Raw genomic sequence first — 71,025 nt, 5'->3', positions numbered from 1 at the left:
TTGAGAGTGCAGAAGGGTGCTGCAGTTGAAATGAAGGGGTTGAGAGTGCGGAAGGGTGCTGCAGTTGAAATGAAGTAAAGGGTTTGAGAGTGCGGAAGGGTGCTGCAGTTGAAATGAAGTAAAGGGTTTGAGAGTGCAGAAGGGTGCTGCAGTTGAAATGAAGTAAAGGGTTTGAGAGTGCGGAAGGGTGCTGCAGTTGAAATGAAGTAAAGGGTTTGAGAGTGCGGAAGGGTGCTGCAGTTGAAATGAAGTAAAGGGTTTGAGAGTGCGGAAGGGTGCTGCAGTTGAAATGAAGTAAAGGGTTTGAGAGTGCAGAAGGGTGCTGCAGTTGAAATGAAGTAAAGGGTTTGAGAGTGCGGAAGGGTGCTGCAGTTGAAATGAAGTAAAGGGTTTGAGAGTGCGGAAGGGTGCTGCAGTTGAAATGAAGTAAAGGGTTTGAGAGTGCAGAAGGGTGCTGCAGTTGAAATGAAGTAAAGGGTTTGAGAGTGCAGAAGGGTGCTGCAGTTGAAATGAAGTAAAGGGTTTGAGAGTGCGGAAGGGTGCTGCAGTTGAAATGAAGTAAAGGGTTTGAGAGTGCGGAAGGGTGCTGCAGTTGAAATGAAGTAAAGGGTTTGAGAGTGCAGAAGGGTGCTGCAGTTGAAATGAAGTAAAGGGTTTGAGAGTGCGGAAGGGTGCTGCAGTTGAAATGGAGTAAAGGGTTTGAGAGTGCGGAAGGGTGCTGCAGTTGAAATGAAGTAAAGGGTTTGAGAGTGCGGAAGGGTGCTGCAGTTGAAATGAAGTAAAGGGTTTGAGAGTGCAGAAGGGTGCTGCAGTTGAAATGAAGTAAAGGGTTTGAGAGTGCGGAAGGGTGCTGCAGTTGAAATGAAGGGTTTGAGAGTGCGGAAGGGTGCTGCAGTTGAAATGAAGTAAAGGGTTTGAGAGTGCGGAAGGGTGCTGCAGTTGAAATGAAGGGTTTGAGAGTGCGGAAGGGTGCTGCAGTTGAAATGAAGGGTTTGAGAGTGCAGAAGGGTGCTGCAGTTGAAATGAAGGGTTTGAGAGTGCGGAAGGGTGCTGCAGTTGAAATGAAGGGGTTGAGAGTGCGGAAGGGTGCTGCAGTTGAAATGAAGTAAAGGGTTTGAGAGTGCAGAAGGGTGCTGCAGTTGAAATGAAGTAAAGGGTTTGAGAGTGCGGAAGGGTGCTGCAGTTGAAATGAAGTAAAGGGTTTGAGAGTGCAGAAGGGTGCTGCAGTTGAAATTAAGTAAAGGGTTTGAGAGTGCGGAAGGGTGCTGCAGTTGAAATGAAGGGTTTGAGAGTGCGGAAGGGTGCTGCAGTTGAAATGAAGTAAAGGGTTTGAGAGTGCGGAAGGGTGCTGCAGTTGAAATGAAGGGTTTGAGAGTGCGGAAGGGTGCTGCAGTTGAAATGAAGGGTTTGAGAGTGCAGAAGGGTGCTGCAGTTGAAATGAAGGGTTTGAGAGTGCGGAAGGGTGCTGCAGTTGAAATGAAGGGGTTGAGAGTGCGGAAGGGTGCTGCAGTTGAAATGAAGTAAAGGGTTTGAGAGTGCGGAAGGGTGCTGCAGTTGAAATGAAGTAAAGGGTTTGAGAGTGCAGAAGGGTGCTGCAGTTGAAATGAAGTAAAGGGTTTGAGAGTGCAGAAGGGTGCTGCAGTTGCAGGTTTGTTCAGAGCTTGCAGAGACAGAAAGCTCCTGATTCTCCTGCCTCTTGATGTTGATTGGCTGGGGCTGCCGTGGGACGCTGCAGAGGGCCGTTAGGCGCTGGATTATCGCAGAGTCACGTATTCTATCACATATGTTTTTTTTTTTTTTTTTGTAACAGCAGGTACGGGAAATCCACATTGCTGAAGCCCTGCTTGTGCCTGTGTGAGTGCTGAGTCAGGATGCTCGCCCACCCTGCCTTGTTTCAGTATCAGTAAGCCCAGGCAACAGACCTCACTGAAGCTTTGCACCTTTTTGCATAGAAGTGGGTTCCTGTATGTCAGTGAGACCACACAGGCAGAGCAGGGCAGGGTGCTTGAAGCCAGCGTGATGCTGGAAACAAACCGCATGCCCTTTTATGGCGAGGCTCGCTGGAGCTTCTCACGTCTTGATAATCCACTCAGGGTTTCATGAAACCGAAATCATTCGAAGGAGCCCTGCCTTGTTAGAAGGACGACCTCCAGCACAGGTTTTGAAGATGAGTCGTTTATTTGTGGTCGTGGTCGGGACGGGAATCAAAGCTTTGTCAGCAGCATGACCCATATTTCTACGATCAGACACTTCAAGCACGTACCGAATATATCGCTTGGGTGTTCAATACAAGCCTGTGCTGTTCTGAAAGTTGCATCTGTATTGAATTACATTTGTAACATGAAGCCCAGCACAATAAATACATTACAGGTAAGCCAGGCTAACCAGACGCATCACCAGTCTGGACTTATAAGTCCTGACTAAACCTCAATAGATTTAGTCAGAGAGCTAAGGGTTTAAAAGGAGTCAAACAGCAAAAGCTCTGGAACAGATACATACTGAACACAGGCTGGGATACATACTGAACACAGGCTGGGATACATTCATCACAGCATACTGAACTTAGGCTGGGATACATACTGAACACAGGCTGGGATACATACTGAACACAGGCTGGGATACATTCATCACAGCATACTGAACACAGGCTGGGATACATACTGAACACAGGGTGGGATACATACTGAACACAGGGTGGGATACATACTGAACACAGGGTGGGATACATACTGAACTTAGGCTGGGATACATTCATCACAGCATACTGAACTTAGGCTGGGATACATTCATCACAGCATACTAAACACAGGCTGGGATACATACTGAACACAGGCTGGGATACATTCATCACAGCATACTGAACTTAGGCTGGGATACATTCATCACAGCATACTAAACACAGGCTGGGATACATACTGAACACAGGCTGGGATACATTCATCACAGCATACTGAACACAGGATGGGATACATACTGAACACAGGCTGGGATACATTCATCACAGCATACTGAACACAGGATGGGATACATACTGAACACAGGCTGGGATACATTCATCACAGCATACTGAACACAGGATGGGATACATACTGAACACAGGCTGGGATACATTCATCACAGCATACTGAACACAGGATGGGATACATACTGAACACAGGCTGGGATACATTCATCACAGCATACTGAACACAGGATGGGATACATACTGAACACAGGCTGGGATACATTCATCACAGCATACTGAACACAGGATGGGATACATACTGAACACAGGCTGGGATACATTCATCACAGAATACTGAACACAGGATGGGATACATACTGAACACAGGCTGGGATACATTCATCACAGCATACTGAACACAGGATGGGATACATACTGAACACAGGCTGGGATACATTCATCACAGCATACTGAACACAGGCTGGGATACATTCATCACAGCATACTGAACACAGGCTGGGATACATTCATCACAGCATACTGAACACAGGCTGGGATACATACTGAACACAGGCTGGGATACATTCATCACAGCATACTGAACACAGGCTGGGATACATTCATCACAGCATACTGAACACAGGATGGGATACATACTGAACACAGGCTGGGATACATTCATCACAGCATACTGAACACAGGATGGGATACATACTGAACACAGGCTGGGATACATTCATCACAGCATACTGAACACAGGATGGGATACATACTGAACACAGGCTGGGATACATTCATCACAGCATACTGAACACAGGATGGGATACATACTGAACACAGGCTGGGATACATTCATCACAGAATACTGAACACAGGATGGGATACATACTGAACACAGGCTGGGATACATTCATCACAGCATACTGAACACAGGATGGGATACATACTGAACACAGGCTGGGATACATTCATCACAGCATACTGAACACAGGATGGGATACATACTGAACACAGGCTGGGATACATTCATCACAGCATACTGAACACAGGATGGGATACATACTGAACACAGGGTGGGATACATTCATCACAGCATACTGAACACAGGATGGGATACATTCTCATCAGGACACACAGGGTTCAGGTGTATCTGGCTATTTTAACAGCTTTTGCAATCACAATTGTCTACCACAGTTTGTATTTAAAGCCTCTATTAGGAATAATAGGGATTCAATTCAGTGAATGCCAGGAGACTGAGCAAACCTAGAAGTGTTTTTAGTGGACCTTATCCCCCTTCCCCTATTCTATTCAAACTGAAACTCCCATCCCAACCACCAGAGAATGAAGTGAGAAACACGTGCTCAGGAGGAGAGAGCTTTACTGTGAGACAATGCCAGCGCTGTGACACTGTCCCTGTCATCCCTGATACCCCACAATAACACTGTGTTCAAATCAGAGATCGACCCGCAGACAGACCCCACACTAACACTGTATTCAAATCAGAGATCTATCCGCAGACAGACCCCACACTAACACCGTGTTCAAATCAGAGATCGACCCGCAGACAGACCCCACACTAACACTGTGTTCAAATCAGAGATCGACCCGCAGACAGACCCCACACTAACACCGTGTTCAAATCAGAGATCGACCCGCAGACAGACCCCACACTAACACCGTGTTCAAATCAGAGATCGACCCGCAGACAGACCCCACACTAACACTGTGTTCAAATCAGAGATCGACCCGCAGACAGACCCCACACTAACACCGTGTTCAAATCAGAGATCGACCCGCAGACAGACCCCACACTAAACCATGACCTGTTCAAATCAGAGATCTATCCGCAGACAGACCCCACACTAACACTGTGTTCAAATCAGAGATCTATCCGCAGACAGACCCCACACTAACACCGTGTTCAAATCAGAGATCTATCCGCAGACAGACCCCACACTAAACCATGACCTGTTCAAATCAGAGATCTGTCCGCAGACAGACCCCACACTAACACTGTGTTCAGATCAGAGATCTATCCGCAGACAGACCCCACACTAACACTGTGTTCAAATCAGAGATCGACCCGCAGACAGACCCCACACTAAACCATGACCTGTTCAAATCAGAGATCTATCCGCAGACAGACCCCACACTAACACCGTGTTCAAATCAGAGATCGACCCGCAGACAGACCCCACACTAACACTGTTCAAATCAGAGATCGACCCGCAGACAGACCCCACACTAACACTGTATTCAAATCAGAGATCGACCCGCAGACAGACCCCACACTAAACCATGACCTGTTCAAATCAGAGATCTATCCGCAGACAGACCCCACACTAACACCGTGTTCAAATCAGAGATCGACCCGCAGACAGACCCCACACTAAACCATGACCTGTTCAAATCAGAGATCTATCCGCAGACAGACCCCACACTAACACTGTGTTCAAATCAGAGATCGACCCGCAGACAGACCCCACACTAACACTGTTCAAATCAGAGATCGACCCGCAGACAGACCCCACACTAACACCGTGTTCAAATCAGAGATCGACCCGCAGACAGACCCCACACTAAACCATGACCTGTTCAAATCAGAGATCTATCCGCAGACAGACCCCACACTAACACCGTGTTCAAATCAGAGATCGACCCGCAAACAGACCCCACACTAACACTGTTCAAATCAGAGATCGACCCGCAGACAGACCCCACACTAACACTGTATTCAAATCAGAGATCGACCCGCAGACAGACCCCACACTAACACTGTATTCAAATCAGAGATCGACCCGCAGACAGACCCCACACTAAACCATGACCTGTTCAAATCAGAGATCTATCCGCAGACAGACCCCACACTAACACCGTGTTCAAATCAGAGATCTATCCGCAGACAGACCCCACACTAACACCGTGTTCAAATCAGAGATCGACCCGCAGACAGACCCCACACTAAACCATGACCTGTTCAAATCAGAGATCTATCCGCAGACAGACCCCACACTAACACCGTGTTCAAATCAGAGATCGACCCGCAGACAGACCCCACACTAACACTGTTCAAATCAGAGATCGACCCGCAGACAGACCCCACACTAACACTGTATTCAAATCAGAGATCTATCCGCAGACAGACCCCACACTAAACCATGACCTGTTCAAATCAGAGATCTGTCCGCAGACAGACCCCACACTAACACTGTGTTCAGATCAGAGATCTATCCGCAGACAGACCCCACACTAACACCGTGTTCAAATCAGAGATCTATCCGCAGACAGACCCCACACTAACACCGTGTTCAAATCAGAGATCTATCCGCAGACAGACCCCACACTAACACTGTGTTCAAATCAGAGATCGACCCGCAGACAGACCCCACACTAACACTGTGTTCAAATCAGAGATCTATCCGCAGACAGACCCCACACTAACACCGTGTTCAAATCAGAGATCTATCCGCAGACAGACCCCACACTAAACCATGACCTGTTCAAATCAGAGATCTGTCCGCAGACAGACCCCACACTAACACTGTGTTCAGATCAGAGATCTATCCGCAGACAGACCCCACACTAAACCATGACCTGTTCAAATCACTGAGCTCTGCCTCTGGCTATTTGCAAGCCAACCCTTATAAAAGATTTACTGCATTATTTCTGCATTTTTACCAGGATTTTCACATGGTTATACAGTACTATGCATTTATTATAGATTTACCTGGTTTGTCATGTTTATTAATATGCTTTACCGTACCTCATTTTTCTTAACAAAGCTTACCTTTATTACACTTTTCTTAGCTTTTAGTTTTAGAAGGGCAAGAATCAGATAATACTGAGCAATGCATCCAGGTCTATATTTCAGGTCTGTCTGCATTTATAATAAAGGTTTGTGCCTCCACTCGTCACTGTTTTCCTCCTCAGCTCCCCGGCAGTTTCCAGGGTGAGGTTTTCTTTGTTTCCACAGTGCTGTGTCTCACACATGAGAACTTTTAAACAGGGAGGGTGAGTGAGCCTATCTATCTGTGTGTGGGTGTGTGAGGGAGTGTGTGTGTGACCATACTTGTGTCTATCACATAGAGAGCGTGTGTCAGACTCATTTTATAATCTCAAGCCTGTGGTCCACTGCTTGCAGCCCCCACACACCCTCTCCAGCCCCCACAGAGCGCTCTTGGCCTTTTCTAAATAATCCTCTAAATCTCCCCTCTTCAGTTCGGACGCCTCTGTCAGTCCTCTGTGTTTCCAGGGGTTGTGCTGTGACAAGGGGAGAAGGAGAGCAGTGCAATACAGACCCAATTTTAGCATCTTGTGGTGGGGATGGGTGTGCAGAGCTGTCCCCCCACAGCAGCACAGGAAGGAAGTGTCGGTCTGTGAAGGTACATTGCATCGCCTGTGCAGGAGCCCGAGATCTACAGTGAAGACTGGTTAGAATCTGTAACAACATGCGCCCTGGGCATTTATATACTTCAAAATCAAGAGAGAGTGCACTGTGTACACTAAGAACATGCACCCTGGGCATTTATACACCCCTTCACTGCTTGTTTTCATAGATTCTCAAAGCCCCAAATTGCAGGCAGGCAGGTAGGTAAGTACGTCTCTGTGTGGTGGGTAGATTGCATGCAGCGTTTCTTTAAAAAAAAAGCTATGTTCCAGTGTGGTCTGCAGAACAGAAACTGAAGCAGAAAGGCAAGACCTCAGCCGCTGTGCTGCGAGAGGAGGGAGGGAGCCTGACCTTTGACAGTGCTGGAGCCTACATGCTGCTCTCTCTCAGCCTTCCGGAGCTCACAGCTCACACTGCCCTCCCTGTCTGACCACAGCAGCTCAGCACGCAAGGGCTCACAGCGATAATGAAGTAAACCCAAAACCACTGCTCACATTTGGAAAAAGTTCACAATACATTCTTTAGATTAATTGCGTTACGGTCGGATTAACAGATGGCAAGAAGGAAAAGGGATTGCTAGCGTCTCCAGTGAAAACCACGGGGCCACACACTGCAGCTGCCGTCACAGAGCGGTGAAACTCTCAGCTGTGGAAGAGGCTGTAACAACAAGTACTTCAAACAAACCTTCCTTCACTGGGTTCTTCTGAAGAGCCTCCTGTACACCCCAAGCAGCAAAACAAACAAACAAACAAACAAACAAACAAACAAACAAACAAACATGATGATGATGATGAGCTGGGTACTAAAAATAAGAACTTTATTTAAATTATGCATTCTAAAAATAAATACATATTGCATCATTTACATTATTCACCTTATTGCACAATTATTGTTCTTTTTTTTATTTTTTTCCCCCCACAAGAGCCGCACACACACACGCGCGCACACACAGTCCATGTCTAATTGAGACACCCCCAGGGGACCGCGTCTTTGTTTCCAGTTCCCCGTCAGTCAGAGGGGTGTCATTTTGGAGTTACTCAGAGCTGCCTGTTAGGGCTCTGTTACGGGAGAAGGCTTTTAGTCCACTCTGTGGTAACACAGTTTAAGCATTCCAGGGTGCAGGCTCAATGGAAATCAGTGGGCTGGTGTCCAGTACACTGGGGCTGGTGTCTGCTGTTGCGGGATCAGTCGTGGAATAAAAGCTGCATCCTGCAACAGTCCAGGAAGTGACCTTGACTGTCTCCTGTGCAGGTAAGAGAAAACAGCGGCTGGATTGTGAGTTCTGGATTCAGCACCGACACAAACACTACGTCCCTGTTGCTGCTACCTAACAGTGTGAGGGGAGTCCTCTTCCACACCGTCTCGCAAAGGACATGCCAGGGGTGCAATGACACAATGAACTAACGGCTGAAGAGAGACACCCAGGGTCTCCCAGGCTCCTCAGCTTCGTCTGCTGATACGCACGGCCTCCCTCCAGGCTTCCCTGGCTGCAAAGACCCCCCTCCTCCTGTTAAATCTTATAAATCCCAAAGTACGTGTTGGCGGGATCCAGGCTGACCAGCTGGGGCTCAGACACGTTGACAGAGACGCGGTCGAATTTCTGCAGCTGCACGACAGCCGCCAGGTAGCTGCTGGAAGTCCACATGTGCTCCCCGGAGCAGTAGCTGAGCTTGCGGTCCTCCAGCAGGGAGATGGCAGCAGGGTAGCGTCCCGAGCGCTTGAACACCCGGTGCACGATGGCCCGGTCCCGGGGGCAGGTCGTGCCGCGGAGCAGGAGCCGCGAGTACAGGAAGTACTGACCCGTCTCGTTGATGAGCAGCGCCCCGTCCCGGTACTCCATGCCCTCGGTGAAGGCCTTGCCCACGACGGGCTCCCAAAGCAGGGTCTCCGAGCCCCTGCTGGCACTCTTCACTGGGGAAGAGAAAACGCAGTTTTAAGAAGCTGCCCTTTTGAGTGCGTTTGTATTGTGGTTAGGCAGATGAGATGCGAAAACTGCTGGCAGTCTGCTGGCAATTCATGTTGGTGTTAGAGTTAGGGTTGGGGTTAGTGGGGTTAGAGTTAGGGTTGGGGTTAGTGGGGTTGGGGTTGGGGTTGTTTGTTCGTGGGGTTGGGGTTGTTTGTTCGTGAGGTTGGGGTTGTTTGTTCGTGGGGTTGGGGTTGTTTGTTCGTGGGGTTGGGGTTGTTTGTTCGTGGGGTTGGGGTTGTTTGTTCGTGGGGTTGGGGTTGTTTGTTCGTGGGGTTGGGGTTGTTTGTTCGTGAGGTTGGGGTTGTTTGTTCGTGGGGTTGGGGTTAGAGTTGTTTGTTAGTGGGGTTGTTTGTTCGTGGGGTTGGGGTTAGAGTTGTTTGTTAGTGGGGTTGGGGTTAGGAGTTGTTTGTTCGTGGGGTTGGGGTTAGAGTTGTTTGTTAGTGGGGTTGTTTGTTCGTGGGGTTGGGGTTAGAGTTGTTTGTTAGTGGGGTTGGGGTTAGGAGTTGTTTGTTCGAGGGGTTGGGGTTAGAGTTGATAAAATTCAGGTTCAATGTGTGAAACTCATTTCATAGTAACCCTCTGAAGTATTGCTATTCTTCTTGTGGCTTCATACCCCTGAGTGCACAGGTTTGTTTTGATCCTGTAACTGACCAAAAGCGCCCAGGGACAGCGCTAGGGCTGCGGGGGTCAGTCTTCATGGGGCTCCCTTCACCCCCACACCCCAAAGAGCAAGGAAGGAAGTGTGCATTGGGTTTACCTGTCAGATGCGCCATTCTCTTAGTTTCCTTTTTCTCCACCGCCAGTCCTGTGAAAACAGCAACACCAGTGAGCCAAGTGCAGGGGGGAATCAGGCATATCCTACCCTCCCCCAATCCAGTCCCAACCCCGGCCATAACCCCAACCCCAACCCCAACCCCCCTCCAAACCCTAACCCTAATCTGGATCACCAGATTACAGCATACTATCAGGCTACTTCAAGTCAGAAAGTATAAATTCTTCCCTGCCCTCTTCAATCTGTCTGTTTTTTGTTTTTTTTAATAGATTACCAATATTACACACTCTACTTCAAGTCAACTTGTAATCTGGGTCTTTCGAAGCCTCTTTCATTTCAAACTATATTCCAATCAACCCTCTGTAAAATACAAACACAATTCCCCTGAAATAAATCCCTTTTCCTTCCTTTCCCCCCCTCCCGTTCTTAAAAAAAATGTTTTTACATCATATCAATTAATGTAGAAAAAGTGACTCAACGATATGATAATTCTTTTGAAAAAACAGTTAATAAGAGTGTGTAACCCGTGTATGTGGAGGGACAGCAGACTTTCTCTTGCCCCCCCTAATTTAAATCTTAAACCTATCCCTGCCCCCCCACCCCCACCCCTGTCCCTACACGGTCCCATCACTACCCAGTCCTCTCTCTCTCTCCCTCCTTCCTGTGGTCATACACGATTCTTCAGGAGGTGGAAACTATTATTGCATCATTTCCCACGCCTTGTGAACACCCCAACTATGAGCAAACTGCTGCTGTGTTAAACACAAACACAGCTCTGATCACTTCTAATCTAAACATCAGATCTAAAAACAGACTCAAGAGAAACTCTGCTTTTTCAGCAGACCACAAGATTAACATTTTGCATTGAAGCTGCTCTGGTGCTGCAGCTGCTGCCTTTGGGTGGGTTGAGGGCTGTTGAATTATCTTGAGAAATGAATATGAAGACAGAGAGGGACTCACCAATTTGTTTCTCCAGGACTGGGGTCAGGTTCCTGGAGCTGGTACTTGTGGAACTCTGGAAAAGGCAAGAAGAAAGCATGTTGTTTTCTTTAATATTTTAATAAACTTTCTGAAGAACACCCTGTTCCAACTGAAATTCTGTCACAGAATTTCAAGAGAGAGGGTCTTGAGATCCTGTGATGGAGACACATTAAGATGCTGAATGTGATTCTGCACCAACTGAAAACACAACCACCCCATTCGTGCAACGCTAACAGCGGGTCACGTCTGTGTATTCCCATTAGCCGGCTGTGTGACCAAAATGTTGAGCCACAGTGAACTCTCTTTGGTGTGGTGTGTTTCACGGATTGTTTGGTCTGTATTCCTTTGGGGGGTGGGAGGGTAACAACACATGACCCCTAACCACCCAGCCGCTGTCCCGGGACGATCTGTTTTAATGACAATAATAAATGAGGCCGTGTACTGGGCTGGCTGGACTGAGTTTCAGAAGCTGAAACTTCTCTTCAGCTCAATGAAACAATGAACAGAAGTAACATCGTTCAAGGAGTTCTTTCTTCAGCACTCCTTTTCTCAAGCTGCTTTTCTCAGTTTTGTAACAGTAAGTGGATTTCTGTCATATAAATACATTTAAAAAAAAGACTAATAAATGAATTAACAAAACAAACAAGATCTAAAATGACGTTACTTTACCTTGGCTTTTGCATGGAAAATAAATTAACTATTGGTTCATTTGATTTTTTTTTTAAATTGCTGATATGCCACTCAAACAATAAGTCATTAATAAACCATGAATCCTATTTCTCGCTCTTTCTCTACATCTAGTATTAACCCTATACTAATAAATGATATTTTCAGTCAACATTTTCATAAATATTTTAAATATTGTTTTTACAGTAACATGCCCCTAACTGACTCCTGCACTTTACCAGAAACCTAAAAGGTATGAGGCATGCTACAATAAAGCTAAATCAATAGACAGCTTCCTGGAAGCAACTATTGGCAATGCAGGTTGACAGGAGTCTGTTTGGACAGACAGACACAGACAGACACTCACTCACCTGTCGGAGCTCAGTCAGCTCCTGCTGCAGTCTCAGGATGTAGTACGCTCCCAGCCCCAGCCCAGCCATGGTGAGGAGCAGCAGGGCAAGGAGGAGCGCAGTGCAGCCCCCTCTCCCTCCCCTCCCCTGCTTCAGTTGTGGGGGCAGCACTGGCCAGGCCGGCAGGGCCGTTGTCTCTGGGCCAGGAGCCCCCGACCCCCCCGACCCCCCGCGGTCCACCAGGAAGATCTGGGGATACACGTAGCTTAGGTTCTGCTGCATTTCAACAAGGCTCCCTGACACAATCCCTCACTGAGTGTCTGCGAGTGCGTCCAGTCGCTCTGTAACCCTCCTCAGCTCTGCTCTGCTGTAGAGGAACGTGCCTCGTACTCATTTCAATACCCACAGCTTCCTCCCACGCCTGCCTCACACTCTCTGATAGGCTCTGTGCTCGCAGGTTGGTGGCTAGACCTGCTCTTTGACTCTAGAGGTTTACTGGATTTACCACAACCTGGAGACTCAAGCCTTCCATGAAGCCCCCACTGGCCAAGACTCATATCCCCAGAAAGAGCACGACAGACACTCAGCCAGCCCTAGAAGGCGGTTTTATTGGTGTTTGAGACTGTATCAAGTAATAGGTATGGATGGCAATCCCAGGTTTACACCAATGTAACCATCCCTAAATTCCACACCCAGCTCGCTGCATTGTTCTTTGTGTTAAATGGACATGCTTACAGGACTGTAGAGAGCTATAAAACACCCATCGTGCTCCTAGGGATGATTTTTGCTGAGCGTGCTGGTTTAGGAGCTGGTTAAGTTGTCCATTAAAAATCCCTTTAACCTCAAGTTCTAAATCTGTGTGTGTCCTTCACTCCTAAATGAATCTACTTGCTGTACGCCTTGCCTGGGTTCTTCTATACCTGCTGGGGCCCCGCACGAGACCAGTACATATGTAGTTAACTATTTTAGTAAAAATCTGATTTACTCCACAAAAACTGTTAGCTGTTTATCAGAATCAAAGCTAAGGTTCAGGTTGGGCCCTTGAGTCTGTAATAACACAACCTGCCCTTACACGTCCTCTGAGGTACACGGCACCATTGTGTAGGAGCACGCGGTATCACTGCGTAGGAGCATGCGGTATCACCGGAGCTGGCGTGTGTTCTTCATGTTGCAGACTGACCCGCACTGTGTTTCTTGGCAGAGCTGGCGTGTGTTCTTCATGTTGCAGACTCTGCCATGCTCCTGGCTGTGCACGGTGACCCGCAGTGTTTCTTGGCAGACTCTGCCATGCTCCTGGCTGTGCATGGTGACCCGCACTGTGTTTCTTGGCAGAGCTGGCATGTGTTCTTCATGTTGCAGACTCTGCCATGCTCCTGGCTGTGCACGGTGACCCGCACTGTGTTTCTTGGCAGAGCTGGCATGTGTTCTTCATGTTGCAGACTCTGCCATGCTCCTGGCTGTGCACGGTGACCCGCACTGTGTTTCTTGGCAGAGCTGGCGCGTGTTCTTCATGTTGCAGACTCTGCCATGCTCCTGGCTGTGCACGGTGACCCGCACTGTGTTTACTGGCAGAGCTGGCACGTGTTCTTCATGTTTTTCCAGCTCTTGCAGAGTTCACCCTTTGTATTTCTCTATATAAGTACAGGGGGCTCTGCAAAAGGTAACGCTGCAAAGGTTCTCTCCAGAGAGAGACACAACCTCGCCTGGGTGTGTGCCAGCGACACAGCGGCTCCTTCTGAATGGCACAGCCGCAGGGTTGTTAGTAAACAGGGATTGATTCATTGAGGCTATAGGATCCACAGCAGGAGGAAACGGAGTTGCCACATGAAAACACAGGTCTCGCCGATCGGATGCGAGTTTCAAAACAGGCTCGTCAAAACGGGGAGAGGGGAAGGAAACTGTGGTTCTGTGCTGCCTGAAGAGCACTCCCCCTCTCTGTATCTCTGCGAGCGAATCTACCGTCTCTCAGCGTCACCGTTTATTACCGGAACCAATCTAACAGCATTAACACTTTGGGGTTTTCTTTGGTTTATTTTTTAACACTCAGCAGGCGATAAGTAAGTTGATGTTTGGCTAATGCCTTCATCAGTGCAATGACACTTTTTTTAAGTTTACTGAAAATATTGGTAGCATACGTGATCACATTGAGCATATGGCTGAACACCATTCACGTTACATCCTCTGTAGCCAAGGTCTTCCCATATAAAGACACTTTCAATCACCAATGAACAGTTAATGGCTCTAGGACCAGGGGGCAGTTGGAAATCAGGTGGAGATAGAGTTGGGACAAAGGGAAGGAGACTCTTTTTCACAAAGTATTTATGGAAGGAATAGGCTGCCTAGTCATGTTGTTAATGCTGAATCACTTGGCCCCTTTAAGACCCGACTTCAGAGATCAAAGCAGCTACTAGTAACCGGACGGGTGCTGCTGGGCTGAACGGCCTCTTTTGTACATTTTCTTATGTTCAGCACAGTCATGACATGACCGGTTCAGCTACAACAGTGTCAAATGATCTCATTTCTTATTAAACTGTAGCTCAGTGATTTCAGAAAATTGGGACTTTGTCTTTTTTTTTTTCAATGCAGTGTCTAGTGTTTGGTCCCAAAATGTTTTACTACCCCTAGAGAACATGGAAATGAAGTTGCCAGCTCCCACCAAATTTGTGTTGCTATGGCAACAAGATAAACATTGTGGTCCCTCAAGAAATATAAACTTGGTTATGCAAAAACATTTAAAAAAATGTAAATACAAATTATTATTCAAACCATTTTTATAGTGTTTGTGAAGACTTTACCATTTGATCTTGTTAATGATGAAAAAAAATATTATATTTTTTTCTATTTTCTGCCTAGAAATGTACACAATTAAATGGACAAGTACAATACATTTTTTGTTTGATTTTACAAAAAAGTAATATATTTAAGATATTTTTTTTAAAAACTACGCTACTGATGATCTTTAGTATAGTGGATAAACAGAACATTGAACAATTTTAAAAAACAAGAAGAATTGACTAGTGATTAGTATTCTTTGAAATGGTTTAATGATTTTTAAATAAACAATATAGAATTTAAAAAAAAATGAAAATATGTATTTATCAAATAGAATATTTTTAAAATGTAACAGTACGAACAAGTGCAATATGTCAACAAGAAAAATATAAAACCCGGCATACACAGGGTGCAAGGAGAGACTACACCCTGGACGGGACGCCAGTCCATCGCAGGGCACCACACACGCACGCACGCACGCAGAGGGCAATCAGAGTGACCAATCAACCTTGGACTGTGGAAGAAAACACACACAAACACAGGGAGAACATGCAAACTCCACACAGACCCCCAGGCCAGATTCTAACCTAGGACCCTGGAGCTGTGAGGCAGCAGCACTAACCACGACGCCACCCTAAATAAATAATAATAATAATAATAATAATAATAATAATAATAATAATAATAATTCCACTACTAATAACAACACCACCACCACTAAAGAGTCGTTTGCAGCCCTAGTCCCAAGCCATGTCAGCTTGATCACACAGATTTGTATGATAAACTGTGACCGAGTTGACAGTTGACAAGTTTCCCACCAAAAAATGACAGTTACAGAAAAGGCCCCGTCTCACTGTAACGTTAGAGCAAAATATACAAATCACCTTTGCCTTTTCTGTACAGTTTGAATATTATAAACAACTTTTGTCAAATTGAGACTAAGGACCAAGTTGACATGTTATGGTTATCAATGCTACATACGTTACATAGATATGAAAATAAATAATGAAGATAAAAACTTACCAAGCCTCTCTTATCTTCTTCCTATCAGCAGTGAGGTAGGCAGGACCCCAACATTGTAGCTGTCTTTTTAAATTCCTTACTTAAATTGGCGAAATCCATAAACTGACCAAGTTGACATTTTTGCGTGACATGATATTTTCAGAATTAAAATGCATTTATTTCTAATTTGACATTTATTTTTATGTTTTGATTATTTGTTATTTAAAAAGATACAATTGTTTATTATCAGGGAGGCTCAATTGCTTTACAACTTGCAGAAATATTTTTGTTGGTGAGATTTTGAAATTTTGGGACTTTAGCTTGGGACACTATTTTAACCATCTTACTGACTTAAGTGTAAATTTCTATAAATTACAATTGTATATTCTTTCACAAAATATTATGGATAATTTGTAGTAAATTGATCCTACTTTAAAATATAAACATTTAATTAAATGTCAATTTAGGATGTAATTGAAAAAAAAAAAAAAAAAACTTAAATGCTGAGGACAGCAGAAGCCCCGATTTTCTGAAATCACTGAGCTCTAGAAAAAGTGTCAACAGGGAAAATTTAAAAGTAATAATGAAAAAGATTTTTCTAGCAGGAACGAATTGGAAGCACTGGGGTCATCATCATTATCGCATGATTTCATCAGTTGAGTAATTGTGGCAAGCTGTTTCACACAAAGACTGACACAGCCGTCAGTTACAGGAACTGTTCCAGGTGGTGAGGAATACAAAGAGCGACAGGGTATTCTGTGGAAATGATCAGTTACTCAAGACCTGATTTGTGTTCCCTCGTTTACACTGCTCACTTCAGAGAGCATTAGAGATGCAGCTGAACAGTGTAGATTAGTCCGCCTCTCTCAATGTTATTTCATCTGCACAGTGTAATCCTAGACAGGGAACTGCTGGAAGGACACTTTACTGTTACTATACAGAAAAATAAAGAACGTTACAAAATTCACAAGTTACATTTACTGAGCTTTTGCTCCGATTGTAAAATAGTTAAAAGTATGCACTTTAATGTACAGTATGTATTCTTTAAGGGCTTGTGTAAAATTAATATGAATCCAATGTACAGATATACTTGCACATTCACCTCTGACTAAAGATACAAATAGTTTCCAACTTCACTGGTCTACATAGCAGTTCTCATAAATGACTTGCTAGAAAATGAACCACAGTAATTTCTACAATATTGCTACGCTGTGGTTTGCTATAATGCACAAGTCTATTGTGATTCATAACCACTGCACAATAACTGAGGCTTTCCGCAGTTCTTACCAGGGCAGAGCACTGCCGTGAGTGGAGAGCTCATGATGACACACTGCAGCGGGAAATGGAAACACAGAAACCCTTTCACACAGCTGGAAAGAGGAGCACGGTTATGAAGAACAGACCAAGCTAAACCTTACCGGCAACAGAAAAGTAACCCGCTAACTTTAAAGAGTTCATACAGTGTGGCAATTCTCCTGCTCCTTCTTCTAAAAGCTGAGAAACAAGCTGTAAAATTGAATACAAAATAAAACCAACAACTTTAAAAGTTTCTTTGCCTGCAGCGTTCTTTTGCAGGAACAGACGCAGCTGCAGTAACAAGCTGCAACACATTGAAAATAAACCCAGAAATCGAGTTTCAATTGAGCAAAGAACACAAATGGGAGCCGAGTGAGTGCGGTCAGGACATGCTTTCTTCATGCACAGTAATAAATGCATGGAAGAGTTTACTGAGTGAAGGGAAGCCACTACTCTGAAAGCAATCCGACTCTGCCCTTGAGCAAATAGTGCTAGAAAAATAGGAACAAGGCAGAAAGGTACAGCACGCAGGGATGGGTTTGGTATTTGCGAGGGCAGGTACGCCCCTCCTCAGTGTAAAGGGTACAGGTACAGCACGCAGGGATGGGTTTGGTATTTGCGAGGGCAGGTACGACCCTCCTCAGTGTAAAGGGTACAGGTACAGCACGCAGGGATGGGTTTGGTATTTGCGAGGGCAGGTACGCCCCTCCTCAGTGTAAAGGGTACAGGTACAGCACGCAGGGATGGGTTTGGTATTTGCGAGGGCAGGTACGCCCCTCCTCAGTGTAAAGGGTACAGGTACAGCACGCAGGGATGGGTTTGGTATTTGCGAGGGCAGGTACGACCCTCCTCAGTGTAAAGGGTACAGGTACAGCATACAGGGATGGGTTTGGTATTTGCGAGGGCAGGTACGCCCCTCCTCAGTGTAAAGGGTACAGGTACAGCACGCAGGGATGGGTTTGGTATTTGCGAGGGCAGGTACGACCCTCCTCAGTGTAAAGGGTAAACAGGCAGGAATAGACTCCACTTTGTAAGTCTTGTATCTCACCGTATCACAGTAAATGAATGCATCAGTTTGCCTTCCTTCTGCCTGTATTGCTTGAAGCCGCTCTGAAATGAAGAGCATTTGAGTATTTCAGTGTTTCCACTCCATGCAGTGCAGAGGAGTTATTCTAGCATCGCATTGTGGGCAGTTACTAACCACACAGAGGAACAATATTGCAGAAAAAGATGCAAATTGTTTCATCTGTCCACAACAGAGCTATGAATCATAACACAACACTTACTTTCAAATCCTATTTCTATTTCAATCCTTGTTATGACAAGCTGCTGTCATAGAATATCTTGCCAATCCAGAAAGGCTGACCCAATCTGCGTCAAGTACTACAGCAGTAGAGAAACTCTGAACTACCCACGGTGAACTCGCATGGAGAAGAAGAAAAAAAGAAATAAAAGAAGTCAACAAATTCACCTCGTAGACAATGAAGTGTTCAGTTTTATTTAGAAATTCACAGTTTAACAGCACTACATCTCTGTAGTTCCATTTCACTCCTGTTCCACAATACTGTGCAGCAAAACCTCAGACAACAGAAACAAACTGGCCTGGAGAGAAAGACCCCCCCCCATCCCATCAGACTGAGGCTCAAGACAAAACCTGGCAAAGCAGTAAGTCACTTTACATACAAGGTATAGCAGAAAACAGAAAGGCATCACAAGTTACAAAAGTGCACTGAACAAGAACTTAAACTTAACAAGCGCATAATCTTTTATATTCTCTACACGAAACAAACCCATCAACTCCCACAGCCGCTTCAGCACATTCAATTTATAAAACATTCAGGACTGCACAGCACACACCCTCTCTGTCGCACACACACACACACCCTCTCTCTGCGTCACACACACACACCCTCTCTGTGCGTCACACACACACACACACCCCCTCTCTCTGCGTCACACACACACCCCCTCTCTCTGCGTCACACACACACCCCCTCTCTCTGCGTCACACACACACACCCTCTCTCTGCGTCACACACACACACCCTCTCTCTGCGTCACACACACACACACCCTCTCTCTGCGTCACACACACACACACCCTCTCTCTGCGTCACACACACACACACCCTCTCTCTGCGTCACACACACACACACCCTCTCTCTGCGTCACACACACACACACCCTCTCTCTGCGTCACACACACACACCCTCTCTCTGCGGCACACACACACACACCCTCTCTCTGCGGCACACACACACACACCCTCTCTGCGTCACACACACACACACCCACCCTCTCTCTGCGTCACACACACCCACCCTCTCTCTGCGTCACACACACCCACCCTCTCTCTGCGTCACACACACTTACTCCAGCTTACTGTGTTCACAATGTATTTTCCGAGTCTAACCCCGCAGGGTGTAGATGTACCGTACTGAAATAAAAAGCTCACTTGTCTCTGCTTGGTTCATTAGCTGGAATACCAGTCGATACTCCTTGTATTGTAAACCCACTCTGAATGGCCTCTTAAGCCCCAATTTTAGAAAGAGGGAACAAAGATCAAATAAATAAATAAATACAAATAAAAGTCTGGTAACACTGCTGCCCGTGGAGCCCTGTCTGTAGCGCCGTCCAGCCTGCAGCAGTGCTGCGCGTGGAGCCCTGTCTGTAGGGCCGGCCAGCCTGCAGCAGTGCTGCGCGTGGAGCCCTGTCTGTAGTGCTGTGTGATTCAGCTGTCCAGATGTCGTTCACAGCTCCTCTCCAGATTTAAACTCTCCCCTGCTCAGGGAGTGACCCCTGATTAGAAACTAGGGCAGCCTTTGGGGGAAAACTTACAATTGAACCTTCTTGTACTTCGGGGCAGTTCTTTACAAACATCGCTGATCAGGAGCCCCAGACTGAACCGCAATAGCTCTGCTGTCTCTCAGGCTCTCCCAGGGAGACACCCATCACTGAGCAGTGACAGGTGAACCCCTGCATTTACGGTTTCAAACTGATTCACACAGCACCGACTCCAGGACAACACAATGCAAGGGGAACAAGCCTCCCTTTAGAAACCTTGCCACTCATTAAATGTAGGGGTGTATATTATCTGTTTAAAAGTACTTTAACACATAAATAAATAAATAGATTAGCAGCAGAGGGATACTCTGTGGCTCCCAGCAGCAGGCTCTACCACACAGCTTCAACATGATGACTGGGACTGTAGGTGTCCTGAAAGAGCAGCTGGAAAAACTAGTCCACAGGACGTGCACACGTCACAAATAAAACACGTTCCCCACCAAATCACAAAATACATTTCAGCTCATGAATTTCCAACAGTCATTTCTGACTGCAGTTTGGTCTTCAGTAATTATTGCAACAGGTTTAAGTAACCCCTCAGACTTCGAAACTAGCACTGGCTTGGGGAGGAAACTAGGTACAAAGGGAAGAAGTACCAGCTGACAATATTACTGAAACACTGACATGGATTCCAGTTAAAAAAAAAAAACAACTCACGAACCTGGCTGTAATCCAGATGAATTGCAATGAATTCAGTCAATCCTTCGGTGTGCGGGCTGCTTTAGATACCTGGGGATTTCCACATGCAGCGACAGCCACCTGGTCCCACAGCTGACTGTGCTGTGTAGTGTTATACCATTCAAACCAAACAAATTCAAAACACTGAACAAAAACAGTAAACTGAACAAGAACTACGAAAAGCAAATTGCTTGGACTGCTGCAGCACAACACTGTGTCACAGCTAGCCACATCTGATATCCTAGCAGCACTGCAAACAGGAGGGCTCCGGAACACACCCTGGAGCACACAAACTGCCTTCCCTCCTTCAGTAAAACCAGGGAGATGATGGAACGCTACCCGCGGAGCTCGACAGTGAAAGCCGCTAGTCTGGTATAAAAACTCTTCTAGCATAAACTGCTAACCCCTAAATGTACATGTTTTGCTCTCTGTACAAGAAAGGTTTTTTGTTTCTAAATAGACAAAAGGCACATAAACAAGGAAAGGTGTGAGAACAAGGGAACGAACTCTGAGAGAAGGGGGGTGGGGGGAGTGGGGGGGTTGGGTTGGGGGGGTTCCCACTAACAAACAGGGTTCCACTCCCTGCCCCCCACTCCCAGTAAACACTGGGTGCACCTCCCAAGAGTCTGAATTCAACGTAAACACAGGCAGGAACAGCGTCTCTGTGTTTCCACCCCCAGCCACTTCTGCATGAACAGATCAGTGGGGAGTAAAGCATGGCCCTGCCCCATGGGGAGGAGGAGTGTTTGTTTAGACGGGTCTCAGACATGCCCCGACACGGCTGTGACCCCGAACGTCCCCACGCTCATCTCCTTGTTTCCCTTCATGAAGTCCTGCATGCTGGGCACGGACCCTGTTTTAGTCTGTATCAGCCCTGCCATGTACTTCCCCGGGTCCATCTTGGAGCGCCGGCGCTTGAAGGCTCTCTTCTCGGTCTTGGTCTTGGGTGGCGGCTGGTCGTTGCAGAGGCGAGTGCAGGAGGAGATGCCGCAGAAGTAGGACTCTTCGGAGTGCGAGGAGCCCTCGGAGCTGCCCTCGGAGGGGGGGCCCTTGTAGGAGGATGTACACACCTCCCCTGACGGCAGGAAGGCGCTGTGGCTCTGCAGAGGGCCGTTGCTCTTCACTCCTCCGTTAGCTACTGGCGGTGCGGGGACGGAGGGCTTCAGAGTATCCACCTTCATTTTGCAACGTTTTTTCTACATAAACAAAACAAGCAAAGAAAAAAGGGTGAGGCAGACTGGAAGGTTACAAAAAAAAGTAAATTATAGAAACAAAATATTTAAAAAGCAGCTTTAACCACTTCATTGCTATGCTGACACAGGATGGTTATTTATAAACTGTGCAACAAATATCACACAAATTCTTCTTAGCATTGTGCAATTAAATGCTGTTTGCTATTCCGCAGGTTATAGTGCCACCTTGTGGCGCTAATCCATCAATAAAAATCCCCCAGCAAGGATTATACAGTGCCCCCACCCTCCTTCAGCAGTGAAGTGGTTAATCTCAATGCTTGCTGAGTAGAATGTTACAGCGCTATTTTCGGACTGAATAATTAGCACATTGCTGATATGGAATGTGTCCAGTGTGTTAACAAACACCAGTAGTTAAAGTGACACTGTACCTTTTTATTTTCTGGTGAAAACCTTAGAGGTTCTACAATGTACAAGTCATCAGGACCTACTAAAAAGGGAGAGAGGGATGGAGGTTAAATGATGGTATGGGTAACACAAGAACAGATTGAAGCATGAGCTACGCTATGCACTTGCAAGTAGTAATCCGTGATGGACAGCAGGAGCCTCTGCATCCATGGATTCATTTAAACTGATCATTTTTACTTGTCATTTAAAAGAAGAATTGTTTTCTTAAGACGAAGGTCCTAAATGTGTGCCTGTCCACAGAACAACAAATGCCTCAGAAAATAACTTTATTTTCAAAGAAATGGATTTGGATTATCTGCACTTTATAGAACAGAAATATACACAGATTTGCCAATTGTTGCATTGAAGAAAGGGGCTTGTTACCAGGACATTCCCGGTTCAAATCCCAGCTCAGCCACTGACTCACTGTGTGTGACCCTGAGAAAGTCACTTAACCTCCTTGTGCGCCGTCCTTCAGATGACACGTGAAAACCAAGGTCCTATTGGAAGTGACTGCAGCAGCGTTATGCATAGTTCACCCCTAGTCTCTGTAAGTCGCTTTGGATAAATTCATTGTTAATAATACTATTGTTAAAGGGGGTGTATTCATCTCCAAGTGAAAGGAGTCAGAGACGGTTATTTCAAAGAGTGAAATCGGTACGGCATTAGAAGCTAGGACTGTTAGTGGATCCACAGATGGTTATTTCAAAGAGTGAAATCGGTACGGCATTGGAAGCTAGGACTGTTTGTGGATCCACAGACGGTTATTTCAAAGAGTGAAATCGGTACGGCATTAGAAGCTAGGACTGTTAGTGGATCCACAGATGGTTATTTCAAAGAGTGAAATCGGTACGGCATTGGAAGCTAGGACTGTTTGTGGATCCACAAACGGCCCAGCAGGGAGCACTGCGCGCAATCTGAAATCTTTTCAATCCAACAGAAAACTTGCCAAGGATCTGGTCTGTGGCACTACTGTATGAACTTATTTGTGGATAAAGCATGGGAAAGTTTAATTACTGTATAGCCTTATGTTTTGAAACAGACACTAGTAAAGTTTAGTTTATTGTGTATTCAAGCTATTCAAACGTAGTGGTCCAACATTACTAATAAATGAGTCAGTCATTCAGGACCTACTCCGATTTTGGTAGAATACTAGTAATTTGTATGCATGTATTTTCAAACTGGCCCCTGTAGCTAATCAGTTTATAGAATGTGCCAAGAAGGTGTACAGCAGATTATCTGTCAAGTCATGGAAGCAATTACAATTTGCTTCAACGCTCTCCGTTGTTCACTCAGTTTAGCAATAACTACTGCACTACCACTGCTCCACCTCCCTTAGCGGCTGTAAACATGTTACTACTTGCAAATGGAATTAAAATGTTCCAGCAATGGGCATCTTAAGCTTTGCATGTCCAATACTTTAAAAAAGAAAACACACACAGCAGTGGGGGCTGGCTGCCATGGAGAATGTCTGGCAAACAGAGGCAACAATGGGAAAAAAGGAAATGTTTCATGTTTCATGCCATTTTTAATGAAGAAGTTTATCAGCATTGTTACAGTGGCTACAGGTTCAGGTTTTTTCAGGTTTGCACTGAAGCTACTTCAGCCCTGGCGGAGAGTCTTAGGAACACCTGGAAGATACTCACAGCTACTCTAGCACTGCTGGGCCAGACACAGACAATGGCAGAGTGGTAGAGCATGTGAAAAAGCAGGGCTAAACGCTGCCTAGATTGTGGTTATTCTAGTTTAAAACTCTGCTTTGAGCAGGCTGCACTCCGTCTCCTCCCGAGTGATCTCTGGGCCAGCCGAGGGCACACTCCACTCTCCTGATCTACCGCACTGCTCCACGGCTCCCTGCTCTGGGGGAGACAAGCCCCTTCCTCGAGATCTAACAAGGGCTGGAAAGAGTGAGAGCACACTGCATTAGAGTCCCTGTATCTCGCTGCCTACCTACCTACTCCAAGCTCCCACTCTTCTGCAAGAGGCGACACTTAAGGGCCCTTCATTTTATTTATTTTTTCTTGCGTCTCTAATCAAATGCATAATTTTTGTTTTCATGGGTTCCTGCAACTCATGATCCAGCAAATCTACAACTGCTGTCTTTTCTTGAGTCTTTTCATGGAACTGCAATGAACACAGCAAACACACATACAGTTAAGACACCTGGCTCTGGTACATACCAGAGGGTGGCTGGGTAAATCGGCTTTGTTCAACACCCAGGTCCTCCATCAACCGCAGTGAAAACAAAGACCTTTAAATGTTGCCCACAAAGCGGATTACAAGGGAGAATCCAACTACGTGGCTACACTGCATTTACCTTCTGAAGCAGGTAACTGGAATGACTTGGAACGAACAAGGGGGCAAGATATCCTCCTCTTGAGGCTCATGTCATCGTATGAAGAAAAGCACCTGGCAAAAAACACAGCAAGTTTAGTCTTTCCAGGCTCCTATTAAGCCACTTCCATGGCTTGGTTCAAAATGACGAGCAGCCCTGCAGACTGGTGAGCTGCAATACCTCTTGGGGCTGGGGTAGTGGTTGCTCTTGGGGACTGGTAAAGAGAAGACCTCCTGTGCCGGGGAGCTGCTCCCACAGCGCTGGACACACAGCAGCAGGCCCAGGCACACACACAGCACCAGCGCGATGACAAGGTAGCTTTGACGATCCGAGACCTGCACACAGGGACAGGGTTGAGAAAACACTGCACAGCATCACAAACACCAGGAGGAAGGACCAGGTGTGGGACCCAATGGGGTGGCATAAAACAACTTACCAGCACAACAGTAAAAGCTTTTTAATCAAATGGCTGGAGAGTGCATTTTGAAGACAAGACTGTATCTGCGTCACAAAGTCACATACAGCACTAGAACACAAACAGTACCTGGCTGACAAGACAATGCTGGTGCCCTTCAACTCCCTTATTAAATTCAGTTAAATAGTTTTACACAGACAGAATTAAGATTAAACCCCAAATAAACAAAACCAACAAGTGCCTGCGCTATAAATGAACACAGTGAATGAGCAGGGAGCTGTGCTGGGCAGTACCTCTCTCTGGAGCTGCCCCACCGTGACAGACAGGTTCAGGACGAGCTGAGTCATGTTTTTCAGCTGGCTCTGCAGCGACTGGATAGATTCTGTTTGCCGCTGGTCCTAAGGGACATGCAAAGGAAGGTGGTTTTACTGTGTACAGCTGGATATTCTGGTTTAACAGCAGGCAAAAAAAATAAAATAATCTGGCGTCATGCTGACTAAATGCATAAAAGACATCTCATTTTGTTTAATTTACTTCAGAAGTAATTTCACATGTAAGCAGTCTGTTGCATGTGTTAACTGCATCCAGCTAACCAAGAGAAGGACCTAGAGTTACATCTCCTTTACTTGGGGGACCTGGAAAAACACAGCCAAGCATTCACAGAAATGTTAAGCGGCTAAAACAGTAACCTGCTCCTCTGCTATCCTGGAGGTGTTCTGGAGTTTGATTACGGTCTTGTTGAAAGCCCTCTGCATTTCTTCCATTTGCTTCCGATACCTTCCAATGAAAAGAAAAGGCACGGTGAGTAAACACACGTTTCAACAGGAATAAAATTCAATGGGTTCATGGATAATTTATTCAAAATGATCAGTGCTGCCACAACAGACAGCAAGACAGTGGAGACAGAGTGTGGTACAGAGCGCCAGACAGACACTCGCCTCTGGCTGAGCTCCTCCAGGTAGCGGCTGCTCAGGGACATGTTCATCTCCAGAGCCTTGATGCGGTTGTTGAGCCTCATGAAGACAGACTCCTTCTGGTTGGAGCCGTGCACCTGGTTGCCGTTGGTGTACCCCAGATCAGTGGAGTTCTGCAGCTCAGCGTAGAAGTCAGTGGCGGTCCTTTGGAGCTGGCCATTGGAGGAGGGGACTGTGAGGAGGATGTCCTCAGGGGACTGCTTGTCTCCTTTCACTTCCAGCATAACGGGGGGTTCAGGAGGCTCCACCGAGACAGACGGCTCTTCTGGGGTCCCTTTGCCAACCACAGCCTCTGTATTCACAGCAGAGGCCCCGAGCTCCATTGGGGGCACTGTTTCTGTGGGGTTAGTGAGGGTCTGGGGGGTGTCCGTGTGCTCTCCGAGGGTGGGACTGGGCTTCTCCTCGCTGGGGGGTTCAGCTTCAGAGCTCGGGGCTGGCTCCTCTGCAGTGCTGCTGACTGCGATTTTCTTCCCAGTCTCAGCCTGTGGTTCAGGGGTGTTTTCGAGGTGCAGTGGGGTCTGTTCAAGCAGGTCTACAGTGCAGGAGTCTGGTATCTCCTCTGTAGGGGTTACCTTCACGTGGGGGATATCAGAGATGATACCCTGAGGCAGAGAGGAGAACTGGCTGGGTTCCAGATCAACGGGCTCTGCAGTCTGCTCCACTGTGGTCTCCGAGTGCCGAACGTCCTGTTGCTGGGAGACTGTAGGGGTAGTTTTAATGTCCCGCTCGACGAGGATGGATTGGAATTCGCTAGGCGGTGGCAGCTCCTCTTTAGCAGGCTCCTGTGTCTCGCTGTGCTCAGGGATGACCAGCAGGGTCTCTTGCTGCTGCTCAGGAATGGGCAGTGGGGTCTCTTGGTGCTTCGTGGAGGAGCCCGGCTCCAGCTCCTGCTGGCCTGCGGCTCCACATCGCTGCCGCTGAATAGCCACGGCGACGGTGCACCGCTGGAGCACGTACTCCGAGAAGCTGGCCACACAGGAGAAGTTGGTGGTCTCCCCACAGTATGTGAGGCTGTCCAGCTGGTAGAAGCCCTGCCTGTCTGCAGCCCCCTCCTCCTCCTCTTCCTCCTCTTCCTCTCCCTCCAGGAGAGTGACTGTAGACTGGCTGGGTTCCTCCTCCTCCTCCTGCACCAGCTGCACGATCAGGCTCTCCTCCTGGGGGGCCAGTGTGGGCACTGCCTCCTCCTCAGTGTCTTCACTGGAAACCGGGGGGCTCTCCAGCCTGGGAAACAAACACATGAGGGGCAAGAATCACATTACTAGAGCTTTTTACAAGACAAGGCTAACAGCACAAGCATCGCAAGAAGAAAATATAATCCATCCTCCTAGAAATAAGAACCACCATATACAAACAAAAGGACTGCAAGCCTAGATTATGAACAATGGAAGCTCTGGAGGAAATCCTTTTATAACTTTGTAAGATACACTTATTTAACACTGCAGTATGAATAAATATATTCTTGCCTGCAGGGCTTTGAGTGCAGAATAACCTGTTGGAATACACTGCATGCACTGTTTTCCAGTGTATTAATGTACACAGCTATGCAAATGATGGGAGGGTTTTAATGCATTCAAATTAGAAAGAAATGCACAGTACATAAAAGGGGAGCATATGCAAATCTGAACTGTATGGGGGTGATCTGGGTAGTGCCAAGACCATTCAAAAGTCTTCCGTTGTTTTAGAGACGCCTCACACACACACACACACACACACACACACACACACACACACACACACACACGACTTACACTGGAGGAGAGATGGGAATAGGCTGGGATGCCTCAGATGTTCCTGTCATATTCAAGGCTTCACCAGATAGGTTTCCTTGAATAAAAATATTATGCTTTCACATTCATCTAGTTTTGTTTGTGCACAGTGCAAAGAAATTCAGTGGATATTGCAAATACATTTACAGTATACAGAGAATAGGTTCTTGGTGCATTACACAAGATGATAACTGGACCCATTTATCACCATACAAAACATCATTATGATCCGGAACAGATCTAGACAAATTTCAACCCTACTGAGATTGGCGACCGGTTTCAATATTTCTTATTGGAGGCCTGCATTGACCGAGTGCATCACACATTTAAAGCAACACACCACTATTTCCGTGGTTATGAAATGGGAATCAGTCTCCATGTAGTTAATCTAACCTCTTTTCAACAAAAGCACTTCTACAAGGAGGAGTTGGAGCATTAAATTGCTTACAGCAAGTTTTTAAGCTGCTGTTCTGGTGCCAAACCGCACAGCGCTTGAAATCTGAAGGCTTGACGTTTGCACAGCCTTTGCCTTAATAAAGGGGGGTTTCAGAGGTTCCAGGAGTGACGTAAACAGGGCTCATAACTGAAACGTTTGTGTCAGCTTCACTGAGGAGAAGAAGCAAGATGCAGTATTTGCAGGTTCAAATGAAAAGCACTTTGATAAAACATGCAAGACTTCAATGCCATGGCCATGATCCATCTACCCAATTAGGAGACCCCTGAGTCTGGGAAAAGTGTGTGGAGAACATGAAACTGGGAACAGATTTTGTACTTTGAAACACACACTGTGTGTGTACAAAACAAAGAGGTAATCTGAAGAGTTTGACAAACATTTTAAATACCGTATACTGTACTACAAAAAGTGAATAACTCGATGTAAACATACTGATAGTCTGTGATGCACACAAAGTTTCATTTACTTTTTTTTTTTTTTTTAAATGCAATACCTTCTCTCTGAGCTGCCTCCAATTCCGATTTTGCCCCCAGCATATTGGCAGCTATGTTTACCATATTCAAGATAGCATCTGCAATGCAAACACAGAGAGAGATGAATAGTTTCCTTCATAAGCAGCACATGCTACAAGAACAAGAAGGCCAGTCTACTCGACTCTCTACAGGAAATCTATCAACCAAAAGTGCTGGCAAGCGGAGCCACTATTCAGTACAGAAGGGTTTTTTATAGTGGGATGCATGTTTTTGAAAAGCAGTATTACTCCTCTGTTTATAAGTGAATGAGAAAATAAAGTGAACAGTTTGTACTGAACCCCTGTCCTGAGGGAGCAATGTGGCTACATACTTCTCTGTGAGACGACAATTCCACTAGAACAAGCCTGGTACACATTGTGTAGAATCAACCTGGCCAAATGTGTTGGGATAGAGCAGTGGTTACTGCGAGGAGGAGAGAAACAAGCACAAAAACGCAATCCAGCCCACAGTTTAGCAAAACGCCACACTGCCTCCCAGTCACACCACTTCACATTCTTCAGGTTTCATCTCAAATCCACCCAGTCTTCGTCATGTTTTACACCTTTCCAGAGATCCTCCACACTGAATTTACTCACTTGTGGCGGAGCCAAGCAGGTCCTTGGAAGATTTGTCTTCCTGTGGCACATAGCCTGGAGGGTAATCTATAAAATACAATACAAATTTAATACTTGGAAATCATGCTTACATAAAACATTGCTGGCATGGAGTTCAACTGGCCAAGGTTGAAGCTGCCAGCTGTGCTCCTGAAGCTGCCAGCTGTGCATGAGAGGTGTGTAGTGGTGTTGACCAGAATGCAATACAAATGACTTGATATTGTCTGAGTGACAACACCTGAGCTTCCAGAAACCTGCCTGAAATGTTTCTTTAAAAGATCCACAGCCTGGAACTGGAGGGAATGCATCCTTACCATAATCTTCATCCAGATATTCCATCCGCTCGGACGGGTACTGCAACTCTGCGATCTCTTCATACTCCTCCACCATGCTGGTCCCAAACACCCTGCCAGAAGACAAGCAGCAGTTATTTTGAAGTCACATTGCACTCTATACTAAATATTCATGACTTGGTGTTCGTTGAATTCAAGGACGTTAGAACTGGATCATTCAAGCGGGACAGTGTTTTCTTTTTTCTTGTGTAATAAAGATGGGTGAAGATAGTTCAGTATAGAATAGTATGGCATGTTTCTTTTGAAACCTTTAAACCCAGTAAACTTTCAGTCGTGGGAGAAGATGATCTCCAGCTGCAAAACTGGCTAGAAGTGCCTTCACTGTCCCACGATACAGTAACCCATTTCATTTCCTTTGGGACAGATTTCTAAATGAGATACTAAATCTCTACAGGCCTATCCCAGTAAACACAAAAATAAATGCATAAATTAATTAATCAAATCAAAGGAAGGTCTCATAGCCAGGAACAAAACAAAGATTCTACTAATAGAGGAACTGGGCCTTAAGGAAAATCAAAAACTGGAAACCCAGAACTGCACACTCTTGCTAACAGAGTATATGAAATGTCGTGGAGCAGCAGGGAATGGGGGGATGAAATGAGAGGGAGTGTAGATCAGCAATCATCGATTTCTGACTGCTAAAGCTTTGCTTATGTAACTGCAGAACTTCTAAATGCTGAAGAATTAAGAACCATATTAATGCACTAGAGATCTATTCAATGTATCTAAATGGTGGCAGATTTGAATGCCATCATTTCAATCATTAGAATAGAATGCTCCGTGGCATTGACAGATTGTTACTGACTGAAAAAATTTGCATGCACTCGTTTGAACTGCATAACCATGGTACACAAAGAGCACTGTTATAATGAAATAAACGGCCAGTTTTCAGATTGGTCACAGTTTCTATCAATTTAACAGTTTGGGTGATTAAACTTGTTTTGAGGTTTTTGATCTGTGCTGCACATTATTACTCCTTACCCCATTCTTCAGTTATCCCGATGACCATTACACTGACTTACCGAATGAGGCTAAGTGGACAGAAGTGTTCAGATCCAAAATGGGAGAGCAGTTCCACCTAAAGACGACAAGCCCATTCAAACAACAGTGCGATCCTGGCAGGAAATGTATTCCTATATTTCTTTAAAATTGCACCATGCTTCTGGTTAAGTACAGCATAATGCACATTTTGCAAAGCTTTGAATTATTTTAAATTGCCCTCAGGGTGCAGTCAAAGCTTCTAATAGAGAGGAATGCTAACCTTTATGTACTTGATGAACATCTGACGCAAGAGAAGAGAGAAGAAAACAAGAGTCAGTTAAAAAAAGACTGGATTCATGCCACAAGCAAGTCAAGCAACATTTCTACTAGTACTGCAATCTACAAGCAACATTCTACAAGACGGCGAACGGAACTGAAGAGTATTCAGGTAGCATGTACACTTGCTGTACAGACAGCAGCCTATAGCTATGCACTACGGAGAATTCAGCTGGGACAGTACGGTTAATGTCTTGGTTATATTAATGTGGACACAATAAAGACAGATTGTTCTGATTGTTCAATGCAGCATTAAAAATGGAGACAACATCATCCAAGAAACCCAAGCCGGCTGGGAATTGCAAGAGTTTCATAAACAGTGAGGAAATCAAGACATCAGCATTGTTTTCTGTCTTTGTAACCGACTGCTTTGAAAAAGTGGTTATCCCAGATCAGATAGTTGTTTTAAAACTGGGAGGTGGCTTGGGATCGCAATGGCTACTGAACAAACAGTTACCTAAACTACAGGTGGAAAGAATGAGGGAAACAGCTATTAAAGTGACTACACAATGAGATGCTAACTCAGAGACACTGGAAATATGTAGTTGTATCAAAAGCAATGCATAGAATCTTCCATCCTGACTACAGGCAGAAGTACTGCTAGCGTATTCAGTAGTTATTATGACTGTGCATTTGGTGTAGGATTACCTCTTGGCATTAACTACCACGTAGTATAAATGCACCCTACAGCTGACACAGTGCAGGCTGTCCAGTGAGAATAACTCAAGGGTAAAGGATTCACAATGGGGTTCAGTTCCTGCCAGGCCAATCAAGACAGAACTGAACTTGTACACTATTAATGGGCAGTATAATAATTGCTGTGCAAATTGTTTGGAGACTTGGAGATGGGAGAAATAAAGCCACGGGTGAAAAAGAAATATGAGACAGAAAATAAAAAATGAAGTGAAGGTTTAACCAAAAATCCTCAACCATGCCCAAACGGTTTCTGAAATGCATTCATGGCACAGTCTACCCAAACAACAAAGCAATTAGAAAGGAAAGCAGAGTCAGTAGGCAGCTTGGAGATTACCTTGACATATTTAGCATAGAGCTGCTCATCCAGTGGAAAAGTCTGCACTGTTCTCTCATCTCGGCCGTGGAAAGTACCCAGTTTAACCCATTTATTGGTTGGGTACCTTAAAGGAAAACGATGAAAATAAAATGTAGTGCAGAATAAACCAACTACATGGGGGATGGGAGGTCTACACAATGAAAATGTGACATTCAGTGGATGTGACTAGATCACGTCTTTCTTTATATTAAGCAACATATTCTGGATATATATTTACACAGAAGACATCGTGCTTTACCCTGCACTTGCGCAGGAATGTAAACAGCATCTCCCAGATCACTGCAGCATGGCTGTCTGGCTCAGGGTAATACTAACCGGTCACTGATGGAGACGAGGAAGTCCTTTGGAGTGGATGAAAACAGCTCGAAGTTTGCGATGTCCAGCTGCTTCACTTGAATCGGCTCACAGAGTTCAATTACAAACCTGAAAGTTGAGGAAATGCACACACTGAACTGAAAATGACAACTTCATAAAAATAGAACTGCTCATGCAAATTGAGAGAGCAGAGTCAGCCTGGGTCTGCACAGTCCCACCACCCATCTGTATTCAGAGTCAGCCTGGGTCTGCACAGTGCCACCACCCATCTGTATTCAGAGTCAGCCTGGGTCTGCACAGTTCCACCACCCATCTGTATTCAGAGTCAGCCTGGGTCTGCACAGTCCCACCACCCATCTGTATTGAGAGTCAGCCTGGGTCTGCACAATCCCACCCATCTGTATTCAGAGTCAGCCTGGGTCTGCACAGTGCCACCACCCATCTGTATTCAGAGTCAGCCTGGGTCTGCACAGTGCCACCACCCATCTGTATTCAGAATCAGCCTGGGTCTGCACAGTCCCACCACCCATCTGTATTCAGAGTCAGCCTGGGTCTGCACAGTCCCACCACCCATCTGTATTCAGAGTCAGCCTGGGTCTGCACAGTCCCACCACCCATCTGTATTCAGAGTCAGCCTGGGTCTGCACAGTCCCACCACCCATCTGTATTCGAGTCAGCCTGGGTCTGCACAGTCCCACCCATTTGAGTCCTCACACAAGCTCTTGGGCTTCACTTGTTTACAAAGTACACCAAGGGGACTTAATTTGAACACACATGGAGAACACACATCCCTGGAAGTACTTCCTGTGAAGGACCTCCTGGTCTTAAATCTACACAACAGACTCTCATTCAGAAAGCATTAGCTACCTTAGGGAGACGATAAAAAACATTCCCGAGAAGTGAAACAAATATAAAAATGGTTTATTTGCTGGGAGATAGAACACAGGGAGACCCCAAAAATAAAAAAGGAGAAACGCAGAATAAAACACAAGTGGTTTTCCAATGAAAAAGCTTAAAAACTAGTATTGCAAAACATTTATCAAAGGCAAGGCAGGTTAAAATCTCGTGAGTACCATCCATTATTTGACCGATTGATTGTTTGATTGTACAACTTACCATATCTTAGTGCTGCAGGGGTTTAACATATACAGGTCCATGTTTTCCATCAATATAGCTGAAGTGCTCTAAGAAGAAACATGGAGAGGAAACAAATGAAGTGCATTTGGAGAGGGAATAGCAAGCCACACACACACGCACACAGCACTGGAGAAATGGCCCCTGCTTCGCTGGGCAATATGGAGAGCCCTACCTTTGCTTCTGTGTTGGCTGCTAGGATTTTGGCCCCACACTCCACAGAGGCGTAGTTATTGAAGTTCTTCTGTACTTTCTTTACAATGTGTGGGCTCCCATTGGAGGAGGGGTGCATGGACTGACCTGTGGACAAGATTTAGCATTTTTTCATTTACAGTTTTAGGACTTTCAGTTCCAAGTTATAGATTTTTACATGAATAAACAAACAGCAGAAAGCAACACCACTCAGGGTCCAATTCAATTTGTTTTTAGGAAACTAGAAATACATGCAAAGAACAGAACAAATTTGACTTGCACATCATGCATATGGATGTGATTTTGTCATGGTACAAATATGTAAAAATAATCACATTAAAAATAGACAATTTCACGGAATGGTCACGGCTACAAAGATTTGAACTAAAATATTATATATATATATATATATTTATTCATGTAATACACTGTAATATTTTAGTATCTGTGCAAAGTTTAATGTATTTAACATATATTTCCTTTTAAAAAACAACCAAAACAGGAATATGCTTACCTTTTAATTTTAACATGCATACCTTGTCTAATGTAAGAATTATTTTTTTTTAAATAAATGTTCTGGTTGTAAATTGAGAATTGCACAATACCCTTTTTGTTATTGTCTATTTAAACAGAGCTGTGGCTTTGGTATTACAGGATGTACAGTAAAAGACTAGAAGGCTCGTTCTCATTTACACTGTGCACAACTGGAAACTGTCCTCCCGTTAGGCTTTGCCTTAGCAAGTGTATGCAGAGGTATATACATTCTACACAAAAGGCTTCGGTTTGTTTGAAGTTTGTTTCTCATTAAAGCTGCCCCCTCTCCACTTTCATGAAATTCTTTGGGATATTGCTCTGCCAATTGCTTAGAACTTAATTTCGCCACTTTTTGTATAGTTCTGTGTAAGTATTCACTTTTATTTGACGTTTGCTAACCACTTTAACTTTGCACTGAAACCAATTCAAAAGACTAATTTCCCCTTTCCTATTTTCAAACTGAGTGGAAACAAATGTCAATTCACGAGTTCCATGACAAAATCACATCCCCAATCACACACAACTAATTGAAATAAAATGTGGTCCACATTCGCTGTTAGTTGCTTGATTTTAGTTTCCTAAATTGCTTTTTCTCAGCTAAAAAACCTAATTAAGTTGGGCCCTTAGATTATTTTAGATATCGCCATATGATTATTTATCCACTAAAAAATATAATAAAAACCTCCTTAAGAATGCTTAGTGTGGAAAAATACTATAATGTATGACTTGTGAAAGAGCCATCATCTTCCTGTTCTAACAGCAGAGCAGTGTTATGTAATTCAGTGCTGCACTGTGCATGCTCCAGTTCCTCTCGACACACAATTCTGAGAGACCAAACCCCACTATCTTGAGGGACCCAAGTGCCAGGGCTTACTCTTTTCCTTTTCCACCTCCAGAACTTTCTTCTTCCACTCGTCAAACGTGGGAATATCCTCTGGGTCTTTGCTGGGCTGGACAGCAGTGGGGTCTATCTCGCCAACTTTACGAGGGTCCACGTTCTGGATAGTCAGGGAGAACAATACAAAGAAATACATAAATGAATAAATAAATGGAGTGTGGTCACACACTGACAGTGCAGTGATACACCGATACAGCAGCATGGCTCAAGAGGCTCAAAATCAACACCTGCTTTATCCGATGTGTTCTAAAAAGATTACCTTTAAAAAGAGGTGAAAAGTCCAAAGCCCTGCTTATGTGATAGCACACCGACTGAACATTGTAAAATACAATGCACATGAGCGGAGTCCTTGGATTGCCCTGGATGGCTGAAGGACATCCAGCGTGTACCACACCGACTCCAAGCAAGTCCTTCAGGTATTAGGTTGGGTGTCCTAATAAAGTGGCCAGGAAGTATTGTGCATTCAGTGAAAGCTGCTGCTCTGTCCTGACAGGAGTACCTCACAGAAATGAGCTTCCTAGTTGAACAGTCCTGAATAAATCATTTCTCCGAGACCCGCAGGACAGCAGTGGCATGCTAAATGAACACTAACTGAATTGGACTTTTTTTTAATTTAGGTTGTTGCCAATTATTTATTTATTTATTTTTTTCTCCCAATTTGGAATGGACAATTATTTTTAGGCTCAGCTCACCTCTATCACCCCTGCGTTGACTCGGGAGGGCGAAAATGAACACACAGTGTCCTCCGAAGCGTGTGTCGTCAGCCGACCGCTTTTTTCACACTGTGGACTCACCATGCAGCCACCCAAGAGCTACAGCGTCGGAGGACAACACAGCTCTCGGGCAGCTTACAGGCAAGCCCGCAGGTGCCCGGCCAGACCACAAAGGTCGCTGGTGCGCGGTGAGCCGAGGACACCCTGGCCGACCTAACCCTCCCTCCCCCCGGGCGACGCTCTGCCAATTGTGCGCCGCCCTCTGGGAGCTCCCGTCCTCGGTTGGCTGTGGAATAGCCTGGAATCAAACCACTGACGTCCAGGCTATACAGCGCATCCTGCACTCCACGCGGAGTGCCTTTACCGGAGGCGCCACTCGGGAGCCCTTATGAATTGGACATTTGTGAGAAGATTTCTGGAAGCAGCACCTTCCAGAAATCTGAGCTACTACAGCACCAAGATGAAAGACAAAGACAGAAACTCTGGTTATGCATTCAGTAGCACATGAACAGAAATGCAATACATACAGAAGAGAGAAAACAAAACGTTCACTGCAGTTCAAAAACCTACATTTTCAACACCCTATTTACAGTGTTAAAGTACTTCTAAATGTAAAGAAACATGGACTGATGGTTAATAACAGCACAAGAATGTTTTTGTGAGAGTGCGGTGTCGAAGTTTTGCACAGAACAAACCCTTTTCAGAGTTTAAACTGGCTTACCTTGATTTCGTGAGAAGTGTTAGAGCTGTGGTCCCTGCTCGTCTCCTTGCCCACTCTCGTGAGTTTCGGGTCCAGGTCTGTCTTGGTCCCCCTTTCCCTGGCAGGAGGGCTGGAGATGTTCTCCACAAGCTCTTCCGAGAGGCTGCTTACAACACAACAGAAAGTGGAGGGAAAGCATAATCCTCTAAGTGGGCTGATTTTAAAAAAAGCACACATGATGCACGAAATAATCCTGCTGTCAAGCTAACATTTTCTCTTTAGCGACGACGACAGGGAGAGAGAAGCAAGGTGTGCAGAGCTTTATTCAGCGGAGCGGAGAAAATGATACCTTCTATTGGAATGTGGCTCAGCGTGGTCGAGAGGCCGGCTTCAGTACTCACCTGGTGGGTAGCCTGCCAAAGGAGGGGGGCTCGCTATGAGGGGCCGCCACAGGGGTCCCTCCAGCCTCACAGTCAGCAGCTGACTGCTCAGCTTCATTAGAGCTGCCTACAAGGGTATCGGCACTGGAATTCTCTATTGCACTGAGGGAAAGAAATAACACGCCGTTTACCGGGTTGTCCTTTTAGGCGGAGAAGGAATGGAAGAAAAAGCGCCTTTCTGCAGCAACAAATGTCACTATTGAAGTACATGACGTTCAGGAGCCAGTCACTGATTTAACTTCACAGCTGCAGAAAAGAGTTCATTTACTGCCCGATGATTACATGATTAGTTAGCGTCCAAACAGACTACTTCAGAATCTTCTTTCTTGCTGGGTTTCTGTTTCATAACACGCAAGCTGCCATTTTTTACGCTGCAGTGCCTTGCATTGATTAAAAAAATAAAAAAATAAAAAAAGCTTCATCAGGAAAGCCATCAGACTCTCGTTTTGATCACTCTTCATCATTCAGTGGACTGAATACACAGCTGTATTCCAGCATATGATGGATGTAGAGGACTTTAAAGAATAGGTGTAGCAGTTCATACAGGAAAGCAGTCTCAAGCTGTTGACCTGGGTGACCCCACATCTGGTAAAGAGAGTCCAAGAAGAGCTCAGCTTGGAGGCTCTCCATATTTTGACATGCAGCTCAATTAACAGTCGACATCTTTGAAGGTTAATGCTTTCAAAAGAATCTTAAAATGATGCAGCATGTATGTTTACACCAGTTACTGTAGGGCTGAAGGAGTCATCAGAATCATTATGCCACACTGCCTCCCAGTCCCTTGACTCTAACCACCATGCCACACTGCCTCCCAGTCCCTCGACTCTAGCCACTAGGTTGCAGTGCCTCTCAGTTAGGGCACAATGCCTCCTTGGCTTGGCTAGGATTGGCTAGGCTTGCCCTCCCCCTCCCCTGCCCCTGCCACTGCCCCACAGCAAACATTTGGGTATTCTTTTTTTTTTAATGCCATTGAATAAAGCAGTGTGTGAATCCTCACCTTGGCTGAGTAACAGGAGGGATCTCCGAGGTAGGTGTGCTGGAAATGTTATCAGTTGTAGAGGAAGCACTAGAAGTAGCTTCATACAGACTGGCTGTAGGTTCTGGCTCTGGCTCAGTCACAGATTCAGATAAAGAAGCATGCTCTGCCTCAGTCACAGATTCAGATAAAGAAGCATGCTCTGCCTCAGTCACAGATCCAGATAAAGAAGCAGGCTCTGCCTCAGTCACAGATTCAGATAAAGAAGCAGGCTCTGGCTCTGGTTGTGGCTCATCTGCTTTCACATTCTGCAGGCAAAGTTAAAAAATAAGTTTGTAAGACATGTCAAACTAAGGATTCCCCCGTTTCATACAGACACTCAACCTAGTAGAAGACCTGTGAGAAGAGGCGGGATTGCTGCAGATACAGGCTCCCCCTCGCTGTGCGAGTGAATGGCTGCTCAAGGGCTTCACCAGCCAGGCTCTGCACCAAGCAACACTCACCTTGAGCCAGCCGACGCACCTGCGAGTCTGCAGGATCCCAATTAAGAGTAAACTGTCATTAGACTTGTAATTAGCTGTAACTTCATAGATTTTTAAAAACAGAAATCTGGCTAGTTCTATACTCTGTTTGAAAAAATGAATAGAAATATGCTTTACCTGCTCCTGCCCTTCATCTTTTGTGCAGTCTTCTGCTAAAGTGTGTATTTGCAAAGATTGTTCTGCTCTCAATCCAACGTCATAGGATGACTGGATCTCTGTGGACCCATCATCTGCACCCTGTTGGGATTTAACATTGTTAGACAAACCTGCTGATCTCAGAGAGTCGGGAGAGTGAGCAAGCCAGCCCGACAAGTCTTGGCAGCACTAAAGCACTACCTCTACTCTGAACAGGCAGTCGAAACCTTATTATATTTTACTCCACTTATCCAGGCTCTCCCTCAGTAAAAGCATCACATGCAGTACTGTTAATCCATTTCATGTTGTAGCTCAGGATATGTAAAATCGGTAAGCATCTTGGCAGGAACTGTAGGGCTAACATACCTAAACTCTGCCCCCTTCCCTTTGCATACTGTATAATCACTACAGAGATCTTGTGATCTGTTAGCAGTAGGAGATGGTGGACAGTGGTTGTGTTACCTTTGAGTCAATGTTCTCCTCATGTTTTGCCTGGGGTCCGCTATCCTGTGCAAACTGTGCTGAGGCTGTAGAGCCCTCTTCCGAACAACACACATGTCGACTGGTGTACCTGGGGAGCAGAAACAAGCTACCTGTCAGAAAGCACTCGTGAAAATCTGTGAAGACCCTGCCCTCTGGCATTCCAATGTTGGGGTCTACGGCATCATACAGAAAACAGAGCCCAAAGAAAAAAAACAAAAAACACACAGATCTGTTTAGTCAGCTACCCAGTGACCTCCCAGCAAACGTGAAGCACCAGATAATAATCTGGAAATATAAAATGTCCACAAATTTAAAACATAAATTTAATGGTAACTGTCAGTTTTGCCTTGTGCAGCTGTCAGGATTGGTCACTGAGATTGTGAATGGCCACGCAGGACCTACTAGGGCAAGTAATATACTCTGTGGAATATGATTTTTGTTTGTGACTTTGAAAATAAATAAATAAAAGAGCTAAACCCTCATTATTACCAAATTCTACACCGTTACCAAATAGCACAGGTATATTATTAAAACTATAAAGAAATCTAAACACAAAATTACAGTAAGGATGAACAAAGCTCTTATCTTAGCAGAGGGTTTAAAGTCTAAGTGAGCTGGAAGTCATTTGTTGCTTCAGCAGCCTTTCTGCACAATGTCATGGAATATTGAATGGAGGTTTAATAGGCACTCCAGTGTCACAGCTGGCTCCCTCTCAATCCGGTCACACAGTTTAAATAGCGCCAGTGCCAAGAAGGTTCCAATGACAACAGAACAATGCCATCTGCCAACCGAGCCCTGCCATCTTTCATTCTGGACAGGGCCAGGACATAGCCTGCTGTCTGCTGAAGGCATACTCCAACTAAAAGTCATTCACACAGGTAGTGTACTAGTCTGTGGTGCAAAAGAAACTCAGCCAGGTACAGCAGCAAGCACATCGTGCAGGTTTTGGGATGATTTTGATTTGATGGTTTCACTCAAGTGCTTCATCAGGGTCAGATTTCTGGTTAATTGACCCTTAGCGGTCCATTTATTCAGCCCATCTCAGGCGCTGGATGTAGAAGCAGCTATCTTGTTTGTTTATGGCAGTGTTCTCTCTGTGGTGCTGGGGCTATGTGTACTGCTCAGATATGACCCCCCCCCCCCGTAAGGGAAAATTGTAATGGTCGGACCTGGTCCGACATAGGACCACAAAGGGTTAATATAATTTTTTATAAACACCTTAAAGCCTTCATGATGGCGGGGCTGCCTAAACCAGGCAGTAGTAAGTAGTTCACCTCAATGACTGATATTGGGAAATGCCCTTGTAAACCTGACACACGCTTGTCCAAAGATCATACTCTGTCTGTGGTATCAGGTCCATTCTCCACGTGCACATGTGTTTATCAGCTCATCTTTTACTCATACAGCCAACAGCAACAAGTGACACGGCAGTAAGTTTACACAACACTGGGAAGCGCTCTGGCAGCTGGGCTTGCTTTAACTGTCACTCTGCCCAGCACATAAACAGAGAAAGCTATTCCTCCGCACCAGTGTTAGGCTATCATGTTCATTAGTGGCGAGGCAATAAATTACAACAGGACTGTAAAGCTTTAATAGGCACAGTAAAGAGCAGGCGTCTCCAACCCTGGTCCTGGAGAGCTCTAATCCTGCAGGTTTTCTAGGTGTCTTCCCATCAGCAATGGCTAAACATCTGGAACATGTTAATCTGGACTAATTAAGAAAAGAATCGGTTCAATCAAGTAACAGAGAACTTGGTGGAAATGAAAACCAGCAGCCCTGCAGCTCTCCAGGACCAGGGCTGGAGACCCCTGGTATAGTATACAATACAATCTGCTATCAAAGCTCATACCAGTGCAGGAATCAGCACCACAGCTTTTGAACAATGTATTTTTTGCGTTCTTCAGCTTCATTCTGGAAAGCCTTGCACTCGTGACCCCGCCCCCAGTGGCTCACCTAGTAAAGCATGGCTCGAACCCCACAGGTCAGGAGCAGAGACTTGAGGCACTTCTTAAGATCTCCCTCCCCAGTTACAGCATGTGCAACTATGGCATGGCTTCCTTTCCAGTGCAAGGACAGCTCTACAGGCAGACGAGTCTGTACTGAAACACTGTTTGAATCCAAGTGCTCTCACTCAAACAGCAGTGTGTGAAAGGCTTTATCATGTCCCCTTAGTGCGCTGCCAGATTGTTTTGTCATGTTGAAACAAGAGGAATATCAAAATGAAACACAAATACTACAAAAAGCACGTAGGGAAAGCAGGTAAACCTGTCATGTGAGCATGGCTTTTAAAAGCAGGCTGTTAGCAGCTCCACAATAACTAAATGAAATGCAACCAAACTCAGTTCTACTGGTTTTGTTTTCGGCGACGACCAGTTGCAGTAAAGATGCAACAGTATAGACTGTGATGCCGTTCACTCCGATGAAGCCGTTCACTCCGATGAAGCCGGTCACTCCGATGAAGCCGGTCACTCCGATGAAGGCACTTGCCAAAATGTTAGTCTATTTCTCTCTCTGAACAAGTCACGGAGATTGTCATGCACCGAAGAGCCTGACATACTAATCAAATTGCAGTACGCTCAATAAGAAAATATCCACAAGGAACAAAACCTACAAATAGGGGGATCTTCCTCAATGCATCAGCATAGCTTTTGGGCTACACATACTTTCACGCTAAGTTAGTTTCTTCAAAAAGACTGTGTGCACTTGAGAAGAGTATAGTGTCAAAAATATCTGGCCAGACGAGCTGAGTATCAAGTATTGTATACTTCTGCATAGAAGCCAAAAAGCACCTTGACCATCTATTCTCAGTACTCTGTGAAATGACTACACTACAAAGAGATATTGCATTTTAAAGTGACGCTCAAACATTTTATTTGTAACGATGCCTGCTCAGCACGTGGCTGGTGCTGTGCTGTCCAGACAGATCAGGAGTAGGGCAGACGCATTCCATCACTTGTTTGGGTATTAGATACAGCTCTTATCGGTCACTGCTCTGTATGGAAACACAAATCCAGCTCATCCGTTCTAATCCTCCCAATGATCCCACTGACACAGAGAAAAGGCGGTCCTGCTGAAAAATCAAAAAGTGCACAAATGTTTTAATGTGGGGCTTTGTGATGACAAACAACCCCAGGCTACAGATTCACAAATACTGCTGTCTTATTCATTACTGTGCAATCCCACAGTCTTCCCACTCTCAGCAGAAGGGAATGGAACTCGAGGTCTGGATCAGTACAGTTACAAATCAGAATATGAAAGGTTTGGCAGAGTCTCAAAACAGAGTGCTGTACACTAGGTGTGTGCTAGGGGTGTTCAGCGGTGCCTGGTTGGGGCTCCGAGTCCTTGGTGAATGGGAAGATACCTTCAAATAGCCCTGGTTTAATTCAGCTCACAGTGCAGGAGGACACTGGGTAGCTGTGGGGGCAGCTGCAGCTGTTCATGTTTTGCCTCACCCGTGATGAAGGGATTTATACAATGCAGTAAACAAATGAATCAAGAAGGTTATCAGGAAGTAAACCGAGGCTCTGCACTGTAACCCTTTTGAACATTGCGCAGGGGAGGACTTGAGCATGCTGCTATCAAGAGCAGTGTGGAGTAGTGGTTAGGGCTCTGGACTCTTGACCGGAGGGTCATGGGTTCAATCCCAGGTGGGGGACATTGCTGCTGTACCCTTGAGCAAGATACTTTACCTAGATTGCTCCAGTAAAAACCTAACTGTATAAATGGGTAATTGTATGTAAAAATAGTGTAAAAAATAATGTAATTCTATGTAAATATAATGTAATATCTTGTAACAATTGTAAGTCGCCCTGGATAAGGGCGTTTGCTAATAAATAAATAATAATAATAATAATAATAATAATAATAATAATAATAATAATAATAATAATAAAGAACAAGCCCCGAGTACAGAAAGCAGACACATTTAAAACCTCGACAGGTGTTCACTGTAAAGAAGATAAGAACGTCATGCGTCACAGGCTTCAAATAAGAAGAAAACCAACAGTCTTTAGCTAGTCCATCACAATTAGATTTCAAAATATTAAATGAATATATGGAGATACAGTCACAGATTACACTGTCATTGGTGTGTTTGTGGCTTGACGTGAAAGGTCCGAGGGGTATTTTAATTGTTCTGGAGGAATACAGTACGTAGCCATTTCTCACCCATAGTACCTGTAACTGACAATTACTTTTAGATTACAGAATACATGTCAAGGCCCGGCACATTGACACAAACGTGTGTAACATTGTCGATTTTGAATACAGCATGGTCAATTTAGTGTGCATACTGTAGAATGGGAAACTGGCTTTGCCAGCCATCTCTACAACCTCTCAACATGCAGTGTCCTCCTCATTACTTCCCCCAATCAGAGCAGCAGTATGATGTCAATTCTGCCTTTTGGACCGACAGACTTATTAAAACTCCCATTTAATACAAACATCCTGCGATCCTGTGGAAAGAAGAGCGGTGTGTAGAGTGAGCATTCACACCTAGCTGGTGTAAACACAGGGGTCTGCTGGAGCTTCTTCAGCTGGGTCTCTGAACAAGCTAGGTACCCAAATGCACTCCTGGCACAGTATGTGTGAAATGTTATTGCAATTAAAGAAAAGGTATAGTTAAAACAATGCAAGCCACACATAAAGCAACTTCATTAGAATTTCAGCAATTTCACCTGAAGCTGTCCTCATTTAACACATTGATGGTCATTCCTTCCATAACCTTTAATACAACACTCTCCTAGTACATAAGAACTGTAATCCAGGGTCTAGCAGGAGAGGCTGATCTTTGACAAGACGACAAGACTGACACCTAACCTTAAGATACCCAATCATGCCACCTTCTCATGAAAACATGCTTGTTTGTGTCTTAGCTAATACTGGAACCCAGAACACAGTATAGCAATTCCTAGACATGGAGAAAATAACCACTTCAAAACAAGCAACTTAAAAAACAACAGCAGGTAACTTGATTAAAGTTCATGGTTTACACCTATTTTTATTCAAATAAAAGTTGAACCAAAGACAAAACTGCCCTTGAATACTACACAGACACAGCCTTTAAAAATCGCTCAATGACGTGAATTACACTTCTCCTCAATACTTTGCAGGTCAGACCAAAAGTATTCCTTCAAACTTAAGATACAGTTTTTTTAAACTATTTTTTGCTTCCAAAATATCCTGCATCTTAAATTTGATCAGACCCCCGTATTTTTCAACATGCCAAGCAATACCACAGTTCACAAACTGGGAGAAAAACAGGTGTGAGTAATCCCAACTGGAAATGAGAAGCAGCACATTCCTGTACTGCTCTGTGAGACAGAAGACGGATGCAAACTGCCTCCACATGCGCAATTCAGGGTGTATCTTTATAAATGCAGATTTACTTGATTTTATTTTTTCCTGAAATTTAAGGCTGCGTCTTAAATTTGAAGGAATATAGTTTTCTTAAAAAGCATGGCACATTCCCAAAAGACATGTTGCCGCCCTGCAAACTTGGTATCCTTGTTATGTAAAGATGAATCTCTTCAAGATAAAGTACCTACTCCTAGAAGTGTTATTCCTAGAAACCATGAACTGCAATTTGCATTTTTGCAATCCCCAGATTAGCCCTGTGCATGTAAAATACTTTTGAAAGACTTCATTTTACAGGGATAACTATAACAATCTGTGAAATTACTGGGCTACATCATAAAACAGTTTGAATGTATAAAAATGTAAAAAAAATGCAATAAAAACTGTCAGGAAATATAAACAGTTGTTGTGAATTGAATTGTACTGTATTAGGCCTACATCTGCACTGAACCAGAGCTGGAAGACAGAATAAAAGAGACAGAAGAGAGATTGCCCTTGGGAGAGCCTGGCTGAACCCATCATGTGATCTGATGCGATCTGAAAGGTATTCTGTCAGCACTGTGCTTCAGCAGAGCAGCAGAACAGGCTAATCAAACAGGCAAATGAGGAAGCACACAGCATGCCAACCCCAGCAAACTGAACTGCACTCCTGATCACACTTGAATCTATTCATTTAACCAGGAAGGAACCCATGAGTCCCCTGTCATTTACAAAGGGGTCCTGGAAGACAGCAGTGGCACAGCTCCCCATCTCTTGAGATGTCGAGTACCCAAGTGGAAGAGACAGAAAGGTTAAGAGAAGAACAACATATTTAACAAGTATTTGAGAAGCAACCTGCAAACAGCAGCAATGCTACACTGATGGATCACCGAGTGCATTTGGAGGAGGCCACCGAGGAGACAGGAGCGCCCCTTCATTCAAACCCTGACCGACAGGATTTCATATCCTGAAGTAATTATACCTTTAAAAACAAGCAGTATGCGTTATTTTAAATTAGAAGTTCAAATGCATTTTCTGTGCCACTGTCTGTCAGAGAGGGTCACTGGACTGCTGAACCATTGAAAGAGCTTAATGTCTTCCCAATGGTCTGTGAGCAAGAACAACTGAAACCAGCAGATGCAAAATCTGGCCTCGTCCGATTGTTCCATTTGATAAAACAGAATAAAAGAGCTCAGCTCAGGCTCATCCAATAAACATTCCTCTGGATGGGTGTTATTTCACTTCAGGATGTATAGTGCTCAATATACACGCCTCTCAATGCTCTTCATCGTTTGCAGTAGTGTTTATTGTGAAATACAGAGGGCTCAATAGTCATTTGAATATTTTCTATTACTGTCTGAACAAACAATGAAGATGTGATATAATGCCTGACTCTACTTATTGTTTTGCCCTCAGTATGTATTTTGAGTAATATTCAGCTTGCTGTTTATTATTCATTCAAGAATAATTCCTCAATAAATAAAGACAGCCTGCAGGTTTTACTCTACTGGGACTGGGCTAGCATGCGGTGCTCGAGTTTTCAAATGCGTTTTGATTTGAAATGACCCACCCCTAATACAGTACACTTGCTCTGAGATTCTGCAACATGCACAAATCTGAATAGGAGCCTTCTCCCAAGTAATTCCTTGAGCTTTGATTGCAGTTTACATCTTCACTTTATCTGTTAAATAAACCCTTTAGGCAAGAGCACTATACAAACACACACAGAGTCACGTATGGCAACACACGCTCTAGCAAAGTGTTGCCTCTGTTGTCACACGTGCAGAGCCAGGTGCCACCAACCCTTCAGAGAACCACACACTCAACAAGCACCGCTGCGTCTCATTCTCAGAGTCCCTGTTAGCAGCAGAACCACACACTCAACAAGCGCCGCTGCGTCTCATTCTCAGAGTCCCTGTTAGCAGCAGAACCACACACTCAACAAGCGCCGCTGCGTCTCATTCTCAGAGTCCCTGTTAGCAGCAGAACCACACACTCAACAAGCGCCGCTGCGTCTCATTCTCAGAGTCCCTGTTAGCAGAACCACACACTCAACAAGCACCGCTGCGTCTCATTCTCAGAGTCCCTGTTAGCAGCAGAACCACACACTCAACAAGCGCCGCTGCGTCTCATTCTCAGAGTCCCTGTTAGCAGAACCACACACTCAACAAGCACCGCTGCGTCTCATTCTCAGAGTCCCTGTTAGCAGAACCACACACTCAACAAGCGCCGCTGCGTCTCATTCTCAGAGTCCCTGTTAGCAGCAGAACCACACACTCAACAAGCGCCGCTGCGTCTCATTCTCAGAGTCCCTGTTAGCAGCAGAACCCCACACTCAACAAGCGCCGCTGCGTCTCATTCTCAGAGTCCCTGTTAGCAGCAGCGAGGGTTTAACTCACAAAGCACAGGCCTGATTAATGAAGACTGTGAAGAGAGAGACGCGGTGGCAAGGGCCAGCTGCAGTGATAATTGTTCATGTTCTTTTCTTTTCTGGCTTCATATTCATTTCTACTAAATATCCCAGGAATCCTGAATCCCAGTCCTACAAGAAGAATACACCCCCACTGTACAGGAAAGCATGAGGCTACACACATTCCACTGATGACATTAACTCACTGCTGTCCACCTAGCACATGCTGCACAAACACCAAGCACAGACTCACACCCCTGTGCATGTATAGCCTTCTGTATGGGGCCTCAAGTCATTTCTTACCCTGCTGTTGCTGAAAACTGTTAACAGAAGCATTTTATTTCTTTATTTGAATGCCTGACCCATGTTTGCAAAGCTGGTCTAATTCACATGTGATCACATCAGGCATTTACAATCAGCGTGTTAATTAATGTCATGGAGTAACTGGCTAGCCCAGTGAAATACAGCTGAGCACTCTAACCAGTGCTACGACTGTTCAATAAATCAGAGGCAAATGTTTCAAGTGTCAACCTTACTGTATGATAAGGCACTGTATGATTAGCAGAATCAGGCAGTTTAGAATCTTAATACTAATTTAAAAACAAAAAAAAACACACCCAATGCAAAGTTGTATTTGTCTTGCAGTAAGCCGGACACTTGACAAACTGGACGGCTGGCGTGGTGGCGGCACTGGGATGGCACATCCTGTTGTTGTGCAGTACATGTATATAATAAATATCAACTACATTATCGGGCCTTCGTGATGGCATTCTCACAACATGAAGCACGGCGTGTAAACAAGATGAAAGTGCATACAGCGCTGTGCCTAACGGCGCGGCAGACACAACAGCGGAGACTGTTTCTGACTCGTATTATTATTATAACAATTAAAACAACACAACTCGTATTATTATTATAACAATTAAAACAACACAGCAGCGCCGGTATTGTAATTAAAAACGATGTCGCGTTCTCCTTACCAGCACAAGACCGAGAGAATCAGGCACACCAACAAAACCTCTTTCATCATCTTCCCACAGAAACGAACATCCTCGCTGGCTTGGTGAACCCCTTCGTGTGGGGTTTTAAACAGTTAGGAAGACCTCTAAGCACTCGCTTTTCAACGGGCTCGCTGTATTTCTAATAAATGAACGCGGTTTCGTTAACGCCGTCCTCTCGCTTGTGTTTCTCCGGCTCGTCCGACTCCCTCCCACAGGCTCCTGCCTCTCTCGAGCTGCGGAGGGTTTTCACCGAAGCGCGAATCACTCCTCCTGCTCGTGACGCAGCCGTTACAACCTCACCCGCGGCTCTCGCGCTGAGTTGGAACATGTGACGTTGGACACATCACCAGCTCGGGGGGGTGGGGAGAACACGCCCATAGCTTGGCTTGGAATACCAGGATATCCAATCAAAAACCCTTTCAGACGCGTCGACGATTCTCGCCCCTCCTCCATACACCAAAGTATTCTGGGATTCGTGTTTTTTTTTTAAATAGACATTAAAAGGTAAACTACAAATCCCATCATGCGTCATGCTGACGACGGAGTGTTGTTACCCCTGCCTGAGTTCAAAACTGACAGATATGCTTTAAAAGCGTGTTTCTAAATACAAGAACAGGGACGTAACGTGAGGGTGTCTGTGGCTTCTTGAATTACTTTACAGGCACAGGGTGTCTGTCCTTCGTGCGGAGGCGCGCTTTGTGATTGGAGGATACGGGGGTCTCCTGAGCGCTGCCCCCTCGCTTCTCCGCGCTCGACTCACACCGAGGAGGGTTCTTGGAGTCGATGGTTACTGTTTGCTCAGTTTCTCAGTGGAAGTGATCTTTGTATTTTCGGCTATGGTTGTCAGGGAGCTGTGTGTGTTCGTGTTGGTCGCTGTGGCGCACTGGGCGAGTCTCTCCGCCGCCTTCTCGCAGTCGATGGACAGCGACTTCACATTCACCCTCCCGGCGGGCCGCAAGGAGTGCTTCTTTCAGACTATGAAGAAGGACGCCTCGCTGGAGATAGAGTACCAGGTAAGGCTGACAAAGCGACTACCAAGGCTGGGTGCAAGTTAACAGTCTGTTTAGTAAACAGTTATTTAATATCATAGGGCGTACTGCTGTACTTGGTATTAGTGCACAAACTTGAACACTTTTAACCCTAATACTCGTAATGCTTTTCCAACTGCTGAATACATTTCGGCATATTATTATTATTATTATTATTATTATTATTATTATTATTATTATTATTATTATTATTATTGTTATTGTGACTCGCTGTGGTCTTTCTATAGTTCATACATCTTGCTAATAATAACACCATGATAACAGGAAACGTTGCAGCGGGTTATTTCTAGTTTTATCTATAAAGTCGCACTCCCGACTCCACCCCCTGCCCCCGTGGTTGGAGTCGAGAGGGGGAGGAGGGGTCGTATGGATGACATTTGCCCAACACAGCTGTGGATCTTGCATACCAACCATCGAGTGAGACAAGACCGCTTTTAATTCCGTCACACAGGGTGTTGTGTTTTTTGTCTTGTGTGTGGAAGGAGTTCGGGACAGTTCTTGAACTACACCTGTGTTGTGTTCCGGCAGTCTGAATTCATTTTGACAAACAAACAAACCAAGAAAGCACTTCCATCCAGAAAGTGTGAATCACAAACGATTTATAAAAACCAGTGCACATGTACACACGAAGATTAAACCAGTACACCTGTACACACACGAAGATTAAACCAGTACAGCTGTACACACACGAAGATTAAACCAGTACACACAAAGATTAAACCAGTACACCTGTACACACACGAAGATTAAACCAGTACAGCTGTACACACACGAAGATTAAACCAGTACACACAAAGATTAAACCAGTACACCTGTACACACACGAAGATTAAACCAGTACACCTGTACACACACGAAGATTAAACCAGTACACCTGTACACATGAAGATTAAACCAGTACACATGTACACACACGAAGATTAAACCAGTACACCTGTACACACGAAGATTAAACCAGTACACATGTACACACACGAAGGTTAAACCAGTACACCTGTACACACGAAGATTAAACCAGTACACATGTACACACACGAAGATTAAACCAGTACACCTGTACACACACGAAGATTAAACCAGTGCACATGTACACACGAAGATTAAACCAGTGCACATGTACACACAAAGATTAAACCAGTACACCTGTACACACACGAAGATTAAACCAGTACACATAAACACACGAAGATTAAACCAGTACACCTGTACACACACGAAGATTAAACCAGTACACCTGTACACACACGAAGATTAAACCAGTACACCTGTACACACACGAAGATTAAACCAGTACACATAAACACACGAAGATTAAACCAGTACACCTGTACACACACGAAGATTAAACCAGTGCACATGTACACACGAAGATTAAACCAGTACACCTGTACACACACGAAGATTAAACCAGTACACATAAACACACGAAGATTAAACCAGTACACCTGTACACACACGAAGATTAAACCAGTGCACATGTACACACGAAGATTAAACCAGTACACCTGTACACACACGAAGATTAAACCAGTACACATAAACACACGAAGATTAAACCAGTACACCTGTACACACACGAAGATTAAACCAGTGCACATGTACACACGAAGATTAAACCAGTACACCTGTACACACACGAAGATTAAACCAGTACACATAAACACACGAAGATTAAACCAGTACACCTGTACACACACGAAGATTAAACCAGTACACATGTACACACGAAGATTAAACCAGTACACCTGTACACACACGAAGATTAAACCAGTACACATAAACACACGAAGATTAAACCAGTACACATGTACATACACGAAGATTAAACCAGTACACCTGTACACACACGAAGATTAAACCAGTACACATGTACACACGAAGATTAAACCAGTACACACAAAGATTAAACCAGTACACCTGTACACATGAAGATTAAACCAGTACACCTGTACACACACGAAGATTAAACCAGTACACACAAAGATTAAACCAGTACACCTGTACACACGAAGATTAAACCAGTACACATGAAGATTAAACCAGTGCACATGTACACACGAAGATTAAACCAGTACACCTGTACACACACGAAGATTAAACCAGTACACACAAAGATTAAACCAGTACACCTGTACACACGAAGATTAAACCAGTACACATAAAGATTAAACCAGTGCACATGTACACACGAAGATTAAACCAGTACACACGAAGATTAAACCAGTGCACATGTACACACACGAAGATTAAACCAGTACACACGAAGATTAAACCAGTGCACCTGTACACACGAAGATTAAACCAGTACACCTGTACACACACGAAGATTAAACCAGTACACACAAAGATTAAACCAGTACACCTGTACACACGAAGATTAAACCAGTACACCTGTACACACACGAAGATTAAACCAGTACACACAAAGATTAAACCAGTACACCTGTACACACGAAGATTAAACCAGTACACATAAAGATTAAACCAGTGCACATGTACACACGAAGATTAAACCAGTACACACGAAGATTAAACCAGTGCACATGTACACACACGAAGATTAAACCAGTACACACGAAGATTAAACCAGTGCACATGTACACACGAAGATTAAACCAGTACACCTGTACACACACGAAGATTAAACCAGTACACATAAACACACAAAGATTAAACCAGTACACCTGTACACACATGAAGATTAAACCAGTACACCTGTACACACACGAAGATTAAACCAGTACACATGTACATACACGAAGATTAATCCAGTACACCTGTACACACACGAAGATTAAACCAGTACACCTGTACACACACGAAGATTAAACCAGTACACATAAACACACAAAGATTAAACCAGTACACCTGTACACACATGAAGATTAAACCAGTACACCTGTACACACACGAAGATTAAACCAGTACACATAAACACACGAAGATTAAACCAGTGCACGTACACACGAAGATTAAACCAGTACACCTGTACACACACGAAGATTAAACCAGTACACATAAACACACGAAGATTAAACCAGTGCACATGTACACACGAAGATTAAACCAGTACACATAAACACACGAAGATTAAACCAGTGCACGTACACACGAAGATTAAACCAGTACACCTGTACACACACGAAGATTAAACCAGTACACATAAACACACGAAGATTAAACCAGTGCACATGTACACACGAAGATTAATCCAGTACACATAAACACACGAAGATTAAACCAGTACGCATAAACACACGAAGATTAAACCAGTACACCTGTACACACACGAAGATTAAACCAGTACACATAAACACACAAAGATTAAACCAGTGCACATGTACACACGAAGATTAAACCAGTACACATAAACACACGAAGATTAAACCAGTACGCATAAACACACGAAGATTAAACCAGTACACAAGATTAAACCAGTACACATGCACACGAAAATGAAACCAGTGCACAAGAAGATTGGCATACCAGATTGTATTTAACTTTTTATTATGTATACTTTCCCTGCTCTTTCCCTGGGTCAGTATGAAAGGTGATTTTTTTACTCTGGTTGCTTTAACCCTTTAAGGTACAAGAGACGTGTGTCCCACAAATAACTCATTTATTTCTGCAATGAGGTGCACGAAACAGGGTTGAAAATTTACTGACAGGCTGGATCTGGTCATCTAAAGCTGAGATTTGCTCTCCCCTCTGTGTCTCTCCTAGTCTCTGTTGATAGCTCAGTGTCTCTCCTGGTCTCTGTTGATGGGTCAGTGTCTCGCCTGGTCTCTGTTGATGGGTCAGTGTCTCGCCTGGTCTCTGTTGATGGGTCAGTGTCTCGCCTGGTCTCTGTTGATGGGTCAGTGTCTCGCCTGGTCTCTGTTGATGGGTCAATGTCTCGCCTGGTCTCTGTTGATGGGTCAGTGTCTCGCCTGGTCTCTGTTGATGGGTCAGTGTCTCTCCTGGTCTCTGTTGATGGGTCAGTGTCTCGCCTGGTCTCTGTTGATGGGTCAGTGTCTCTCCTGGTCTCTGTTGATGGGTCAGTGTCTCGCCTGGTCTCTGTTGATGGGTCAGTGTCTCGCCTGGTCTCTGTTGATGGGTCAGTGTCTCGCCTGGTCTCTGTTGATGGGTCAGTGTCTCGCCTGGTCTCTGTTGATGGGTCAGTGTCTCTCCTGGTCTCTGTTGATGGCTCAGTGTCTCTCCTGGTCTCTGTTGATAGCTCAGTGTCACTGATTCTTGCTCTCTCCTCTGTGTCTCTGATCTCACAGGTGCTAGACGGGGCAGGTCTGGATGTGGATTTCTATCTTTCCTCTCCGTCTGGGAATGTGCTGGCCAGGGATCACAGGAAGTCAGACGGGGTCCACACGTGAGTAAGCAGTGAACTCCTGGGTCGGTGTGGCCTCCCAGCTCGCCCTCCTCTTCCCTCTCCGCACCTGCGCCCTGTTCTCTGCTCCAGCCGCTTCCCTGACCAGTGGTGTATTGATCGCAGTGCCAGGATGTCACAATTCTGTGTTTCATTATTATGTTTTGGTTTGTCAGTAAATGCATCATGTTTTACAGCAGCCTTTGCCTCTACATGGATGGGAATACGACTCCCATTGCATAGAAGTTTGATCCATTCCTGGTTTTTACTAGGAGTTTAATAGACACACCTGAGCTTGTTGTCTATACACACAGTGGCTAATGAAGCTTGTAGTAAAACCTGGAATGGGTGAATCTGCTGTGCAGTAGGAGTCTTATTCCCGTGCCTGGTGTGTTCGTGTCTCTCTCTCTCCAGGGTGGAGACGGAGGACGGGGATTACATGTTCTGTTTCGACAACTCCTTCAGCTCTATCTCGGAGAAGATCATTTTCTTTGAGCTGATCCTGGACAACATGGATGGCGGGGGAGAGGAGGACCCCGAGGACTGGAGGGAGTACGTGCACGGCACTGACCTGCTGGACATGAAGCTGGAGGACATCCTGGTATGGGCATGGGGGCACTGGGTTTGAGTAGCTCAGTGGTTAGAGAAAGCACTGGGCTCTGGGTTTGAGTAGCTCAGCGGTTAGAGAAGGTGGTGGGCAGCGGGTTTGAGTAGCTCAGTGGTTAGAGAAGGCGCTGGGCAGAGGGTTTGAGTAGCTCAGTGGTTAGAGAAGGTGCTGGGCACTGGGTTTGAGTAGCTCAGTGGGTACAGTGCTGGGCTGCAGTGTGGAAGGCAGTGGGTTCTAGCTGCTAATTGGCTGTAGCACTGGGCTGTTTTTGCTCCCTGGATACACAGCAAGGTCTCTCTGCCCTGCAAACAACAGGAAGGTCAGGCTGTCTCTTGGCAGGCAAGTTCAGCTCTGTATTGTGTGTATTCTGTGGGTCTCTTGTTTCAGGAGGGAATATTTATTTCATGAGAACAGTTTAACTTGAGAGAAGTCAGGGTGACCGTCTCTGATTAATGAGCAAACCGCTTGGAATCAATCCCCCTCTTACCTGACCAGCTGTTTGTAAAATCTCCTTTAGTGTGTCTGCTGCTGGCCGAGTGCAGAGTGCCTGCAGAGGCTGAAACAGTGGGTCTGTGAGGAGCTTCAAACACCTGCAGGAACCCTAAACTGTCCACCTTTTTCTTATTTCAACCACTGTTGGTTTTGTATCTTTAGTCTGAATCGGGTGTGCTGTTGTATCTCAGTGTAACTGGGCTGTCCTCTCCCCCTCTCTCAGGATGCGATGAACAGCGTGAAGGCTCGGCTGGGTAAGAGCGTGCAGATCCAGACGCTGCTGCGTGCCTTCGAGGCGCGGGACCGCAACCTGCAGGAGAGCAACTCCCAGCGCGTCAACCTGTGGAGCATCACCAATCTGCTGGTCATGGTGCTGGTGTCAGGGGTGCAAGTCTACCTGCTGCGGAGCCTGTTCGAGGACAAGAGGAAGAGCCGCACGTAACGCCAGCCCCCCAACACACACCACCCCACCCGGGATGGGGACAACCACTTTGTTACTGGATTTTTTTTTTTTTTTTTTTTAAAAACAGCAATACTGCCACTTCTCTCTGTAGCTGCTGTGTGGGTCCCAAAGCTGCTGCTTCTCTCTCTAGCTGCTCTCTGGGTCCCGGAGCTGCTGCTTCTCTCTCTAGCTGCTCTCTGGGTCCCGGAGCTGCTGCTTCTCTCTCTAGCTGCTCTCTGGGTCCCGGAGCTGCTGCTTCTCTCTCTAGCTGCTCTCTGGGTCCCGGAGCTGCTGCTTCTCTCTCTAGCTGCTCTCTGGGTCCCGGAGCTGCTGCTTCTCTCTCTAGCTGCTGTGTGGGTTCCGGAGCTGCTGCTTCTCTCTCTAGCTGCTCTCTGGGTCCCGGAGCTGCTGCTTCTCTCTCTAGCTGCTCTCTGGGTCCCGGAGCTGCTGCTTCTCTCTCTAGCTGCTCTCTGGGTCCCGGAGCTGCTGCTTCTCTCTCTAGCTGCTCTCTGGGTCCCGGAGCTGCTGCTTCTCTCTCTAGCTGCTGTGTGGGTTCCGGAGCTGCTGCTTCTCTCTCTAGCTGCTCTCTGGGTCCCGGAGCTGCTGCTTCTCTCTCTAGCTGCTCTCTGGGTCCCGGAGCTGCTGCTTCTCTCTCTAGCTGCTGTGTGGGTTCCGGAGCTGCTGCTTCTCTCTCTAGCTGCTCTCTGGGTCCCGGAGCTGCTGCTTCTCTCTCTAGCTGCTGTGTGGGTCCCGGAGCTGCTGCTTCTCTCTCTAGCTGCTCTCTGGGTCCCGGAGCTGCTGCTTCTCTCTCTAGCTGCTCTCTGGGTCCCGGAGCTGCTGCTTCTCTCTCTAGCTGCTCTCTGGGTCCCGGAGCTGCTGCTTCTCTCTCTAGCTGCTCTCTGGGTCCCGGAGCTGCTGCTTCTCTCTCTAGCTGCTCTCTGGGTCCCGGAGCTGCTGCTTCTCTCTCTAGCTGCTCTCTGGGTCCCGGAGCTGCTGCTTCTCTCTCTAGCTGCTCTCTGGGTCCCGGAGCTGCTGCTTCTCTCTCTAGCTGCTCTCTGGGTCCCGGAGCTGCTGCTTCTCTCTCTAGCTGCTCTCTGGGTCCCGGAGCTGCTGCTTCTCTCTCTAGCTGCTGTGTGGGTTCCGGAGCTGCTGCTTCTCTCTCTAGCTGCTCTCTGGGTCCCGGAGCTGCCTTGCTTTGGGGTGTTTCAGGGGGAAAGCGCTGGCAGCTTGTATTTAACTCTCCTCACCTCCATGAAGCAGCCTAGCAGTTAGAGACATCAGTGTTTCAAATCAAGGAAAGCTTTTGAAAAGGTGCAGTTGATTTTAAAAATGTAGGGTGCTCACATTAAAACAAAAAAAAAAAGAAAAAGACTTTCAGCTAGAGAGGCGTTTTAGGGAGACCCCACTGAATCATGGAGAGCGAGCTGCTTCATGGGTTTAGCTGCGCTTGTGTTTTTTTTTGTTTTTTTTTTCTGCTACCCAGAACATCCTAGTAAAAGGGCCTCACAGGATCGCACCCACATGTCTACGCCTGGCCTTCATTTCCTGTCCGTGTTGGGGAAGAGAAGCCACAAACACAAACAGCACATCCTGTGCTGCTGCTGCTGCTGAGAGCAGTGATTGCTCAGACAATCCCTGCTGCCCACTGCCCGCTGTATACTCAGAAACAAAGCGATTCCTTGAAGCAGTTGTTCCAGTTCTTCTGCACGGAATGAGATGCAGGAGTTTTATATTGGACTGTTACGAGAGTTTTCTGGTCAGCCTGCATAGATAGAGGCTCTCCAGAGCTTGTTACTGCTTCTGCCTGGAAAGACAAGACCCTTTACTGCAGGCAGAGTAACTGCCCCAGCCCCAGCACTGCCCCGCCCCCACCCCGGCCCACCGCCCCTCTCAGACTGCCCTTACACTTTCTCTGCTGCTCTCAGTGTAACACAAGGAATACAGAAAACACCGACAGTGAGAGCTACTGCTTTCACTCCCCACACCACACTTTTGTACCCTCCTCACATGCAATCCACACTTCTGCAATAACGCTTGGAAAACTAAATGTATGAAGGAAGGTGTGCTTGCTATGCCTACGAAAACAACAACAAACAATCAGCTGCATTTTGTTGGATCTTCTGAGTTAAATCCACTTTCAGTAACTCGCAAAACTTAACCAAAAAAATAAAATTGCGTAGAAACGCTTCTGCTAATCTAAAATGATGAAGTTTCAGAAAGTAAAGGTTTTATTTGAATATTGAAATAAATGCAAGTCAATGTTCGAAGCAGAAACCTGGTCCAGGTATTTATTCTCAACAGGTAATCCCTCCCTCAGTCACAGAGCCGCTTCAACGCTGCAAGTGCAGTCATTGTCCTCATCCAAACGAGCACCACCTACTGGGCTGACTGCGCACTGCGGCCTTTCAGTTGGTCGACTGGAACACAAAAATGAATGATGAACTGTGGGACAGTGTAAAGACGAGGGAGAGTTTTGGGCATGCCTTCGTCAGTTTAAATGTTTATCTTCCCAGACCCAGCTTCACTGACTCAGATTTTCTTGTTGAATAACTCTGCACAGTTTGTCCTGGATTTTATACATTCAAAATGATTTCTAAAATACTGCAGTTTAACATTGGGGCTTCAGAAAACATGCATCTCATGGTAAACTGTTATACCTAAACCCACATGCTCCCATCTGATAGAGACTGGGGCTTTTGTTTGTTTGTTTTACTTGGTGAATAACTCTGGCAGGGCTTGTATAGAAAGCAGCTGACATCTCTGACTGCATCGCCCAGTCTCTGGGAATTCAGGAGCTCCGAGCACAGTTTAAAAAGTGACAAATAGGAATTGAGTGGAAAACCCAAACGGATATAAACCAAATAAATAAAAATAAAATAAATACTTCTCTGCACGTTGAAGAGTGTGTGTAAAAAGTCAGCTTGACAATGAGGTCCTGTCAGTAGCGTTTCCTACCAGACTGATCATGTGTGTGTTTTTTTTGTGCTGTTAACATGTTCTGCTCTTCCACACAGCAGCGTCAGGACAATGTAACTCATCCTGAGTTTTCCCAAGAAAAGCAAAGTGGTTGTAATGAAACGTTCAGAACCTGTGAAGATGTGAATTTCGATAATGAAATGCTCCTAATTTTCTACCTAATGGTTTTTTTCTGAGCTTCCTTGTGGGGTTTGAACTCTGGAGATCGAGTCCTTGGGCAACAAGGGGGGGACACAGACACATGGGCAGGGGAGTCACTGCACACTGATACAGACACATGGGCAGGAGAGTCACTGCACACTGATACAGACTCATAGGCAGGAGAGTCACTACACACACTGAGATACAGACACATGGGCAGGGGAGTCACTGCACACTGATACAGACACATAGGCAGGAGAGTCACTGCACACACTGAGATACAGACACATGGGCAGGAGAGTCACTGCACACTGATACAGACACATGGGCAGGGGAGTCACTGCACACTGATACAGACACATGGGCAGGGGAGTCACTGCACACACTGAGATACAGACACATGGGCAGGAGAGTCACTGCACACTGATACAGACACATAGGCAGGGGAGTCACTGCACACACTGAGATACAGACACATGGGCAGGGGAGTCACTGCACACACTGAGATACAGACACATGGGCAGGGGAGTCACTGCACACACTGAGATACAGTCACATAGGCAGGGGAGTCACTGCACACACTGAGATACAGACACATGGGCAGGAGAGTGACTGCACACTGAGATACAGACACATGGGCAGGGGAGTCACTGCACACACTGAGATACAGACACATGGGCAGGAGAGTCACTGCACACACTGAGATACAGACACATGGGCAGGGGAGTCACTGCACACACTGAGATACAGACACATGGGCAGGAGAGTCACTGCACACACTGAGATACAGACACATGGGCAGGGGAGTCACTGCACACACTGAGATACAGACACATGGGCAGGGGAGTCACTGCACACACAGACACAGCATCTCCAATAGAGAAGGGCAGTGAATTCCTCAAGTTACCTGTGTGTTGGGGCTCCTCTCTGCAGTGGGGGGACCCTTGCTCTGTGTGACCTAGGTCCAGCCGATGAGGTCACACCAGCCACCACCGCGCAGTTTGGAGGCGAGGTGTTGACGGTCCTACCTTCAAAGCAGACAGGAAGAGGAGTGTCTCAGGCAGTGGGTGGGGACCACTTTGTATTTTACACCTGCAGCACCAGCAGAGCAGAATGAGAGCAGAACAGTGTGAGAGCAGAGCAGAGCCACATGAGCAGAACAGTGTGAGAGCAGAGCCACATGAGCAGAGCTCTGTGAGAGCAGAGTCGTGTGTGAGCAGAGCTGTGTGTGAGCAGAGCCGTGTGTGAGCAGAGCTGTGTGTGAGCAGAGCCACATGAGCAGAGCTGTGTGTGAGCAGAGCAGTGTGAGAGCAGAGCCGTGTGTGAGCAGAGCTGTGTGTGAGCAGAGCCACATGAGCAGAGCAGTGTGAGAGCAGAGCCGTGTGTGAGCAGAGCTGTGTGTGAGCAGAGCCGTGTGTGAGCAGAGCTGTGTGTGAGCAGAGCCGTGTGTGAGCAGAGCCGTGTGTGAGCAGAGCCACATGAGCAGAGCTGTGTGTGAGCAGAGCAGTGTGAGAGCAGAGCCGTGTGTGAGCAGAGTTGTGTGTGAGCAGAGCTGTGTGTGAGCAGAGCCACATGAGCAGAGCAGTGTGAGAGCAGAGCCGTGTGTGAGCAGAGCTGTGTGTGAGCAGAGCCACATGAGCAGAGCTGTGTGTGAGCAGAGCAGTGTGAGAGCAGAGCCGTGTGTGAGCAGAGCTGTGTGTGAGCAGAGCCACATGAGCAGAGCTGTGTGTGAGCAGAGCAGTGTGTGAGCAGAGCCACATGAGCAGAGCTGTGTGAGAGCAGAGCCACATGAGCAGAGCTGTGTGTGAGCAGAGCAGTGTGAGAGCAGAGCTGTGTGTGAGCAGAGCCACATGAGCAGAGCAGTGTGAGAGCAGAGCCGTGTGTGAGCAGAGCCACATGAGCAGAGCTGTGTGTGAGCAGAGCCACATGAGCAGAGCTGTGTGTGAGCAGAGCTGTGTGTGAGCAGAGCTGTGTGTGAGCAGAGCCACATGAGCAGAGCTGTGTGTGAGCAGAGCAGTGTGAGAGCAGAGCTGTGTGTGAGCAGAGCCACATGAGCAGAGCAGTGTGAGAGCAGAGCCGTGTGTGAGCAGAGCCACATGAGCAGAGCTGTGTGTGAGCAGAGCCACATGAGCAGAGCTGTGTGTGAGCAGAGCTGTGTGTGAGCAGAGCAGAGCCACATGAGCAGAGCTGTGTGTGAGCAGAGCCGTGTGTGAGAAGACAGTTGGCACTTAACCCCTGCCTCTCTGTCCCTCTGGCGGTGCCCGTGTGAGGTTGCCATGCCTGGGGGCTCTGCTTGAAGGGCGAGGAGATCATGAGGTAGATGGATTTCCTACGAGCAGACTCGCTAGGGGACAGGGTGAACCCTGGCTTCCATCTCTGCCCTGCCAACCATGACCTGACAAAACAAACGTGGGACTGAACCCGGAACCTCCTGGTAACAAGACCCTTTTATTTAACCACTGGACCACCAAGTCCAGATTTCTATATCTTTTAAAAGGGTACATTTTTCTTTAAATGGTAAAAAAAAAGTATTGCATGTTTTACATTGGAAAAATAAATCAATAAATATTGAACTGTCGGGGGGTGGAAATAAGACTCCTGTTGCACAGCAGCTTCACCCATTCCACGTGTTACTGCGAGCTTGATCAGCCACAGTGTGTACAGGTAACAAGCTTGGGTGTGTGTCGTTAAACTCAATCAAACCGCTATGCAATACAATGGATACACAAAAAACAAATGGTGTAATTCCAGCTGGCATCTCCCCCTCCCCGTCACAATTCTGCATCTCAAAACAACCGCATCTCCTTTTAAAGCGTTCAACACGGAGTTTACAGTGAAGCCGCTGGAGGGCGCTGTGACGTCATGAAGACGCCGAGATGCAGCCCGTCACGCGGGCAGCTGAGTTCATCAACACCATCTGCACTTCCGGGGTTCTCTCTCTCTCTCTCCATGTTTAAAATGTATTTATTAATTACTTAATTCATGTATTTATCATTTGAACTAACGATCAGCCCGAGAGGAAACTAAGACAGCGTCTTTTATGCCATACGGACTACAGCAGTCTGGTAAGTATCGTGTTTGTTTTCACTCAGTTAGCGATGCATAAGGAGGCTTTCTCTTCTGAACACGTAGGATTTGCTGTCCGGCAGTGTGTCTGCACATATTAAAACACATCGCGATGCTTCTTATATACACACTGTCAGATATTAATATCGCAGGTGGAGATGAGAGTACTCTTGCCGTTCTGCTCGTATATTATAATTACGTTGTTACGCAGAATGGATATATCATGCGATCAGGTGCTGTGGCGATCCGCACTGTCGCCACGGTTTGTTTTGACCGTATCCCGAAGTGAACACTTTTTTTTCCTAAGGGTGAGGGTGAGGGTTAGTTTATAATTGCTGGCAGGGGAAACTGATTTCCATGGGGAACAGAATTCTTCGTAACAACGGCTTGAAGTTTTCTTTTTTTTTTACCGATAATAACCGAAAAAACACCCCAAAGACCTATTTAGGAAGTTTGTTTTTTATTTTTTTTTAATCCGATAAACACCACCGAACTAAACAAAAAAACAAAAAAAACAAAAATGAAGGCCCTAATTATAATGTATAGCTTGTGTTATTATATCCTGAATTTAATTCCCAAGTTTCAATGTGATTGTTCTAACGCCAGGCACCTACCTGCTCATTTTAATATTCTACCAGCACAGGGGAGCTGCAGGGCTAGCAGCAGCTTCAAGCTCAGATATATTCTACCAGCACAGGGGAGCTGCAGGGCTAGCAGCAGCTTCAAGCTCAGATATATTCTACCAGCACAGGGGAGCTGCAGGGCTAGCAGCAGCTTCAAGCTCAGATATATTCTACCAGCACAGGGGAGCTGCAGGGCTAGCAGGGCTTCAAGCTCAGATATATTCTACCAGCACAGGGGAGCTGCAGGGCTAGCAGCAGCTTCAAGCTCAGATATATTCTACCAGCACAGGGGAGCTGCAGGGCTAGCAGCAGCTTCAAGCTCAGATATATTCTACCAGCACAGGGGAGCTGCAGGGCTAGCAGCAGCTTCAAGCTCAGATATATTCTACCAGCACAGGGGAGCTGCAGAGCTAGCAGCAGCTTCAAGCTCAGATATATTCTACCAGCACAGGGGAGCTGCAGGGCTAGCAGCAGCTTCAAGCTCAGATATATTCTACCAGCACAGGGGAGCTGCAGGGCTAGCAGCAGCTTCAAGCTCAGATATATTCTACCAGCACAGGGGAGCTGCAGGGCTAGCAGCAGCTTCAAGCTCAGATATATTCTACCAGCACAGGGGAGCTGCAGGGCTAGCAGCAGCTTCAAGCTCAGATATATTCTACCAGCACAGGGGAGCTGCAGGGCTAGCAGCAGCTTCAAGCTCAGATATATTCTACCAGCACAGGGGAGCTGCAGAGCTAGCAGCAGCTTCAAGCTCAGATATATTCTACCAGCACAGGGGAGCTGCAGGGCTAGCAGCAGCTTCAAGCTCAGATATATTCTACCAGCACAGGGGAGCTGCAGGGCTAGCAGCAGCTTCAAGCTCAGATATATTCTACCAGCACAGGGGAGCTGCAGGGCTAGCAGCAGCTTCAAGCTCAGATATATTCTACCAGCACAGGGGAGCTGCAGGGCTAGCAGCAGCTTCAAGCTCAGATATATTCTACCAGCACAGGGGAGCTGCAGGGCTAGCAGCAGCTTCAAGCTCAGATATATTCTACCAGCACAGGGGAGCTGCAGAGCTAGCAGCAGCTTCAAGCTCAGATATATTCTACCAGCACAGGGGAGCTGCAGGGCTAGCAGCAGCTTCAAGCTCAGATATATTCTACCAGCACAGGGGAGCTGCAGAGCTAGCAGCAGCTTCAAGCTCAGATATATTCTACCTGCACCTGAACTCCCTGCCCCTGTTGTACAGTTGTGCTGCACAAACCGATTATTCAGACGGAGCTCTCCACAGAAAGCAGCTGCTAACACTCAGGGGAGGGTCTCTGGGGTCAATCGGGCTGATTTACCGTTGAGAGTGAAACAGTGAAGAAACAGCTGCTTGGGTTTGTGATGATCGCTGCTTTAACTCTGTGGAGAACAGCAGTCCACACAAACCCAAGCAGCTGTTTGTTCACTTGTGTCGCTCTGAATGGTAAATCAGCCCGATCAACACTAATGACCCTTCCCTGATTGTCAGTAACTGTGATTTCTGTGGAGAGCTCTGTCTCAGTAATGCAGTGATCGGTCATGCAGCTGTATTGTCAGTAACTCTGATTGGAATGTTGTCCAGCAGGCTCTGTGCGTGTTGCCCCCCCCCCCCCCCCCCCCCCGCGGTGTGATGGGGGCGGAGCGAGAGCCCGGGCCCCCCCCCTCGGTGCCCTGGAAGAAGGTCCTGTACGAGCAGCAGCCCTTCCCTGACAACTACGTGGACCGGCGCTTCCTGGAGGAGCTGCGCAAGAACATGTACGTGCGGCACTACCGCTACTGGAGCGTGGTGTACGAGTCGGGGCTGGTGGCGCAGCAGCTGTCCTGCGTGTGCATCTTCGTGCTGCTCTGGGGGCACATGGACCAGGGGCTGCTCTCGCCGCACTGGCTCATCGCCGCCGGGCTGGTCGGCTCCCTGGTCGGCTACGCGCTGTACGACCTGGTGGACTGGGGGCGGGGGCGGGCGCGGTGTGGGCGGAGCCGCTGGGCCGACCTGAAGAGCACGGCCATCTTCCTGGCGTTCACGTACGGCTTTTCGCCCGTGCTCAAGACCCTGACCGAGGCCGTGAGCACGGACACCGTCTACGCCATGGCCTCCCTCATGCTGCTCGCCCACCTGCTGTTCTTCGAGTACGGAGCCCCCCCCGACGTGGTGTCCAGCGGCTTCTCCCTCAACGTGGCTATCTTCGCCTCGGTCTGCCTGGCCTCGCGGCTGCCCGGCCCGCTCCACGCCTTCGCCACCGTCACCTGCGCCATCCAGGTGTTCGCTCTGTGGCCCACACTGCTCCGCAGGCTCAAGGCCAGCGCCCCCTGTGGCTACGTGGCGGGTGTGGCGCTGGTGTGCATGGCGGGAGTGGCGGGCACGCTGAGTGTCTCGGCTGTGGGCGGTGTGCTCCTCGCTCTGCTCCTGCTCTCCGTCTCCCTGCTCTGCCCCCTCCTGCTCACCCGCCTGCAGCTCTACAAGGACAACATCCACGGGCCTTGGGACGAGGCCGAGATCAAGGAGGACCTGTCCCGCTTCCTGCAGTGAGAGCTGGAGCAACTCGCACTGACTCAATCAGAGCCTCACCCTGACTCAATCAGTGACTCACCCTGACTCAATCAGAGCCTCCCCCTGACTCAATCAGAGCCTCCCCCTGACTCAATCAGAGCCTCCCCCTGACTCAATCAGTGACTCCCCCTGACTCAATCAGAGCCTCCCCCTGACTCAATCAGAGCCTCCCCCTGACTCAATCAGAGCCTCCCCCTGACTCAATCAGAGACTCACTTGACAGACTCACTCAGAGGACACTGCTGGGGGAGCCACTCAGACACTGCGTTCTTGTGCCAGGACTCGGTGTAGATTGACTGAATGCAAATTACAGCAAAGCCGGCGTCCTGCTGTGTTCTGAGAGCACAGCACAGCACACAGCACAGCACAGCACACAGCATGGCACACAGCAGGGGTACTAGTGTTAGACTGCCTATATTAAGACTGCAGCCTCTCAAGATGCATATTGAACTGTGGTAAATGATTGTGCGAGGCTCCCTTGAGGAAATGTTTGCTGTTGCTCTGTGTTCAAGAGTGAGTTTACTGAATTACACATGGCTTATTCTGACATGTTTCATGTATTTTTATCAAGTAAAAAACATGGAAATAAAAACGTTGTGTGTTTTGATTCACCTAAATTGTGTTTTATGTTGTCAAACAGAAACTAAGGAAAACAAATCAGAAAACGGTAAAAGGAAGACAGAGAGAAAGATAGACAGAGCGATACAAATAGATAGAGACAGACAGAGACAGGCAGATAGATATAGACAAAGAGAGACACAGAGAGGTAGGTAGATAGACAGACAGATAATAAGACATCCCAACAGCGCCATTTGAAGCAGCACCGGGGTTTGAAGCAGCAGCTCGGTTTGAAGCAGCACCCACCAGCAACACCCACCAGCAACACCCACCAACAATCACCCACCAGCAATCACCCACCAGCAACACCCACCAGCAATCACCCTCCAGCAACACCCACCAGCAACACCCACCAGCAATCACCCTCCAGCAACACCCACCAGCAATCACCCGCCAATAACACCCACCAGCAACACCCACCAGCAATCACCCACCAGCAACACCCGCCAGCAACACCCACCAGCAACACCCACCAACAATCACCCACCAGCAACACCCACCAGCAATCACCCGCCAATAACACCCACCAGCAACACCCACCAGCAATCACCCACCAGCAACACCCACCAACAATCACCCACCAACAATCACCCACCAGCAATCACCCTCCAGCAACACCCACCAGCAACACCCGCCAGCAACACCCGCCAGTAACACCCACCAACAATCACCCACCAGCAACACCCACCAGCAACACCCACCAGCAATCACCCTCCAGCAACACCCGCCAGCAACACCCGCCAGCAATCACCCGCCAGCAACACCCACCAGCAACACCCACCAATCACCTGCCAGCAACACCCACCAATCACCCACCAGCAACACCCACCAGCAACACCCACCAGCAATCACCCACCAGCAACACCCGCCAGCAACACCCACCAGCAATCACCCGCCAGCAACACCCGCCAGTAACACCCACCAATCACCCAATGAAGAAGAGCAGGGTTACCATACCTATTCAACACTCGAGAGCTTCCTTTATAAAAGTTTGCCCTGGTATTTTTGCACAGTATTTTTGCAGTTTTTTGCAGGTAACCAGCTCAGATGAGTCTTATTAAACTCATAGTAAAACCAGGAATGGGTCAAACTGCTGTGCAATGGGAGTCTTATTCCCATCCCTGTTACCAAATTAATTTAAACAGAGTCCTTCATGAACAAGCATCCCAGTGCGCTTTACAATATAAATATAAACTGACTCAAAAGAGATCTAACCTGCTCGCTCGTAAAAATAAAATCTGCTTAAGGCTTTAAGATGTAAAGATATTGATTGGCTCAGCATTCCAGTAGAACCCATAGGGACTGCAGTGCTAAAGCTGAAGTGCTGGGAGAGAGCTCACGGATCTGGACTCCGCTGCAGTGAGGAGGGAGGGGCTCCCCTTCGCTGGCTCAGCACACAGGGACAGCTGGCTCTCATTACCTCCCTCCACCCATTGGGAAGCCCAGACCACAATCAAGCACAGAGGCTTTTAACTCCTTCTCTGAAACAACAGAAACTCCCCCACTGAGGCAGGAGCCCTGGGTAGTGAGGGGAGAGGGGTCTCTTTACAAACAGACCAAACTGACCCTCCAACAGAGCACCGGCCCCTCCTGCCCTTAGCAAAGTGTCTCATAGTAATGAAAGCATGGCAAAGCACGGGTAAGCATTGAGGTATGAGGTATGGTAAAGCATATTTTAAAAAAGCCAGGGGATCCCCACGGCACTGGGGATCCCCTGGAATCTGGACCCGCTCTCCCCACGGGGCACGCAGCTCTGACTGAGAACAGACCCCTCCTTTCCCTGCCCCGTCCGTGCAGGACCAGGATATAGAAGGATACAAATGTTAGCTGTTAAAAGATGCCATTCACCATAAAAAAAAAAACAAGCGTCTGGAATTTAACTTGAAAAGAAATAGATGGAAAATATGTGTCTCTCTCTGCTGGGTGACTGTGTGGCTCCAGTACAGGCGCCTCAAACAGATTACTGCAGCTTCATCCAAAGACCCCTCGAGCAGTGTGATCTAGGGACACGGGTTCAACAGTACAGGCTCTCCCGTAGCAGGACACTAAACCACACCCTCCCACTCCCTGAGCGCCAACCACTGAGCCATCCTGCCTCCCTCCCAGTCCCTCAGCTCTCTCTCTATATTTATGCAGAATCTGTCAGGAACTCACAAGGACTGCGGACCCTTGCTTGGTCATTGTGAGGGGGTACTCCCCGCCTCTGATTATTTTAGGTTTTGTGTTATTTTGTATTTGTATTTGTTGTATTATTATTTAAAATGTATGTTTTGTGTATAAAAACACAATGTTTTGTTATTATTGTTTACAGCCTGGATGGGGTTAAAATGTCCCATCCAGATCAAATGGTGAGAATGCGTGGTCAACAGTGAGTGAGTACTGACAATCTGGCTGCTGACCATGTGCATGAGAAACCCGGGGGGATAAACTAGGGAACTGATAGCCAGTTAATCCCTCGGCCACAATACAGAAACAAGCAGCTTTAGCTGAACAGGTTAGTGTTTCCGGGGGCAGAACGAGAGACAAGAGATGAGAGTCGATATTATTAGAGAGATGAGAGTCGATATTAAGAGATTCGAGAGTCGATATTATTAGAGAGACGAGAGTCGATATTATTAGAGAGACGAGAGTCGATATTATTAGAGACGAGAGTCGAGATTATTAGTCGAGAGTCGAGATTATTAGAGACGAGAGTCGAGATTATTAGAGACGAGAGTCGAGTCGACATTATTATTAGAGACAAGAGTCGAGTCGACATTATTATTAGAGAGATGAGAGTCGATATTATTAGAGATGAGAGATGAGAGTCGATATTAAGAGAGACGAGAGTCGATATTATTAGAGAGATGAGATTCGAGAGTCGATATATTTAGAGAGTCGAGAGTCGATATTATTAGAAAGCCATTGCTACCCATGCTGGTTTCCACAGCTCGACGCTTGTTTTTGTTTTGTATCTATCTATTTATTTTGGCCACTGTGTCAGTTTGTTTTGGGATAAGTGTTTTGTTTCTGTTTAACCCTTTTTATTTTGTAATAAATCTGCGCCTCAGTGCGTTCATTCATACCCCAGTGCTGTCTGCGTCTCCTCCCTGGTCTGATGTCAGCCACCAAACCAATCTGTGACAGTCACGTTGCAGTTTTCTGTGCTGCAGCCTCACTGTGAAAGCCCTTCTCTCCAGTGTGAGGAGGGCTCAGTCGCTGTGCTGCACCGGCCTCACTGTGAAAGCCCTTCTCTCCAGTGTGAGGAGGGCTCAGTCGCTGTGCTGCGGCCTCACTGTGAAAGCCCTTCTCTCCAGTGTGAGGAGGGCTCAGTCGCTGTGCTGCAGCCTCACAGTGAAAGCCCTTCTCTCCAGTGTGAGGAGGGCTCAGTCGCTGTGCTGCTACCTCACTGCGAAAGCCCTTCTCTCCAGTGTGAGGAGGGCTCAGTCGCTGTGCTGCGGCCTCACTGTGAAAGCCCTTCTCTCCAGTGTGAGGAGGGCTCAGTCGCTGTGCTGCACCGGCCTCACTGTGAAAGCCCTTCTCTCCAGTGTGAGGAGGGCTCAGTCGCTGTGCTGCGGCCTCACAGTGAAAGCCCTTCTCTCCAGTGTGAGGAGGGCTCAGTCGCTGTGCTGCTACCTCACTGCGAAAGCCCTTCTCTCCAGTGTGAGGAGGGCTCAGTCGCTGTGCTGCGGCCTCACTGTGAAAGCCCTTCTCTCCAGTGTGAGGAGGGCTCAGTCGCTGTGCTGCAGCCTCACTGTGAAAGCCCTTCTCTCCAGTGTGAGGAGGGCTCAGTCGCTGTGCTGCGGCCTCACTGTGAAAGCCCTTCTCTCCAGTGTGAGGAGGGCTCAGTCGCTGTGCTGCGGCCTCACTGTGAAAGCCCTTCTCTCCAGTGTGAGGAGGGCTCAGTCGCTGTGCTGCGGCCTCACTGTGAAAGCCCTTCTCTCCAGTGTGAGGAGGGCTCAGTCGCTGTGCTGCGGCCTCACTGTGAAAGCCCTTCTCTCCAGTGTGAGGAGGGCTCAGTCGCTGTGCTGCGGCCTCACTGTGAAAGCCCTTCTCTCCAGTGTGAGGAGGGCTCAGTCGCTGTGCTGCAGCCTCACTGTGAAGTGGTGTGCAGGGTGTGCAGTGGGGGCAGGGTGGGGGACAGGTGGGTCACTCACAGAGGGTTTCTCAGGGTAGACTCCGGCTCGCAGCAGAGAAGCCTTCCAGCTGTCCACCTCTTCATGGGAGTCACAGGCCAGCTCCAGGTAGCAATAATCCTTGTAAACATTCCTGGGAACAGAACAGAGCGATTCACAGCACTGAACACAGTCCCTCCTAGTCCCTCAGCTCTAACCTCTAGACCACACTGCCTCCCAGTCCCTCAGCTCTAACCCCTACACCACACTGCCTCCCAGTCCCTCAGCTCTAACCCCTAGACCACACTGCCTCCCAGTCTCTCAGCTCTAACCCCTAGACCACACTGCCTCCCAGTCCCTCAGCTCTAACCCCTACACCACACTGCCTCCCAGTCCCTCAGCTCTAACCCCTACACCACACTGCCTCCCAGTCCCTCAGCTCTAACCCCTACACCACACTGCCTCCCAGTCCCTCAGCTCTAACCCCTACACCACACTGCCTCCCAGTCCCTCAGCTCTAACCACTACACCACACTGCCTCCCAGTCTCTCAGCTCTAACCCCTACACCACACTGCCTCCCAGTCCCTCAGCCCTAACCACTACACCACACTGCCTCCCAGTCCCTCAGCTCTAACCCCTACACCACACTGCCTCCCAGTCCCTCAGCTCTAACCCCTACACCACACTGCCTCCCAGTCCCTCAGCTCTAACCACTACACCACACTGCCTCCCAGTCCCTCAGCTCTAACCCCTACACCACACTGCCTCCCAGTCCCTCAGCTCTAACCCCTACACCACACTGCCTCCCAGTCCCTCAGCTCTAACCCCTACACCACACTGCCTCCCAGTCCCTCAGCTCTAACCACTACACCACACTGCCTCCCAGTCCCTCAGCCCTAACCACTACACCACACTGCCTCCCAGTCCCTCAGCTCTAACCACTACACCACACTGCCTCCCAGTCCCTCAGCTCTAACCACTACACCACACTGCCTCCCAGTCTCTCAGCTCTAACCCCTACACCACACTGCCTCCCAGTCCCTCAGCTCTAACCCCTAGACCACACTGCCTCCCAGTCGCTCAGCTCTAACCACTACACCACACTGCCTCCCAGTCCCTCAGCTCTAACCACTACACCACACTGCCTCCCAGTCCCTCAGCTCTAACCCCTACACCACACTGCCTCCCAGTCCCTCAGCTCTAACCCCTACACCACACTGCCTCCCAGTCCCTCAGCTCTAACCCCTACACCACACTGCCTCCCAGTCCCTCAGCTCTAACCACTACACCACACTGCCTCCCAGTCCCTCAGCCCTAACCACTACACCACACTGCCTCCCAGTCCCTCAGCTCTAACCACTACACCACACTGCCTCCCAGTCCCTCAGCTCTAACCACTGGACCACACTGCCTCCCAGTCCCTCAGCTCTAACCCCTAGACCACACTGCCTCCCAGTCCCTCAGATCTAACCCCTAGACCACACTGCCTCCCAGTCCCTCAGCTCTAACCCCTACACCACACTGCCTCCCAGTCCCTCAGCTCTAACCCTCTCTGTCACAGCACTAGTCAGGGTTCCTCCTGGCAGGAATCCAAGCTGCCAGTAATTAAAGAGCAGGAAATGAAGAAATCAAAAGCATTCATGGACCCGCACTCACAGCCCCCTTCCAATTCCACCCTGTTTGGAAAAACACAAGACGGAATAACAAACAGTCCTCAAAATGAGTTTGTTTAGAATGATTGTGGGACAAAGTGCAGAGTGAGGGAGCAGTGCTCTGCAGAGTGGTGTGTGCAGCGTGAGGGAGCAGTGCTCTGCAGAGTGGTGTGTGCAGCGTGAGGGAGCAGTGCTCTGCAGAGTGGTGTGTGCAGCGTGAGGGAGCAGTGCTCTGCAGAGTGAGGGAGCAGTGCTCTGCAGAGTGGTGTGTGCAGCGTGAGGGAGCAGTGCTCTGCAGAGTGAGGGAGCAGTGCTCTGCAGAGTGAGGGAGCAGTGCTCTGCAGAGTGGTGTGTGCAGCGTGAGGGAGCAGTGCTCTGCAGAGTGGTGTGTGCAGCGTGAGGGAGCAGTGCTCTGCAGAGTGAGGGAGCAG

At 46.9% G+C, this 71,025-nt stretch overlaps 4 protein-coding genes across 10 annotated transcripts; 2 read left to right on the top strand and 2 right to left on the bottom strand.

Moving 5' to 3' along the window:
- Positions 1-8,190: 8,190 nt before the first annotated feature.
- LOC131738087 (tumor necrosis factor ligand superfamily member 6-like) lies at positions 8,191-12,187 on the bottom strand. Its single transcript, XM_059031337.1, has 4 exons — positions 12,088-12,187; positions 11,030-11,084; positions 10,055-10,102; positions 8,191-9,242 (listed from the first exon to the last, which is right to left on the bottom strand). Exons 1-4 carry the CDS (start codon positions 12,154-12,156, stop codon positions 8,842-8,844), a joined length of 573 nt encoding a protein of 190 aa, XP_058887320.1. The 5' UTR covers positions 12,157-12,187; the 3' UTR covers positions 8,191-8,841.
- Positions 12,188-18,608: 6,421 nt separating this feature from the next.
- LOC117408319 (SUN domain-containing ossification factor) lies at positions 18,609-48,272 on the bottom strand. 7 transcript variants are annotated; one of them, XM_059031400.1, is made up of 24 exons: positions 47,896-48,272; positions 39,151-39,259; positions 38,671-38,790; positions 38,033-38,319; positions 36,997-37,137; positions 36,617-36,761; positions 35,159-35,282; positions 33,734-33,858; positions 33,541-33,608; positions 32,425-32,532; positions 32,068-32,173; positions 30,982-31,002; positions 30,743-30,798; positions 29,682-29,773; positions 29,350-29,415; positions 28,735-28,812; positions 27,770-27,845; positions 25,986-27,242; positions 25,737-25,824; positions 25,341-25,445; positions 24,813-24,967; positions 24,615-24,706; positions 22,282-22,340; positions 18,609-21,856 (listed from the first exon to the last, which is right to left on the bottom strand). In XM_059031400.1, exons 1-24 carry the CDS (start codon positions 47,943-47,945, stop codon positions 21,422-21,424), a joined length of 3,963 nt encoding a protein of 1,320 aa, XP_058887383.1. In that variant the 5' UTR covers positions 47,946-48,272; the 3' UTR covers positions 18,609-21,421. The 7 variants fall into 7 exon arrangements, 6 of the variants coding, with proteins under 6 accessions (XP_058887383.1, XP_058887384.1, XP_058887385.1 ...); XM_059031401.1 differs by having other exon boundaries at positions 22,282-22,337; XM_059031402.1 differs by having other exon boundaries at positions 36,617-36,758.
- A 153-nt stretch (positions 48,273-48,425) lies between these two features.
- On the top strand, positions 48,426-54,953 carry LOC117403659 (transmembrane emp24 domain-containing protein 5). Its single transcript, XM_034005929.3, has 4 exons — positions 48,426-48,929; positions 53,231-53,328; positions 53,740-53,926; positions 54,648-54,953. The coding sequence occupies exons 1-4, from the start codon at positions 48,753-48,755 to the stop codon at positions 54,864-54,866; spliced, it is 681 nt and encodes a 226-aa protein (XP_033861820.2). The 5' UTR covers positions 48,426-48,752; the 3' UTR covers positions 54,867-54,953.
- Positions 54,954-60,824: 5,871 nt separating this feature from the next.
- Positions 60,825-64,836, top strand: pigc (phosphatidylinositol glycan anchor biosynthesis, class C). The gene is made up of 2 exons (XM_034003130.3): positions 60,825-61,048; positions 63,267-64,836. Exon 2 carries the CDS (start codon positions 63,312-63,314, stop codon positions 64,206-64,208), a length of 897 nt encoding a protein of 298 aa, XP_033859021.3. The 5' UTR covers positions 60,825-61,048; positions 63,267-63,311; the 3' UTR covers positions 64,209-64,836.
- The last annotated feature ends 6,189 nt before the right edge of the window (positions 64,837-71,025 follow it).

The sequence above is a fragment of the Acipenser ruthenus genome, chromosome 10 (assembly GCF_902713425.1).
Source record: "Acipenser ruthenus chromosome 10, fAciRut3.2 maternal haplotype, whole genome shotgun sequence".
In the NCBI taxonomy this organism is placed as follows: Eukaryota; Metazoa; Chordata; class Actinopteri; order Acipenseriformes; family Acipenseridae; genus Acipenser; species Acipenser ruthenus.
This window is presented reverse-complemented; position numbering and strand designations above follow the sequence as displayed.

Bases quoted from the DNA above. Each gene is read 5' to 3' on its own strand.
- LOC117408319 (XM_059031400.1), bottom strand. From the start codon at position 47,945: ATGATGAAAGAGGTTTTGTTGGTGTGCCTGATTCTCTCGGTCTTGTGC. The intron at 38,791-39,150 runs GTAACACAACCA...AAATCCCAACAG, and splicing joins AGGAGAACATTGACTCAAAG to GGTGCAGATGATGGGTCCAC. The intron at 29,416-29,681 runs GTAAGGATGCAT...TGTATTTTATAG, and splicing joins ATATCTGGATGAAGATTATG to ATTACCCTCCAGGCTATGTG.
- pigc (XM_034003130.3), top strand. From the start codon at position 63,312: ATGGGGGCGGAGCGAGAGCCCGGGCCCCCCCCCTCGGTGCCCTGGAAG.
- LOC117403659 (XM_034005929.3), top strand. From the start codon at position 48,753: ATGGTTGTCAGGGAGCTGTGTGTGTTCGTGTTGGTCGCTGTGGCGCAC. The intron at 53,329-53,739 runs GTGAGTAAGCAG...CTCTCTCTCCAG, and splicing joins AAGTCAGACGGGGTCCACAC to GGTGGAGACGGAGGACGGGG. The intron at 53,927-54,647 runs GTATGGGCATGG...CCCCTCTCTCAG, and splicing joins TGAAGCTGGAGGACATCCTG to GATGCGATGAACAGCGTGAA.
- LOC131738087 (XM_059031337.1), bottom strand. From the start codon at position 12,156: ATGGCTGGGCTGGGGCTGGGAGCGTACTACATCCTGAGACTGCAGCAG. The intron at 11,085-12,087 runs GTGAGTGAGTGT...TGCCTTTTCCAG, and splicing joins AGCTGACTGAGCTCCGACAG to AGTTCCACAAGTACCAGCTC. The intron at 10,103-11,029 runs GTGAGTCCCTCT...CTGTTTTCACAG, and splicing joins AGTCCTGGAGAAACAAATTG to GACTGGCGGTGGAGAAAAAG.